This window comes from Setaria viridis, chromosome 8, assembly GCF_005286985.2.
Source record: "Setaria viridis chromosome 8, Setaria_viridis_v4.0, whole genome shotgun sequence".
NCBI lineage: Eukaryota > Viridiplantae > Streptophyta > Magnoliopsida > Poales > Poaceae > Setaria > Setaria viridis.
The window spans coordinates 11,433,598-11,505,686 of NC_048270.2; the positions used below are offsets into that span (position 1 = coordinate 11,433,598).

The following is a 72,089-nucleotide window of genomic DNA, read 5'->3' on the forward strand; positions in this document are numbered from 1 at the left end:
ATAGGAGTTGACATGCAAGGTTACAAGGGTAGGAAACTAGGGATCATCTACACAAATGATACTTGGCAACATATAATAGCATCCTTGGAGTTATTCTACACAAACATCAAAGTTTTAATTCTTTGGTTTCAAAGTTTAAATCTATGGGTTCAAAGTTTTAAATCTCTAGGGTCCAAAGTTCTAAATCTCTAGGTTCAAAGTTCTAAATCATTGGGTCCAAATTTTAATTCTCAAATTTTCATGGCTTGATGTTTTGAAATTGCATGCTAAGGTTGGCCTAAAAAAATAGAAATGACTATGTATGCATGCACCATTCTATTGTCAATGTTTTCAAAACACGCTGGTGTGAAGCAGTTAAATTTAGAAGTTTAACCTTTTGGAATTAAAAGTTTAAAAGTTGGGAGTACAAAGTTTATAATGTTATAGTATAAAATTCCTATATTTGGGAGTCCAAATTTGTTTGAATCATAAAGTTCCTATATATGATTTTTAAAAAGTATTAGACCTTATATTAATAATTTCTAAATGTGCTAGTACAAAGTTCTTTGAATTAGTAGTCTCACCTTTTGTAAGTACAGAGTTTCGTAGCTAGGAGTGTAAAGTTCATAATGTGATGGTACAAAGTTCCTAAATCTAGAGGGCAAAGTTTTGGAATTACAAAGTTTTGTATTTACGAGTGTAATGTTTGAAATGTGCAAGTAGTAAGTTTTATTTATTTGTATTGTAAAGTTTAGAAAAATGAAGGTTTGTAGAACTCCTTTTCATAAGAGCTCTGCAACCATGAAATCTCTATTGATGTAAGAACTACTAAACCTAGAAATAGAACTCTTGATGTAAGATGTAGTTATTTCATAGTTCTTACATCATCACAAATTATTCTACCCTCCCACAAGGCTTTGAATTTAATGTGTGCTTTTTTTAAGGAAGAAAAATGGATCCAACACAAATTATGCTAGCAATTTTACATGTAGCATCATTTTTCTACACTCCTAAATTATATGTGTTTCAAAGTTTTTATTGTACGACTTATAAGCTCTTCCTAATAGCATACAATGTTTTTTATATGTGATAGGAAAGTTAGGGGTGTACAAAGTTTTAGATCTATATGTTGAAAGTTGGGGTATAAAGTTATTCAATAGTTTTTCATATTCTATTATAAAGTGCCATGTACAGAATTGTTATAAAGCTTTTTGAATTACGAAAGCGTAAGTTTTTTTCAAATGCATTCAATATTGTTATGAGTTTGAGATGCCTGGATTTCTTGCTTCCTTTTTTGACTACATTTATCTCTTTCTTTCTTGCAGGGTATTAGTGTGGACTAATATCACGCTGTGATGAAACCTGATTTCATAAAACAAGTAGTTTTGTCTGTTTTCCTACCTTTGTTGACACAATTTTTATCTGCATACTATGCTGTAAAATGTTTTTTTGATGTTTGGAATTGATTAGCTGATCGTTCATAACAAGAAAAGTATTTTTTTCAAATTAGAGCTTTCGCATTCATATGCATCTGAAAGTCACTCCCGCCGCCCAATTTTCTACCCACTCACCCGCTATCCAGGAAAGGGAAAAAAAAAACTCATGCCAAAAGTTAGATATGGGAAATGGGAAAAACCGTCTAAAGCAAGATGAGAAAACAAACAATAGAAAATATGCGCACATGACCAGGGAGGAAATATATTTGCTATGGTGGATTGGCCGAATAAACAATTGTATTTGTCATCACCTAATCCCTATGCGAGCTCGTTCATCCGCACCCTGTGGCGGCGAACGATCGCCCAATAATGGTCCCGCGAGAGCTATGTCTTCTATCTAACAATTTTTTTTGAAACGAGCTAGCAGGAGAGCTGCCACTTTATTAATAAAGGAGAATGCCCGAACGGCGAAACAAACTAGAAAACTTTACATGCTGCACACTGCAAGCTTAGCTCGCGGGCTGAAGAAATAAAAGGAACAGACACCCCTATATACACTCAACTACGCCTTGCGGCGTCAAGAAACCGCTCCGCCCCTGCCGCCACCCACGTGGTTGCCTCGTCCCTTATCCGGGCCACTAAGCAGGGATGGATTGTTCCTGATGATGAAAAACCCGCGCATTGTGCATTGCGCATTGTCCCTTATCTAACAAATTATGGATAGACCTTATATTGATATTGATATAGATAACCCTTTGATTATATTGCACCCATAAGCAGGTATAGGTTGCTTATAAGGGATGGTGTGAAAACAAGCATCAACCAAACAACCTAGAGCAAACGCCCGGGGCATGTGCATTGTAGTCTGATCTCAGAACTGGCATTCGTCATCGTCTTCAGCCGGTGTCTCGAAAACAAGCATCAACCAAACAACCCAGAGCAAACACCCGGGGCATGTGCATTGTAGTCTGATCTCAGATATGGCGTTCGTCGTCGACTTCAGCCGGTGTCTCTACCTGCTGACCAGATACACGAGCATAGAGGCTCTGCAGGGCCGAGTAGGAGGACCCACCCTTCTCCACAGCCTTCCCTGCACGCCTCTTTCATCTCCATTGCCTTCTCCCTCACCTTCCTCCCTTCCTCACTGCCACCCATAAGACACCTCAACGCTCTCTCAAGATCCGATGAGTCAACCCGGCCAGTTGCCCCTCTTCCTGTCCATCTCCATCGCCACCGCGACACCAATGTCGGTGACCAGCGTGAACGCATTCAAGTGCTGCTCCGCGTAAAGCGGCCATGGCACCATCGGCACGCCGAACCACAAGCTCTTGAGGACCGAGTTCCACCCGCATTGTGTCACGAACCCTCCAATCGCAGCATGGGCTACTATCTCCTTCTGCGGCGCGGTCGCTGGCCACACGAGCCCCTTGCCTTGGTCCTCTCCAAGAAACCTTCCGGGAGAAGCTCCTCAAGGTTGGCGTCCGTGGGGTGCCCCCCACCTGCTGCAGGTGGGCCCCGCAGAACCCATAGGAAGCGTTGCCCGCTGCGCTCAATCCCCTGGGCCATCTCGAGCACCTGGGGAGGTGTGAAGCTACCCATGCTCCCGAAGCAGAGCAGCACCACCGACGCCGGCGGCTGCGTCTCGAGCCACCGCACGCATTCGTGTGGCTCCCGGCCCGCGGCTTGATCGATACCACGGGCCCGGTCGGGTAGACGGTGGGAGCACGGCCGGCTCGAGCTCCGCCGCCGTGGTACATGAACCATCTGTAGCTCATGCTGGTCTTGTCCTGTAAGGCCGATGGCAGGGACGACCACGGCACCGGTGGCAGGCCGGGCACGGCCACCGCGCCGCCCTCTGCCGGCGCTGCATCGCTGGACTCCGATAGGTGCAGGAGGGGCGCGAGCGTGGACGCGTTGGTGGCGAAGTACACGTACGTCGGGATGGATAGCTCGCGGGAGACGTCGAGCACCGCCGTACAGAAGAAGTCGATGACGAGCGCCGCCACCGGCGACGACAGCGCGGCGACGGCGTCCCTGACGTGGGGCACGTACAGCCGCACGAGCTCGGAGATGAGATCGTGCATTCCCTGGTTGTTGGACGGGTGCTCGATGACAGGGAGGCTGTGCAAGCGGATGATCTCGTCGTCGTCGTGGCCGGCCGCGGCGGCTTGCTCGCGGCGTACGACGTCGGCGACCTCGGCCGTGGACTCCGGCGTCGGTGGTGGTATGACGAGCACGGTGAGGGAGAACCGGAGAAGTCGCCGACGCTGCCTTGGCCGAGGAGCCCTTCGCAGTTTGGAGCATCGGCATCGGCATGAGGTGACCGGTGCCCCAGGTCGGTAGCAACACGACGGTTGGCTTTGCCATGAGTAGGATGGCAATTAGCACAAATTACCCGCATGCCCGTAAGCAAAAACCTGGTAGGACGAGGATACGGGGGCTATTTTGTACCAAAGGCATGGTGCGGGTTTGAGTTTGTACCTGTGAGTAAAAATTAGCGGGCATAAATATATCTTACCCGTGCCCGTAAACCTGTGAACCCACGCCTGACATGTGGACCATAGGGGTTCCTTATCCTCGGTCTTCCCGGCTCCCGCAGTCCACTTCCGCTTGCTCCCGCACCCTGCCGCCACCTCCCCGCCGGCCACCGGCCGCCCTCGCTCCCCGCCGCCACCTCTCCTCCGCCATCTCCCCACCGCCACCCGCCGCCCCCTTCGCCACCCGTGGCCCGCCGCCATCTCCTCGTTGGCACCCGCCGCCCCCTCCGCCACCTGCGGCCCGCCACCACCTCTCCGCCGCCCCCCGTCACCGCGGGCACAGGTGTGCCTGCGGGTAAACTGTGCCCGCGGGTGACGGGTACGGGCACAAGTTCTTGCCTATGATGGGCGGCGGGCGCGGGCACAGGTACAAGGTTTGCCTCGCGGGTGCGGGTTTGTAAACCCTCTGTCCACGGGTAATGTGCCTGTTGCCATCCATAGCCATAAGCGAGCTTGGATCCTTCCTAGCTCCGATCGTTCCTCAGATCTATGCTGGTGTGACCAAAGAGGATCTAAAAATAGTGTATATTTGTAGTTGATGGTATAGGATGGTGCCATCATTTTTTTATATATATAGACATAGAGGTGCCATCGTTCTTTACATGATCTAAATAGATCACAAATCTATCGCCAACCGGCGGCTAAGGAAAGCAGCCAACCAGGATGAGGACGTACGAGTCGTACAGTAGTATTCTTAATTGTTTTCCACCATGAACGTACAGTGACGCACAGAAAAGTTTCTTTTGTGACTGCAACTATTGGACACTTTAGCTGTTTTTTTCCTATCAATTATGCAAGGGATTGCCATGACGAAGCTTTTCTTTTGTAAGGCTCGATAACGAGCCATGCTTTACAGCTTTAGCACAAACCACCGTGAAGCATTCTAGAAGCCGACCGCCTAGGGCGCCTTTTCACAACGCTGACTACTGAACCACCAACTTGTCAGCGCGCTGAACCAACTAGTTTCTAATCTAACTTTGCTCATATTATATCAAAATGTATTAAGACTGGAAATACTAAAAAATGTAATGTCAAAATATATTTTACAATGAATTTAATGAAATTATTTTGATGTTATAGATGATGTTGTAATTTTATACAACCTTAATGAAAGTGCAAAAGTTTAATTCAGGATAAAACTAATTAAATTAGCATTTGAAATTTTAGGGAGGGGGAGAACCAACAAGCTCACAACCACATTTGTAAGCATGATTTATATTATCACTCTATCTATCATTTATAATTGACAACAAACAATGCTCGCTCATCAACCACGTCGTAGAAAAATTGTAAGCCTTTGATTGTGTAACATCCAACATTTTAGATCATTTTAAATTAAGCTAAAATTTTAGGACTTTGTTAAATTCTCACAACTTAACCTATTTTCTTTCTATTTTATTAGCTGGATATATTTAAAACCCTTTTATTATTTAAACCATGCCCAAAATGTCACCCAATTTGCGTTGCATTTGCTTGTTCCCGAGACCTAGGTCCTTCGAACCCTAATTCATTCAAATTTCAAATCTTTTCAATTTTGAATAAACCAAACCTTACACACAACTTCTAAAACAAGTCATCCTTAAACCCTAACCTCATTATTTCAGCTGAAAGCCCGTTCCTCTTTCCTCTTTCGACCCAACACAACTCTCCTCCTTCACCGGCCCCCTTTCCTCTTCCAACCTGCTCCCATCCTCTCGCTAACTTGACCCAATCCCGTCGAACACTAGAGAACTTTTTTTTTATATTTTTTATTTTAGCATTTTGCAAAAATATATAGTCGGATAAAAAAATTTCAAAACTAGGCTATCGTCGCCGGCCGACGGTAAGGTGCTTCCGCCAGCCCAGGCGGCGGTAACGGGTGGTTGGGCCGGCGGAAGAGCCTTACCGCCAGCCCAGCCAGCGACAAGGGGTACACCCCTCCGCACCATACTTTGAAAAAATCATAACTAATTTATATCAACTCGGATGGAGATAAACTTTATATAAAACTTGTAGATCTCGACGAGACCTACAACTTTCCAGTTAAAACTTTTTTCATTTGATATCATATTGGTGCTCAAATAATCGACACAATTTTCAGATCTAAAATTCAATTTTTAGATCTGAAACTTGTGTCAATTATTTCAGCAATTAAATGGCTCCAAATGAAAACAGTTTGAATGAAAAAATTGTAAATCTCGTTGAGGGCTACAATTTTTATATAAAACTTATTTCTATCTGAGCTCGTATGAATTAGTTATCATTTTTTGAAAGTGTGCTGCCCAATTTCAGATCTAAAAATTGAATTTTAGATCTGAAACTTGTGTCGATTATTTGAGCACCAATATGACATCAAATAAAAAAGTTTTTTATATAAAGTTTATCTCCATCCGAGTTGATATTAATTAGTTATGATTTTTTGAAAGTGCGGTGCGAATAGTGTACCCAGCCGGCCCAACCGCCCGTTACCGCCGCCTGGGCCGGCGGAAGTGCCTTACCGTCGGCCCAGCCGGCGACGATAGCCTAGTTTTGCACTTTTTTATCCGACTATATATTTTTGCAAAATGCTAAAATCTTTACCTATTATTAAAGCAAGTAACGTCTCTGCCTGAATTTTTCGTCCGTCGTGTCATTTTGCAAAAAAACCCCTGACGTTTCGTGAAATCAACCCGCAGTCCACTTTTGAAGAGACGGGGGGCTCGGTTGCTAAAAAGTGCAAAGGGAGGGTGTTAAAGGTGAAAGAGGTTTTCTTTCATAGAAACAGATATCCGCCTTCCCCACCTTCGGCCGCCTTCTCCTTCCCTTCCCTTTCGCCGACCATCTTCGGCCGCCTTCTCCCTCCGCCCCTTTCGCCGGCCATCTTCGGGGGAGAAGGCGCCGCCACCCTGCCCAACCGCCCCCCCCCCCCCCCCCCCGCCTGCGGCACCCACGGATCTGCGCTATTGGCGTCCCCCTCCCTCCTCTTTCGCCGGCCATCTTCGGTGGAGAAGGTACCGCACGCCGCCGCCCTGCCCCCCCCCCCCACTTGCGCGTCCCCCTCCCTCCTCTTTCGCCGGCCATCTTCGGGGGAGAAGGTACCGCACGCCGCCGCCCTGCCCACCCCCCCCCCACCCCCACCCCCCCCCCCCCCCGCCTGCGCCACCCACGGATCTGCGCCGTTGCCTTCCCCCTCTCCCCGTAGCCTCCCCCCCTGGAGATGGACGGCGTTATGTGGCAGCTGGCTTCCGATTTCGGACTGACTTGGGCCAGACTGTCAGGAGAGTTCGCTGCCCAACCGGATCTGAATCGAGGCGTAATCGGATCGGAATCAAGGTTGCGGTTTTTCCTGTATATAAATAGCTGCGGGGTCGGGCATCTTGGACATGTTTGTGCCAGACTTCCAGTAGCCCAGGTCCTTCTCGCCGTCGCCAAAGTGCTCAGCAACACGCGCATAGATCTCCTCCATCGACGCCAACAACTTGTGTGCCCTAGCGTGTGCGGCTTCTTACTCTTCTTCCACAAAAGGTACGTAACCATTTACTTAATACGAAGCTATTTGGCCTTTAAATTCTGTGTAGCTTTTTTCCCTCGTCAAGCTTTTTCCCCTCTTTGAATTTTGGCATGTATCATGAACTGCTACATAATAGATGAGCTTTCTGAGTCATTGTGATTATATATCTGTTAATTTATCATGTTATTTCTGAGTTGAAGATTACTCTTATGTAGTTTATGCCATGTATTTCATGTCTCTTTGTTCTGTCAAAGTGTTTTGGAAACAAACATTAATCGATGTGAAATCTTGAGTACAAAGGCTTTCCATAAGTTGAACACAACACATGTTATTTCATTGAATTATTGTATGTGTTTTACTTAACAAAAATCATCCTGTTATATCTGTCTTCCAAATGTGTCCCAAGTCCATGAATCTCCAATAGTTTCCTCTTAGGCCATGATTCCATTGTCTATATGTTTTCAATTTGGTTACTGATTAGAGTTTTTTCATTTTTGCTGCTTTTGTAGAAAATGGATTCTTATAATAACATTGAATCAAGCATTGCTGATGGTTTAGATTGTCGACCCTTAAAGAAAGCAAAATTTGAACAGTTGAATGATTGTGATCTATCACCATCGCCTCCATCATCCACCTCCCTGGCATCATCATGTGATAACATTGAATCAAGCAATGTTTATGATTTAGATGCTCAGCCCTTGAAGGAAGAAAAAGGTGATCAGATGAATGATCTTGACATTTCACTGTCGCCTCCCTCAGGAACCACCCTGCCATCATCATCTCCGGTTAGTATTTATCTTGTTCATTTAATTTAGTGTTTTGGTTAATGATTTGACATTTTTATGTTTTTTTCAGGAAAAAGATCCTTATATTATTGATTCAATTGTAGCCAAGAAAGTGTCATGTTCTGATTGGATTGAATTTGAATCAGATAATGATAGAAGAATTCTATTAGATGACGAGAAACATGAAAATCATCATGAACAATTCAAAGTTGATCAAACATATGACTATCTCCCACAAGGTATGTTTGTATTTTTTTTTTACTGTGTTGTTGTTTTGAACTTTTAACATCACCATAAATTTTTTGATTACTTGCAGATTATGAAATGACGGACCTGGACTACTGTGCTCTAATAACAATAGAAACATCTTTGGAATCTGATATACTTGTGAAGATAGATGACATCTTTGTCACACAATCTCAATTGTCATGTTTGCTAGATCCAAAAAAATTCCTAAATGATGATGTAAGTACTTTAACTGAATGTTTTTCGATTAACATTTATTTCTTTTGTAATAAATGTTTTTTATTTGAATCTTTGTAGGTCATCAGCGCGTATATATGTTGCATAAAGTATCAAACCCATTTAGAAATTAGGAATGATGTTAAATTTTATTTTGAGAATCCCTTTATTTCTGTAATTCTAAAAAGGGATGGCAAGCTTGGTGTAGGTCAAGATGGTAACCATATGACAAAGATTGTGAGAAACTATCTAAAGCATGAAATGGTAATTTCTATCTCTATAATTGACATGTTTTTAAGGTTTTTAGATTTTAATTTGTAACTGTTAATGTGTTGTACTAATTCAATTTTTCATTTTAGATTCTAATTCCAATAAATATCAAAGAAACACATTGGTATTTGGCTATTATTAACACACAGAAGTGTGAAATACAAGTACTTGACTCGTTGTGTTGGGACTCCAACCGAGGTGATCTTGCCGATACGGTCATTTTTTTCTGCATTCATTCTTCTTTGATATTATAAATTGATCCTATATTTAAATGTATTTTTTCTGTTATTATTAATTTAACAGCTGCAAGGACTACAATTTCATTTGGACATAATTGGAAGGCAACAAAACTTGATTAGCCATAACTGGAAAGACCTCCAGGTTATTTCATGGATAATCACAGAACAACTACAAGAGCCAATTCAGAAAGATGGGTAAGTTGATAAAATATATGCTATCATTTATAAAATTATTTATTTTGTTGTTTGGAGTACTCATTGTTTTTTAACCATGCAGCTCATCTTGTGGACTGTTCATGCTCAAGTTTATGGAATACTGGACTGGAGATTCACTATCTCATCCTATTACACAGGTTTTTGTTTTTTATCTTATGAAATAATATAAAGTCAATGACATGCTAATTTTTTACAAGTTCTAATAATGATTGCTACCATGCAGGAAGATATTAATTGTTTTAGGTATAAGTTAGCAGGCATTCTATTATGTTGGAAAACAAACACAGCACAAACAACTCCTAAAAATATCTCATTGTTGGGTAATTCAGATGACCAAAAAGAACCCAAGGCAACAGATTCATTATTAGAGGAAACAAAATACCAATCATTAATGTCTATTCTTTCTAAGATCAGTGAAAATGAGTTAATTGGTGGCCTTTGTGACTACATCAAATCAATTAATTGTCCAGAGACCTTGGAGTAAGAACCTTCTTATTACTACTGTTTATTTTTTTATTAATAGAATAATACAATGTACAACATAACAGTGTGAAACCATCTTTTTGTCTTAATGCAGAGAAGTATGGGTGAGAAACTCCAAGCCATATTCCATTAGCTTGACTGTCAGGAAGCTGCAAGAAATTTTGAAAGAAGATCTGCCCATGGACCGTGATTGTTTGAATTTGGTTATTCGAAAATTCATGTTTGACGAGATCCAAATGATGAAGAAAACCAAAGGAACAATATCAAAGCATTATCTAGACACGAGGTTTTGGGTATGTTCTTATAATCATAATATAAATATATTTTTTTTCCTCAGGTTTTTAACCAATATTTTTTTTCATAGATGATTACTGATTATGGACGACACCCAAACTTCCGTAAAAAGTTAGATGTGGATCAACTTGCAGAAACCGTTTGTAGCTGGCCTGGTGTTAATTATAGTGTTTCAAGATGCAAATTGGTAAGACATCACTTCCCTATACCTATAAGCACAACCTATAAGCACAGTTCTTGCGATTATAGCTACTAGCCTTCTTGTACATTTTAATGCTCTTGCTCTTGTTGTAACAAATAGCATTTTGCAGATTCTTATACCAATAGTACAATTCAATAAAACCTTTATTCTGTTTATACTAAACCAAGATACAAGAACCGTCTATATTTTAGACCCTACTCCACTTGACCCTGTTTACAAATACAACCCAAATGCAAGATATGTGAAGAAACTTTTATGTATTGCTGAATTCTTGCCAAAAGCCATGTCAAAAGTATGCCCTGGCTCTAGATGGAGTGAGGATGTTTTCCTATGACGTCAAATAATTTTATCTGATGTTCCTATCGAAAACAGGTAAGCATTCTTATAAGCATTGTTCTTATGTTGTAGCTCAGGATTGATTTGAAGTTTTATTGTAAAATTCTGTGTCTTACTGGTTGCTCCAAGTTAACTGTGTTGTAGTCTCTAATGAGCGCGATTTGGTTGGATTGGTCATCAGGCTTTAGTCCACACATCAAACTATTAGATATGTGATCAATAAGACCTTTTCATCCATAGTCAGTTCCCAAGATTTTCTGCACTTGATGAGTCCTTTTTAGTTACCAATTTGAACTGAAAGCACTGTACTGATTTTTTGATACTGTCCCTATTCAGAAACTGAGAAATATAACAAACTGTTAGAATTTGACATGTCAAACATCCTTAATTGTGTGGTTTATATCTTGTCCAAAGCATCATGTTTTCAGTCAATGAGTAGGTACTCACAAACACTTCGTTGTGTTGTATGTAAACATGAAAATGGAACGTTTGTTATAATACAACCACATGATGCATGTTGCACTGCTTAGTTATATTTTTTTCGCAAGGCACACCAAAGAATCAGTTATGTTATTTTATCATTGGCCTGATTCTGGACCATATCTGAAATCTCAGGATACTTTTAATTAACTTTTAATGCAATATCATTTTTCAGTAGTAATAAATGAATATGTGGATAAGAGAAGTTGGAGTCTGTTTCACAGTGTAACTTCTAACTGCTTTATTCACTGTACAGTGAAGACTATAACTTCAAATTCTTTCTTTTAGTAAAACATGCACATCTGTTTATGCAAAAGTAGTTCAACCTTCAGTGTCGAACATATTATGAAAATATATGTATTATATTACTCACTGATGTTCTTGATGTTCTTATCTTATCAGGGAACTATCCGGTTATCTTGTTTCTCTCTTCATGTGCATATGGAAAGATGAAGAACTACGGTTGCCAATTTTAAAGGTTAGTTTCATTAGAACTTCAAATATTACTATTATATGACGCTAATTATTAATTGTTTGCATACATATATGCATGTACAGGATGGCTACGAACTAAGAAAGCAATTTATGGCACAACTATTAACTTACAAGGACAATGAATGTGAAGACAATTTGCCTGCCGGTGTTCGAGACTTTCTTAGGTGTATCAATGCTACTCAAAGTTAAAAATAGTTATGCAAGCACAGAGAATGTATGAGATCATGTTGAAACGGTCTATTATTACAGTTGGACCTTTTTGTTTATAGGAATATTTATTATTCACTCATTTCATATATGTATCATCAGCTCAGTGAGATGTTGGATTTGTTGAACTGCTATGTATACCGTATTAGTCCTTACATGCAAAGTTACTATATCTTGATGAAAGCTCTTAGTTCAGGAGAAGCCAAGTTCCCCCTTTCTTTGATCTATCTGATTACTTACAGTTGCCTTTGGTTTTTGTTGAAACTTGAGTGCACCATTGACCAGTAGACCTGAAAAGGCAATCACCAGGAGGCTAGGATCATACTGTTGGATCCAAAATAAAGAACGAAGAACTTCTGAAGTGACTTTTTTTGTCTGTTGAATCATACACGCTTATGTTATTAACTAATGCATGTCTCGAACCTGTAAATCTCACTAAATTGGTTAGGAACACAGCACTAAGAAATGATGCTATCAGCTGCTTGATACACGCTTGAAATTTGCAGTGCATATTACATCACACAATAGTCAAAGCCGTTCAACCAAATCAACAATAGCATCAAAATTCACTTAGCCGGCTACCTGGGCTGCTGTAGGTGCTGCTGTATCCCGTGTCCTTGGTGCCTTCGAATGACCTTGAGCGGCCAAGCGCTGTCGCTTGGGAGTGTACTGCTTCAGACCTCGAGAGCTAACGCTGCCGGCGAGCACCAAAATTGCCACATCTAACGCCAGCCTCCCCCTCCCCCTGCCGAATGGACATCACAGCCGGACTCTGCTAACCTCGCGACCTTCTCTGTTTACCGCCGCTCCATCGGGCATTTTTGATCCGCTAGCATCGCCACGCCGCCGGACTCTGCTAACCTCGCGCCCTTCTCTGTTTATCGCCGCTCCATCCTCCCATCGCCGCCGCACGCATCGTCCGGAGATTGGGCCCCGTGGCGGCACCTGCGCATCACGCCGCCGCTCCATCCGCATCCGGGACCGGCGACCGGTTCCCACCCCATCGGTCCCCGGAGCTGGATTAGCCGCTGGCACCGGATTCCCTTGAGTTCCTCTCACCGTCCTCCCATCGCCGCCGCACGCATCCTACGGAGATTCGGGCGTCGTGACGGCACCTGCGCATCACGCCGCCGATCCATCCGCATCCGGGACCGGCGGCCGGTTCCCACCCCATCGGTCCCCGGAGCTGGACGGCAGCACGAGGCAGCTTTTCATGGCTGGAGGAGCCTCTCCTCCTCCACTTCCAAGAGGAGGCTCCCGGCCGTCGAGAATGTCCACTGCCACGACACCGCCACCATCGCCTCCAGGAGGTCCTCATGTCCACCGACGAGATTCCGCTGTCCTCCAACGTCGACGCCCTCAACCTCCGGTTCCTACGCCACTTCAAGGACCCGCCCGATGCCGGCCGTGTCGACGGATTGGCAGCCGAGCTCGATTCCGAAACGGATTGGAATCAAGGCTGACTCGGGAACAGACTGGAAGGAGAGTTTGCAAGATGTTGTCCAGCGACATCCCCCCGAACCAGACCATCTACCTCAACAACCTCAACGAGAAGGTCAAGAAAGAAGGTACCGCTCTCCTCCGCCTCCACGCGCCGAATTCCTCCTAAAACCCTAGGTTCCCGATCTGGGTATTTGCTCGTCGTCGCGCCGCTGAAGGTTCGGTTGGCGCCCTCGTGTGTCCTCTAGATGGACGAGCTTTGAATGCTTTGGAATTTTGGCTGTAGCAGAGTATGAAATTTGCTAGGTTTTGAGCTCTTTTCGTGCTTTAGCTAGAGCTCACTGGGCGAAGTCCCTTTTAACCATTACGGAAATATACTCCCCTGCTGTGTGACATAGAAATATAAGTGGCGTATTCTGGTGCGATTTGATTCAGACTCTGAGAAATTTGATAAAGTATTGCCACCTTTCGCAACACATCATCATGGCATAGTGACCCTACTCAAAGGTCGGGTTGTAGTGTTGATTGTACTGGGAATTGTATGTGTGGCTGAGTAATATCTTTGCAGAGAGTCCAAGACCTCCTAATTGTGTTCAGGAATGCCACATCTTAATGTTGTTTTTTTTTGTTAAAGACTGATCCTATGCAGTTATAGTTCGCATGGCCATAGTTTTATTTTGTTAAATTTATGTATGTTCGTGCATCATTTTGACCGTTCCGTACTGCAATGTATGATTATATTCGCTGCAGAGTTGAAGAGGTCACTTTATGCCCTGTGCTCACAGTATGGAAGGATACTGGATGTGGTGGCCTTGAAAACTCAAAAACTGAGGGGGCAAGCATGGGTTGTGTTTAGTGAAATTACAGCTGCTACCAATGCTTTCCGAGGATTGCAAGACTTTGATTTCTACGGCAAAAAAATGGTATTGCACGTTCATTTTAGTTGATATTTTTTTCCGCTCCTTTTATTGTGTCATTTTTTTCATGTCATGAGATGCATAAATAGATATATTGTTCCTGGTCATTTGGTTTGTATTTTAGTACATGCTATAGGCCTAAACATGTTTTAAGTTTTGCAATTTGCTCAGGGATTATTGCACAGCTTTTGTCTGATCGACGTGTGGTCCCAGCACCCATATGTTCTCGAGACATGTGGCACATCATAAATGTCCATTGTTGAAGCGAAAAGGCTAGCATATCTCAATGGTGATGCCAATTTGTTTTTGAGCGTGGTCTCCACATGTACCTTCCTCTGATTAAATTAACTGCCCTACCCTTGTAATTTCGTTAGCTTGATCCTACTGGTGGCCTGCATAGTAGACCTGTATATGCACTGCTCTGTCCTGCATATTAAACTTGTATATGTAATACTCTGTTCAGGTTTTCATGTTTGGGTCAAACTTTAGTATGAAACAAAAAAGTTTAGGATGCCTTAGCTTTAGCTAGGAATAATGATACAAGTTCAGGATTCAGAATCTTCCTTGTGGGAGGTATCTAAGAAAAAATTGCTATCCAGAGGCATTCCTTTCCTTTTGAGTGATAAAATAGAACCTGTTTTACAATTCCAAAAACGCAGGGAACTACTGTGTATCCAATTCATAATGCAGTTTAGATCTTTTTTTTGTCTTTCAAAACAAATAATTAGATCATGTCGTACCAGTTGGCAATATGAAATGAACAAAGCTAATATTTTTGAAATATTGCATATCCTGAAAACTTGAAGGTTACATTCAAAAAAGGCAACCTGTTGTTCCCAGAATTTCTTTCCATGATACAACAGCATGCCATGGTTTTCCTTACTGATTTAATAGATGAACCTAGGCTAATTAGTTCGTTTCAATCAAGTTTATGTAACAGATTGCATAATAGATATCCTCTCTGAAATTAAGCAATCCCCTTTCATGCTAATTGCAGACAACTCACAAGAAAAGATTTTGAAGCTGCAATAATTGCTTGTCCGTGGACTTCTTACTGGATTACCTTCTCAACATAGCACACACATATAGTTATCTCCAGCGAGCGCCGTATAATCAATGACAACTCTTGGTATGTTGAATATTATTCAAATCTTACAAACCATTAAACACAGAATTAGTGTTTCTCGGTCTCATATATTTTCATAATATTATATATATCTCTTTGCAGAAAAACCATTTGAATCAACATCGCAACTCTTGGATCCCAAAGAGCAGAAAAGGAAAAGAGAAAGAGATAGGTATGCACGTATGACTGATCAAGAAAAGCAGGAAAAACTCAAAAAACGTCGTGAAGCCTATCATCAACATAAAAGAACAAGAACAAATTCAACTCAGATCCAACAAAAATGCTCAGAGGAGACTGATCAAGAAAAGCAGCAAAAAATACAGAAAAAATGCATGCATGAGAAGGAAAGATATGCAAACATGCAACCAAACCAAAAGAAAGCAAAGTTACAACAAGATTCTGCTAACCGTGCACGACGACGTAACACTCTAAGCAAGAATTCAATAGCAATGGAGAACCCTGCAAATATCGTAACAGATGAAGACTATTCTACAAAGACCAAAGTCATACATGATCTGCAATCTATAAAACAGCCAACAAACATGAAGGAAGGTAATACTCCTAATTGCATATATGACTCTAACAATCACATACAACATGCATCAATTTTTACAATGATAACAATCTTTCATGGACAGATATCCCCTATTCAATGGGCACAGCAACCAAGGATGGAGAAGAACCAAATGAATCAATCATTGATGATGAACCATATGGTAAGGATATATACTAAATTTATATTCTCATGCAATAGAAAACATCATATAATTCACATATTTCTATGCAGATGACGATGGAGTTGTATATGAAGAAGACACCGATGAAGAGGGTAACATATTTTCTGGTCAAGGTATGATAAACATGTTAAAATATTTTCACATCTCAATGTCAGTACTTCTCTAATTTCTTTAATCCTACAAATCATAGCAGAATGGGAAGATATAGAGGTACAAATAAATGAAAATGAGTCAACCGTTCCAGAACATTCAAACATCAATGATCCATATGACCTCGTCTATAGTAACATACCAGACAACACACACAAGCTGAAACCTGTTGAAAATTGCAAATATTGCGATGCAAAGAAATTTCACCATGAACCTGAAGGCCTATGCTGTCGAAAAGGACAAATAAAACTTGCAAATCTTGAGACACCACATCAGCTCATGAGACTATGGACAAGCAATGACTCTGATGCAATACATTTTCGAAAGAATATAAGGTTTTTCAATGGCCACTTCTCATTTACTTCTCTATACTGTCACCTCGATAGAGATACAACTACAATGAGAAATAGCGGTATTTACACCTTCCGAGCACATGGTCAAATCTATCACAACATACGGTCATTTGGAAAAGATGGTTCAGATCCTAAGCATCTAGAACTCTACTTCTATGATGATGATCCAAGCCTAGAGCATCGTTACCGCTATTGCCGCAAGGAAATGTATGAGCAAGACAAACATGTATTACTCATTATAACCAATACTCTACGCAACAATCCATACTCTGAACAATTTAGGACTTTGGGACAGGAAGAAAACATTGAGGAGTACAGAGTGATGTTGAACCTTGACCAAAGATTGGACCAAAGGACATACAACGCACCAATCACATCAGAGGTAGCTGCAGTTTGGGTTGAAGGAAATGAACGAAGGAATACTTTTGACAGAAATGTAATACTACATGGAAACAACAACGAAATACAAGGAATCCGATCATACGCTGGATGCTACGATCCATTGTCTTATCCTCTGTTCTTTCCAAGAGGTGAATTGGGATGGCATGCCGATATCCCAAAGGTTGGAATTACTACAGAAGATGTAAAGAAAGCTCGTGCTAATAAAAATAACAAAAACAATGACCCAGGTAACTAATTCAAATATTAGCCTTCATAATTACATTTACTAATTAAATAATTGCCTATGCCGTTAACAAACAATTATATTTGTCCAACACAGATTCAAGTGGTAGATTGTGGGTAACCATGAGAGAATACTACTGCTATAAATTTCATGTGCGACCAAACATATTTAACCCAATACTATACGGCGGACGACTTTTCCAACAATTCGCCGTGGATACATACATCAAAATTGAGAGCTCACGACTGGACTTCATATGGAATCATCAAAAAGAGATAAGGGCGGATCTATACCAAGGCCTTCTAGATAGCATTCATGCAGGACAAGACAGGGGAGATGCGGTCGGAAAACGGACAGTGCTTTCGTCATCATTTATTGGGGGTCCTCGAGACAAGATGCGTCGGTACCTAGACGCCATGGCTTTAGTCAGAAAATATGGGAAACCGGACATATTCCTCACGATGACATGCAATCCCAACTGGGAAGAGATCACGAATGAACTTGAGGTTGGTCAAACACCACAAGATCGCCCTGATCTTGTTGTTCGTGTTTTCAGAGCAAAACTAGAAGAAATGAAAAAGGAGTTGTTAGAAAAGCACATGCTAGGCAAGGTGAAGGCCTATACCTATGTTGTAGAGTTCCAAAAGAGAGGTCTACCGCACGCTCATTTCTTGCTTATAATGACCGGAAAATATAAGCTTACTTGTCCAGAGCAATATGATAGACTAATCTCGGCGGAGCTCCCAAACAAACAAAAGTACCCAGAGTTGTACAAGATGGTTATCAAACATATGATGCATGGACCTTGCGGTACATTGAATAGGAACTGTGCATGCACAAAGAATCGAAAATCATGCAAGAACTATTATCCAAGGCCATTTAACGCTACTACCATTCAAGGCAAGGATTCTTACCCATTATACAGGCGACGTGATGACGGCCACAATGAAATAGTCCGAGGGCACAAACTAGATAACAGGTGGGTAGTCCCATACAACCCTTACCTCCTACAAATGTTCAATTGCCATATAAATGTCGAGGTATGCTCAAGCATTAAAGCTGTCAAATACCTATACAAATACATCTACAAGGGGCATGACCGTGCGTCTGTATGTGTAAATGGGACAAGCGAAAAAGAAGACATCGATGAGATTAGACAATACAGAGACGCGAGATGGGTGACACCACCAGAGGCACTATGGAGGATATATGGCTTCGATCTAAGCAAGACAAATCCTCCAGTCATGCAATTGCAGCTACATCTACCAAACATGCACATGGTTTCATACCATGGAAAAAAAGAAATAACGGAAGTAATCAACCGCGAAGGTGTTGAGAAGTCAATGCTAACGGCATACTTCGAAGCAAACAAAATACACGAAAAAGCACGAAGCATTCTGTACCGTGATTTTCCAGAACATTATACTTGGCAAACCCAAGGGAAGTTTTGGCAACAGAGGAAAAGGAAAACGTTGTACCAGGTTGGGAGAATCGTCTCAGCACATCCAGCCGAAGGAGAAAGATACTATCTTCGAGTTCTCCTGAACCATGTAAAAGGCACAACCTGCTACGAAGACCTACGAACAGTTGATGGCCAAATATTGCCATCATTTCGTGAAGCTGCAGAGAAAAGGGGCCTCATTGAGGCAGACAACACGTTAGATGATTGCCTGACGGAAGCAGAGTTATTTCGGATGCCTTCCTCGCTGCGAAGGCTATTTGCAACGATTCTTGTGTTTTGTGAGCCCCACGACATCCGTGCACTATGGAACAATCACATCGAGGCAATGTCGGAAGACTATCGACGAAACTGCAAAAATGCAAAAATGGTAGAACAGATGGTATTAATCAATATTAGAGAAATGTTGCAATCGATGGGAAAAGACATACGATCTTTTCCTCTTCCAGAGATAAACGAGCAAAATGACACAAAAGACAATACACCTAGGGAGATCACCGAGGAAGCCAACATCGAGGTGGACCCTGATGACATGGAATTGCCTAAACACCTAAATGACGAGCAAAAGGCCGCCTACAATGAAATTCTAACAGCAATTGATAGAGATGAAGGAGGGCTATTCTTCGTAGATGGACCGGGAGGAACTGGGAAAACTTTTCTATACAGGGCATTGCTTGCAACAGTCCGTGGACAAGGAAAAATAGCTTTAGCAACAGCAACCTCTGGTGTCGCTGCTTCAATAATGCCCGGAGGAAGGACAGCGCACTCAAGGTTCAAAATACCATTAAGGATAGATGATGGGGCTATTTGTTCATTCACAAAACAAAGTGGGACAGCCAAGCTACTTCAAACAGCATCGCTAATCATTTGGGACGAAGCATCGATGACTAAGAGGCAAGCAATAGAGGCACTGGACAAAAGCATGCGTGACATAATGGATATACCAAATCTTCCATTCGGTGGGAAAACAGTGGTATTTGGGGGAGATTTTAGACAAGTTCTGCCGGTTGTACGAAAGGGTACAAGATCACAAATAGTAGATGCCTCACTACGCAAATCTGAACTCTGGAATTGCATGCGTCACATGAAGCTTGTGCGCAACATGAGGGCTCAAAATGATCCATGGTTTGCAGAATACCTATTGCGCATCGGCAATGGCACTGAGGAGACAAACGATAAAGGCGAGATACGTCTGCCAAAAAATATATGTATTCCACGCACAATGGATGATTCAGGACTTGATAGACTCATCGACAGCGTCTATCAAATGAACAGTGCTTGCCTGGAGGATCCAAATTACATCACGTCAAGAGCCATTTTATCCACGCGTAATGACTGTGTAGACCGCATAAATCTGAAAATGATTGAACGATTCCAAGGAGAAGAGATGGTCTATCACAGCTTCGATAGTGTAGAAGATGACCCACATAACTACTATCCCCCGGAATTCCTAAACACACTAACCCCAAATGGACTACCACCACATATGCTGAAGCTCAAGATTAACTGTCCAATAATACTACTCAGAAATATCGACCCAGCTAATGGACTATGCAATGGCACAAGATTGGTGGTACGAGGATTCCAGAAAAATGCAATCGATGCAGAGATTGTGCTAGGACAACATTATGGGACACGAGTTTTCTTGCCCCGAATCCCGCTGTGCCCCTCTGATGATGAGATGTTCCCATTCCGTTTCAAGAGGAAACAATTTCCTGTAAGACTAAGTTTCGCAATGACAATAAACAAAGCACAAGGACAAACAATACCAAATGTAGGCATCTACCTGCCTGAACTGGTTTTCTCTCACGGTCAATTATATGTCGCGCTTTCTAGAGCAACAACAGCCAAAAACATAAAGATACTAACAGCTGAAAATGATGATGAAGATGAGGACAACAAAAACAAGCCATCAGAGAAAAATAAAAAAAGGAAAAAAAGGAACACAAAAAGCGACATGTCAGATAAGAAAGAGGTCAATCAAAAAGACACAACAGATAGATACACGAAGAATATAGTGTATTCAGAGGTCCTCACCAAATAGGTAATGAGCTTTTTGTAAGTTCTATGAGAAATTACTCATGACGATTTTATGCATGTGTCGACTAACTAAAGTTGATATTTATTATTTCTGTTACAAATAGGTGATTCTCCTGCAAGCAACAACAAAACAAGAAACTTTCTGAAAGGTATGCCATGATTGCTGTACGAACAGATTATTCTATATACTGAATTCATTCAGGTTCTAAAGACTTCAAAAAACCATGATTATGTAATTACTATAAACTGTACTAATTCCAGGGATATAAGCTTCAACAAGTTGACAGGCCAAATTCCAGAAAAATTGTGGAGGAATGATGGCACTGCAATATTTGTAAGATAATAGTTCTGTGAGATTATTATTTTAACTACCAACTTTTATCTTGATGTTTTAAACAAATGGCATTCTATCCAGTGTTAAGTGTCACCTTTAATTTTCCAATGGAACCTCATTTCAATTTGAAAACTATTAGGTACCTGACTGACAATATGCTGAGTGGAGATTTGCCTGCTTGGATGTTGAAAAACACTGTTCCTTCTGAGTGTCAACAAGTAAATGTTGCTGTCAAAAAAAAACTGAAATTGCTATGGATTTGCTTGCTGTCCAGGAAAAAGACAATTGGTGGGAACTATGTTCCATTAGTTTTCTCCTTCCTGAAGAGGAAAGGAATTCAACTCTTTTAACAGGGACAAATGGATAAAGAGCTGAATGAGACTGGTAAACAACAAGCTATCATGGTAGTTATACTTTGTGTGGTTATTTCTTGGGATCATGTTTTTATGTGGTTCTGATTTTACTATTAAAAAACCATAAGCTTGCCCGTCGGATGTCGAAAGAAGCCAAGCCAGCTACTGTGTACTCCTCTGATTTGAAGCGCGCTGCCGAGAATACACAAACTATCGCAACAGCTTGCCATGTATCCAATGTATGAATCCTCTGAAGCAACTTCAATTACTGCTTGCCATGTCTCCATAATGAGTGCTAATTTTTCGAATTGCTGTTTTAAATAAATTAACTACTGTTTGTTTCAGCTGGTGTTTAATAAGTCACTGATTTTTAATTGATTTTGTCTATAGGAAAAAGAAATTTCGCAGTTAGACATTAGCAAATGCTAACAACATGTGCAAATCCTAAAACATAGACAGATTACTTTGTTATAGCACCTGAGATAGGCTCGTCACATGACACTTGAGATAGTTTACTAACTAAACTTCTGTTTTTGTTCACAGTTCAAGCCAAGCATGAACAAGGAGAATAACCCAATGTCTGGAATCAGATGAAACACGATGGTTTTCAGCCCAACTCAGTTACCTACATTGCTGTTCTTACTGCACGCAGCCACTCATGCCTGCTTAATGAAAGTCGAATGCATTTCAATGAGATGACATCGTTGCACAGGATACAGCCTCAGATTGAGCAATATGGCTGCATGATAGATTTGCTTGCTCGAAGTGGGCTCTTCGATGAAGCTATGAATCTTGTTCAGACGATGCCAATGCAACCAAATGCTGTCATATGGGGCTCCATCTTGAGTGCTTGCAGAGTTGGAGCGCATTTATGAGGTATTTTTGTGGACAAAAGAGGAAAACGAAGGTAGAGGAAGAAGAATGAGCCCCCCTGGTTTCTAGGGATGCTTGCTGTGATCCGTAGTAGCATAATTTAAATCAGTCAGGAAATGTGTAATTCCCAATTTCGAAAATAGTTGCTTATGATCTTACCATTCCCGTCACATTGGTAGAAATGCAATTTTTCTGATTGTGATAGCTAATGTACTTCTTAAATTTTTACCGTGTGCAAAATTCCAGGAAAGAGAAGAAGAAAAGTGGATATAGCATTATGAAATATGAATCGGGAATAAGAAGATAATTAATTTAGAGAGGGTAAAGACCCGTAGCAACGCACGGGCATTTCTACTAGTAAAAAATATAAAAATAAAAAAAGTTCAACACTAGACCCAGCCTAGTCGACTTGGGGAAACTCGGCCTGGCATCGGCGCAACTCCACCACAAACCTAGCCTAGAACCTTAGGAGACAGCAGGTGTGTGTGCTCCTGCCAACCAAAAATCTTGGCAGTGGTTTACAAATGGAAAAGTCTAACGCGCTACTCGTCGCGCTCCGCGTCGAGCGCGCGACTTGCACGTGAGCGGCCTGGCCCGCCTGACCTGCTTCGGCTTTTTATCCTGGTGTGGATCGACCAGTCTCATAGTCTGCACATACATGGGCCATGCACGTTTACGGGCCGAGTGAGAGGCTGTATCGTACGAGTGTCAAACAGACCAACGTGAAAAAATTTTGTTGTGATACAGATGAACAAGTACGGAAAATATGTTATTGGTCTTAACGGTGAGTGAAAAGGATAGAATACTTTTGTAAAGGAAAAGAATAGGAATATGATGCACAAATCTATACGAGTACTACTCATAGAAATGAATAATATATGTCCACTTTTTGTTCTATTAACACATTGTATATTCTTATTGATAAATACAATGCAATAAGATCCATACGACACATATTTTGAGGTACCTTTTATACAACACTAGCACAATACCCGTGCGTTGCTACGGGTTAACAAATGATAAATAGTTTTCTCAAAAATAAATAAATAAATGATTTGTCTTCAGTTTATTTTAGAATCTAAATATTTTCTGATCGCGAGACGTCACCGCGTTTTCTTGGAAATCAATGGCACGTCGCAACCTTGCAAGGGGGATTTTTTTTTAATCTCGGTGACACTGATCCTCGAAAGACCGATCCGAACTTATCCTCGAATCAAACTACCAATCCTATTTGCACGGGGATGGCATTTTTTATCTCACCTGATGACATTGATCTTGAGTTGTGCGTTCTTCTTATCTCGATCGATCCGATTCTCACGACAAACTGGCCGATTCGACTCGCACACTGGATATGCAGCTGGGACACAACTTAGAATTATTTTTTCACTCTCCATGTTCCACATAATGTCTTTTGCTAAATATCCGTACGTGGCGGAATAATGAAAAAAAATATGGATACACAGTTGAAAAAGCTTTCCTAAATTCGAAAAAAATGTCAAAGATGACAACACGTGGTTTCTATTCATATGGCGACAAATAGCTATTAACTCTCCAACTTCTTTCCTCCTTGGCACCTTTTCTACACTTTAGGAAACCTACGAAATCCTCGCATACCGCTGCAACCAAGCTATCAAGAAAAGATCACAAGTTGCAACTTATTGTAATTATCTCAAGGACTGTCCCCACGCAGAACTATTTTTCTTTATCTCAGTGCCTTCCCATGTCTCTATTACCCTCTCAATGCATCGAGCTTTCTACACGTTTTTAAAATCAAATACACAATAAAAAATAATACGCCGCATTGAGGCTTGGAACGTAGTATGCCGCGGCCCTACTACGTGCCAAAAATATACCTCACAATAAGAACAACTGCATTGTATCTGTCAAAGTAGTGTACTTCCTGACTGAGAAAAGTGTATGCCTGTGTTCACTTGCATGTATTTCTCTGCAATATTTTGTTAAACAAAAAAAAATTTCACAGGATCTCCATTACAATTAAACTCCATTATTATTTAACAAATTATTATGGATCTAACCTTCTCTTTTCAACATACACAACAAGAATACCGGTGGGCCATTCTCTTTCTACTCCACCACAAGTTTCTTATCTTCTCCACCGCATCTTCTCTCTCTCTTTGTCCACCGCATCCTATCGTAGTGTAGCGGAGAGCAGCAACTTCGGTTCTAGTGAAAGAAAGTGAGGAATCGAGCGCAGCAGCAGCTTTGCAGGTGGGGTGTTGTGCCGATGGCAGCTCCACGAGTGATTTCCCATGTGGGACGCCTCAGCCATTCGGGACAAGGACGGTGTTGAGGTGAGGCACAGGGGCACAGGGCGGTGGACTGGGTCAACGGTGGCGCTCCGGGATGTCGTATTGTTGTTGGTGTTGCCGCTGCCGTCTGCAGAGGTAGGTTAGGGTGGCGGAGCACTGCGGCAATAGGGCGCACATGGGAGATGTGGGGAGCAGGGCACAATGCGGGGGATTCGGGAGCCGGCTGCGGGCGGAGCTGGCGGCGCGGGGAGCCTGCTACGGGCGGATCCGGGGAGCCATGCTTGAAAGGCCTCCCTGAATATATGTAAAGCTACTACATCTAATAGCTGATAAATAAATTACATGAGGGATCAATCATCACAAGTCGATACGCAGGTCATTATACAATAATGGAACAACCTCAGCCCAGTTGTGTTAACTTGTAGCAACGCAAGCTGCACAAATGTTACACGCAGATCATCACATGATATTGAGGCCATACCATTCACATCATACCCTGCAAAAACAAGTTAAGCATAGAACGTCTTCTACCGAAACACTACGAGGATATCACTATAGCAGATAGCAACGGCGGTCAGCGAGTGCCCCCCCTCCCCCCGCGGGTCTCAAGGCAGCGCATCTATGAAATCGCTATGAAAACCTCACGGAAGTACATAGATCACATCTATGAAATCACTATGAAAATCTCATCGGATTGATCAAATCAACCCAAATCCGAGCCATTCGCAATGCCACAATTTTCACTAGATCAATCCTCTTGATCAATGCAATAGGTATACATGAGAAGACTGCAACACATGACCTATCAGGTAAACACAAGCAGCAATAATCATGTGGCTTGTTTTCCTGTGCAAGTCATCGTCAAGCTTCAAGAAGGGAATATCAGCAGTTTGGTGGATCCACAATTACATGGCGAATTTGATTTGGAGGAGGTTGAGAGGGTTTGCAAAGTTGCATGTTGGTGCATCCAAGAGAATGAGTCTGATCGTCCAACAATGGCCGAACTGGTACAGGTCCTTGAGGGTCTTCAGGAGCTTGATGTGCCCCCATGCCAAGACTCCTTGCAGCTTTATCGCATGGAATTCTCTCAAGAGCCTACATGGGACAGTCATGCTTCATAATCGATGTTAATAATCTTTTATTCAGAAAACGATAAATTTGTAGTGTGGCATGGAAATAGTAAAGTCAAGCTGTGATTGCTTGTAATTGTAAGGCAAGTAAATGGCATCCTTGCCATGGTACCAAATCTGTTATGGTTAGTTTTACATGTACTTTCGTGGTGTAATTTGTACAGTGATATTTTGTTCTTCAACTCGTGAATTTTTTGATCATGTAGGAAAGGGAAATCGGATTATGATCAGTCCCTTCATAGAAGTGTTTGAAAATGAATTCTTGTTGGGTCATCTCTAGTACATGTTACTTTTGCAGGCTGTATATATTCTGTATGTGGTTGATTCGTCCTTTTATCAAATTTACAGCTTCAGTTGGCAGTAGGGTTTCCTTTTTCTCCGAAAGTCTTTGCGATGCTGATGATACAAGCAAACAAAAGGGCATTGAGTCTTAACCCTGGAGAAGCTAAAAGGGTATACGGCGAATCACTAGCTTAGCATGATTTTACTAAACAAAAGCCACGAGGATAGCGAGGGAGGGATGCAAAGCTGATGGGATCATCAGTTCAGCAATCAATTCTTCAGAAACACCTGAAACTGATCCATCTACAATTTCCACTCGGATAGTTACTTTGGCATCAACACGTTCGCGTTAGCGACTGAGCTGGTACGGATGCTAGAGCTTCTGATGCTACTATGCTAGCACTCAAGAAACAAGGAACCAATAAATAAAAAAAGAATAGTTCCACCTGATCGTGGCCTTTGCAAACGCCATCTTCCGGATAGCTTCACTGCATATATAGGATGTTCCAACCAAGGTCAACTTTATTTTCCTAAAATAAAGTTGGAGTTAATATAAAACGGGTAGCAGCATTTACAACTATAACTCGTTAACAATGGAAACAAAATGAAAAAGTCACAATTTATCATGAAAGATTAAATTTCCTTATAAGATCTATTTTGGATGTGGCCCTGGTTTGGGGACCTTTCTTTTCTTGTTCTTACCACGCTGGGCGATTGACTCAGTGCTAAATTTTCATATGGCAGAATTAGTAGCCTGCTTTATTTTTCTTGGGCGTCCAGGTTGCTGGTGCATTGTTCCGAACTAGGTTACTACCACTGCTATTGTCCTGAACCAAAAAAAACAAATAATATATAGAGAGGTAGATGTAGACGACATCAATCTTGTAATAACCCTAGCTTTCAATTCATTTCTGATACTGGTAAGGTCGTCCGCCTCTGCCTTAGACAACATTGTTTGAACAGCGCCTTCTATTCTGATTTCAGCCATCTGCTCGATTAGGTCGAGAATCTTAAAATCAAACTTGTGCTCTATCTGCATTAATCTTCTGCCTAATTTTTTTCAAGATCCAGATGCTTCTTGGTGATAAATTGAAGTATCGTGTTTATCTGTACCATAAATAGAACTCATTAATTACGTGGAGAAATAATTAAGGTTAAATGCATCATACCATGCCGTTTATTGGAGGAGTAAAAAAATATGGAGAGGTATAGGCCCTGTTTGCATAGTGGTAGGAAGAAGCGCTTCTTAAATAAACTCCACTAATATGGGAAAAGCACTTCTCTGAGAGCTGGGTCTAGTCCAGCTTCTGTGTGTTTTAGTACAAATGGGAGTGGTGGGGAGAAGCGTGGCTAGAAAAAAGCTAAAAATAATGTACCGTTCGGCTACTAGTTCGAGCTTATTTTGTAAGCTGTTCTAAACATGACCATAGAATAAGATATCACTTTGATGTTCTTACTTGTTGGTTACTCAGAATGTGATCTCCTGATTGTTCTTGTTGGCTGACACTTTCATGTGCCCGTCTGTCTTCATGGCTTGCCATGCTTGGTGGAGTAGTGATGTTGTAATTTGTTTGGCTAGCTGATGCCCTGGCTAATCAAACATGCATGTAAGTTAGAGATAGTCTAGTTTTCCTAAACATATTTCTGCTCTGTTTGTAAGGTGCATTTACTAGTCATTCTAGTAGAATCACTGAAAACTACTAGTTCTTCGAGTGTTGATTCAATGGATTGGTAACTGAACTACACTTTTCGTAGTATAATGACTGCACATTTCAGAGTAAAGATGTCTGACTATATGAATTAATCTACATGTGTGCCTGCTGCTGTGTGTGAAGGAAGCTGCATCGCGCACTTGTCCCTTACAACCTGTTGATGTCATGTATATTGTTTTTCCTTATCTGTGCATTGTTTTATACCTCACAGTCACAGGAAAACATGATTTTTCTAGTTTTCCACAGTGTCATCGTGACAGGATACAAATTCATGCAGATATAATGTTTCCAATGTGAAATTTTACAACAGAACATGCTGGGGGCCCAATTGCAGGATGAGGACATACCATCAGGAGGGCCAGATGGGGAGTTCATCTTCCCAGGTTTTCAGTTAAATGATCAGCTGCAACAGGATCAACCCCATCAACACAATATGGACCTCGATGGTCAGGGGGGCCAGCTCCCTGATTTGAATGGTAACCCGGCTTAGGATAACATTGCCAATGAACAAGAGGAGGAAGAGGAGGGAATGAATGAGGAAGACTTCCTGGACATGCTTATTGAGGAGGCTCAGGCACTTCATGAGGAAGAAGAGGAACCCCAGGTCATTATGAACCTAGATCTTAATTTATCACCACCCCCACATTCCTCGAGCTCTTCTGAACTGGACAATGACCCACTTCCAATAATTGTATACACGGAGGGGATTCCACAGGTTATTGTTTTTAATCAAGATGATCAACATCCTGAGCAGGTACCGGTCCCCCCAATGGGTCAGCTTATGGATATTCATGCACAGCAGGCTGCCATGCAGGATGGACCCTTGATCCACCCTGAGATTGTTCTTGGGCTGCCTGCCAATAACCAGGAGGCTCAGATTGTGGCTGCCAACCAGATACCGAATGACCAGCCTATGGGGCATATTAATGTTAATCTCGCGCTGTTGACAGATATCCAGTGGCATAGGGACCCAATGTTTGCTCAAAAGACTAACAAATGTGTGGTTCTCCCGGAGGCGCTTTTCTCCCCTTCGGAGTCAAACCCAAAGACATCTGGTGCTCTTCAGAATCCCAACATTTTCAGACTTTGGGCCCAGCACTTCTCCCCAGCAGGCTGCCCTGAACAAGTCACATACATACCATCCGATTGGGCCTCCTTCTTCATCAATATGTTGCTCTCACCTCAGCACTTTGACTGGGCCAAAAAATTTCTTGCCTTTGCTGCTTGGAACTTCATGCTCAACTGTGTGGACAACCCATCGATGATGGCCTTTAGCATTCCCCCAGTTTGCCCCAGAACCAGCCCCTTATCTTGCATCAGTCAAGTGGAAGAGGGTGGCATCTCTTCAACCTCCCCCGCTGAAAAGGTTACCAAGACACCCACTCTGAAGAAAGCAAGGGCAAGACTTGGTAGTGCTGTGGCTCCGGATTGTGAATCCAGTGTTAGGCGGAGTAGTAGAATCAAGGCAAGAAATGAAGGTTTTCGTGCTACCACCTGTCAAGACAGCTGTTGTTTGGCCTGCCACTCAAAGGCCCCCACCCTATCTTTAGCACACATTCAGGGGCTGGGAGAAAAGGTATGCAACATTGATTCTTCAAAAATCTCCTCTGCTAGATTGTCAGCAAAGACCGACTCCATGAAGGCGGTAGGCATCAAAGGAAATTCATCTTCCCAGGGGACGCCGAAGAAGACCAAGAAGACCAAGCCCTAAGGATCGAACTCCGGAAGCTGAACAATTCCAAGATGCTGATACTTGTCCCTGTTTATTGATAAAGCTGTCATGTTGCAAGTCTACTTTATGGCAGTCACAAATTATATTTTGTTATTGACTAGGTGGATCTTTTGCTGGAAATTTGGTATCTTTTTATGGAATTCTCTTTTATTGTCTCAATTCTTGGGCTTAGCATCTCGGTTGTCTTGGATATGCTTTTTATGGTTATCGAGGGGGTTTTCGGTCTGGTTCTCTATCCCATATGGAATAAGGGGACCCTGGAAACGAAGTCTTTTCTTTAGTGATTATGAGTCGTAAACGTATTTGGAACATCCTGTCCTGGAATGTGAGGGGAATTAATTCCTCGGTCAGATGGAATGCGGTAAGAAGTAAAATAGTGGAATCCAATGCGGATATCATATGTTTGCAAGAAACCAAAAGGGAAATATTCACAGACACATACCTCAGAAACTTCTATCCTCCTGCCTTTACCCTTTTTGATTTCATCCCGTCTATCGGAAATTCAGGAGGAGCCATTATGATATGGAATGTTAATAAGTTTCAGGGACAACCCATTTTCCAAAATAGATTTGCACACTCTGTGGAGCTACAGTGTAAGATGTCAGGGGAAACGTGGATCCTAACCAACATTTATGCCCCATGCACCGCAAAAGGTAAAATAGAATTCCTGGATTGGTTCAAGCGAATTAGGATGCCGGATGATGAAAAATGGCTAGTTGTAGGGGATTTTAACCTGATAAGACGACCATCAGACAGAAACAGACCTGGAGGCCATCCCCAAGAAATGGTGCTGTTTAATGAAGCAATCAGAAGGTTAGGTTTAACGGAGATTCAACTCAAAGGAGGAAAATACACTTGGACAAATAAACAGAACAACCCGCTCCTAGAGAGGTTGGATTGGTTTTTCTCATCTCCTGCCTGAATTTCAGTCTATCCAAACACATGGGCAACAACTCTGTCAAGAGACTCTTCTGATCACAATCCATGTATCATCTCCATATCAAATCTAATGCCCTCTTCTCAAGTATTCAGATTCAAAAATTATTGGATGCATCATGAACGATTCAATGACATTCTGCATAATGTCTGGACTTCTCCAGTTTCCCCCACTGATAGAGCTAAAATCATTGGTGCAAAATTCAAAAACTTGAGAAGAGAACTCAGAATCTGGAAAGCAGGGTTACCAAGTCTGGCAAAAACCATTCAAAGCACAAAGGAGGTCATTCTTTTCCTAGATATTCTGGAGGAATCTAGAGATCTATCACTGCAAGAATGGAATTTAAGAGAAATTATCATTGATCATCTCAAAAATCTCTTACAGCAACAGAAAACCTACTGGCAGCAAAGGAGTTCTGTCAACTGGGCTAAAATGGGAGATGAGAGTACAAGGTTCTTCCATGCAAAGGCTTCCATAAGAAACAAGATTAACCACATCTCGACGCTGCAAGATCAGAATGGACAGAATGTCAAAGACCATGAAGATAAGGCAAACCTCATTTGGGCGGACTTCAAAAATAGAATGGGCAGGTCAGACTTTCATCACATGTATATCAATCTAAGCTCTATTCTATCTCCCTCAGAGGGTTTACAAGATTTGGAGGAACCATTCTCCAAAGAAGAAATTGATGGTATCATCAAAGATCTACCTACAAATAAATCTTCAGGTCCTGATGGTTTTAATGGAGAATTCCTTAAAAGATGCTGGCATGAGTTAGCTGAAGATTTTTATGCTTTATGTGAAGGTTTCCATAATGGGGAAGTGTGTGTGCGCAGCATCAACTCTTCTTTCATTACTCTCATCCCAAAAAAAGCTGGCCCTTTGCACGTGAGCGATTACAGGCCAATCTCTCTTCTAAACTCATCAATAAAGCTCATTACAAAAATTCTAGCGTTGAGACTACAAAAGGTCATCCCTAAACTCATACATCAGAACCAATATGGATTTATCAAATCCAGGACCATTCAGGACTGCTTGTCTTGGGCTCTAGAATTTCTGCACTGTTGCAAAACTTCAAAGAAGGACTTCATCATACTCAAATTGGATTTTGAAAAGGCTTTTGATCGTATTGAGCATAAGGCAATCTTAGAGATCCTAAGACATAAAGGCTTTGGGGAGAAATGGATAGGATGGATTAAGACCATTCTTGGATCAGGCATGTCGTCAGTGCTTCTGAATGGTGTTCCAGGTAAAACCTTTCATTGCAAAAGAGGGGTCCGACAGGGGGACCCACTATCACCTCTTCTTTTTGTGCTTGCTGCTGACTTGCTCCAATCCATAATTAACAAGTCTAAGGATGAAGGACACCTTTCTCTCCCAATTCCCTCGAGAGCCAGTAATGACTTCCCAATTGTTCAGTATGCAGATGACACTTTACTTTTCATGGAAGCAGACCAGAACCAGCTAATACACCTAAAGAGCCTTCTGGATACATTTGCAGAGTCTACTGGGTTAAAAGTAAATTACAACAAATCCATGATGGTCCCCATAAACACTCAGCAGGACAAGCTTGATCTCTTGGCTGGTATTCTAAACTGTCAAACAGGTGCCTTCCCTTTCACCTATCTAGGCTTACCTCTGGGGTTACGTAAACCTAACATGCAAGACTTCCTCCCTTTGATCAAGAGAATAGAAGGAAAATTAGGCGGAATCTCATCTATGCTTTCACAAGGAGGAAAGTTACAGTTGGTTAATTCAGTGTTAACCTCATCAGCTATGTTTCAGATGGTCACGTTGAAACTACCCAAAGGGGTAATCCACCAGATTGACAAATTCAGAAAACATTGCCTCTGGAGAGGTTCAGATTTAACATCTGCCAAACCATCCAAAGCAGCTTGGCCTTTAGTATGCATGCCCAAAAGTCAAGGGGGATTGGGGGTGCTCAACATAAATACACAGAATGAGGCTCTTTTATTAAAGTTCTTACACAAATTCTTCTCCAAAGTTGATCTGCCTTGGGTACACTTGATATGGGATAAGTTGTACAGCAATGGTACCCTTCCGGGCGTCCAGAATAAGGGTTCCTTCTGGTGGAAGGATATCGTCAAGTTGTTACATAAATACAAAGGAATTGCATCTGCTCGGATTGCGGATGGACGCACTGTACTGCTATGGCAAGACTTATGGAATGATCACTTCCTGCCATCTGAGCTCCCCCACCTCTTTTCTTTCGCCCGGAACAAAAACATCACGTATTACAAAGCGATAAACACGGCAGATCTCAATTTGTTGTTCCACTTGCCTTTATCCACAAAAGCCCATTCGGAACTCCTTATGCTCCAGGAGTTAACTCATAATATGGTCTCTCAGAATGAAATTGATCTTTGGACTTATATCTGGGGGTCTTCAACCTTCTCGGTCAGTAAAGCATACAAAGCTTTAACAGGACAAAGGGAAACACACCCAATTCATCGTTGGCTATGGAAATCGAAATGTCAGAAAAAGCACAAAGTTTTCTTCTAGCTTCTGATAATAGACAAACTAAACACAAAAGATGTTCTACAGAGAAGGGGGATGCATCTGGAGTCTAACGTCTGTGAAATGTGTATCCACCAAAAAAGGGAGACGGCCACACATCTCTTCCTGAGATGCAATTTTGCAAAAGCTTGTTGGAATTCGATTGGGATTTCTTTTGTATCCACAAGATCGTCAGTTCATATTTTTAATCAGATTAGAAGACATCTGAACGCTTCCTTCTTCATGGAAATCATTATCCTCATGTCTTGGAGTATTTGGACTACAAGGAATGACTGGACATTCAACAATGTGGATCCGTCGATTTCAGGAACTCGATCCAAATTTCTATCTGAATTTTCGTTGGTAGCCTCGCACAGGATGAACTCTGTTTTAGGCCAGGAATGTTTAGATTGGATTCGCTCCCTCTGATTTTTCCCCTTGTTGTTTGTTTCTTTTTTTCCATGTATCTTTTTTAGTGCTGTTCGCTTTGTAACCTTTTCAGACCTTCTTTTTAATATATTTCAGTAGGGCTAGCCACTCCTGTTTCATTCAAAAAAAATGGTGAAGCCTGAACTTACCTACCTGGACGATGGAGTGGCGGGCGTTGGTGACCTTCTTGTGCGATCGCCGGCAATGGACATGCGTCTGATCGTCGTCCGCCGTTCAGCGGCTTTTCTCTACCGATGTTACAACGGCACCTTCTTTGGTGTGAATCGTTGTTGGATCTGCTTGGGTCAAACCGACGGGGCAGTGAAATCAGGAAGTCTGTTGGTGCCCACGAACACCTGAGGAGGATCTTGTTATCAGGAGGTTGTAATCTGTTAAATTACTACTAGTTTTGTTCACTGTGTATCTAAAATAAAATAACAACATGTGAATCCTTGCAGCTATCCTCTTTGTTAGGTTGGTTCAGCGATAGAAAGAGAAAAGAAATGAAACAGACAGTAACTACTAACGAAGAAAAACGGAAAATGAAACAATGAAATTAAAAGGACCTAATGGGCTGGGAGCCCCACAGGGGGCTCGACCTAGATGAGCCCAACAGGGCACTGTTGGGCTCTACAAGCGCAAATCGGCCCAACATAAAAAAAACCACGTGCGTGGCTGCTGCTAAACAAACGTGTGAACAGGAACCTGACGTTGGTGCGGCCCATTATGGCCCATTTGTGGTGCTTTTCCAAGAATGTATTGACAATGCAGAATCGGGCGAATCGCATAGTGCTTTAACTATGAACTTATTTGGAACGCCATGCCATCGAATGTCGAAGACAGAGATTAGCACATATTGTTCTATGAACCAGGGAAAAGGCAAAGATTACAACTGAAACAGACCGGCGTAAGCCTCGCTGGATAACTCAGGATTTGAACGCAAAATGCTACTAACAAACTGCTACCATGGTCTGGGAAGTTCTAGTCTTTACATGGAAACTGCTACCGACAACTCGAATTAGCTGGAGCAACTCTTCCTATAAATAAAAACAAAGCGACGCTCTTAGATCAAGGGTATGAAGTTCAACCAAAACACATCCACAAAAGATTGTCCTAGTAATTCAGCATTTCTAAAAGTTACAGCTCTAGTATACATCTCAATATTTCCTGGTCAGCTCTCCAAGAGGTTCTATCAGGGGTAAGGGGTAATGTATGCATGCGTGCATTTTATAGCAGGTTAGTGTGCATGTGAGTATGGAAGCGTTTGTTAAAAAAATACATAAAAAGAGGAAAATCATAAAATATAGACAGAGGTGCATTAGTTAGAAAAATTAGAAGAGAAAGGAAGAAGGAACAAAACAACTTCTACCTTTAATTTGGGCCGATTTTCTGATTATGGGGCAATCTAGTAGGCCTTGTATTATTCTGTTGGGCTGTCGTGATGGGCTGTTTGACTGTCTATTTTTCAGCTTCGGCCTACTGTCAATATGCTTTCTGTTGGGCCATCGTTTTTGTTTGGCTGTCCGGTAGGTATAGCAGAATGTGCAGAACGTCTCAATCTGTTTCTGGATGGTTATGATAGCTTCCTGTCGCGTGTCCTGTTCAGATCAACAATGTACTCTGCCAAAAATGATAATGTGGATCTGAGAGGAAGGTATGACAAATAGACCGGCCAATTGCCACACAATTCTATCAAAGCAATACCTTCAGTGATCACATGAAGCACAAAATGTCGCCTCATGTTGATCGAAACTTTTGAATATCGCTGCAAAGAATGGTAATGATTGATCTAAAAAAAATATGGAGTAACCCTGCTGACCAACTAGAACATCAAAGCAAATGAATACCATTACTTTGTCCTGGGAGCGTCCCTAAAATGATGAGGAAAGCAATACCAGTAGAAGCCAAAACAAAAATTTGGGAATTGGTTTGCTTCCTCAGTATTGTTCGATCGCAACATCTTACTGACCGCCACCGGTGCATTTGTGGAAGCAGGGTGTCTACGTATCTGCTGGATTGCTCCATGTCCTGTTCATGTGCAGTGCGATGATCTGTTTGGTGGGGGAGATGAGGACCTGTGATGAGGGTCTGGAAGAAAGCCAGAAAGCGATGCAAAGCTCCCTTTGTGCCGAAAACCTGCTGCGCCTTTTGCCGACTTCCCAGTTTGCTACTCTTTCTCGTACCTTTCTGTTTCTGTTTGACATCGACTGGACGGCATAAAAGGAAGCAACAAAAGGATCTTGTTTTTTATGCACCTTTTTTTTGTTTATGAGAAATGTATGCAGGTGTAGTTGCTGCCGCTGTTCTCCTGGTCCAGAATTGAACTGCTATTCCGGCATACTCATGCACCATGTCATGTTTTTGAATTTTTAGGCTGTTACAAAAGCATCTTCTCGGGTGACGTCACGTCGCCGAAATATGACGTCAGCCATGGACACCAGTCGCTGCCACGGTCAACTGCAAGGAATTGCAATAATCATTGATCCGAAGAGCACGAGTAGGACCTGCTGGCCAACTGGGATGTTAAATTACTATTACAGTGACGTTGTCGCTCGAGTACCCGTAAAAAATAATGAGGGAAGCGACACCACAATGCAAGATGCAGGCTTAAGTTTCTTTCTTCGTGTTGCCTCTCCAGAGAAATAATCCTTCCATTTCAAATTGTAGATCGTTTTACTTTTTCTAGATTAATATTTCTAGGTTAGTAGATGTTTTAGGTGCATACAAATAAGTAGAAATGAAAGTTGCTTCATTCTTCTGACATCCAGTATGCGTGGAACACAAGGAAATGGTTGCTTCTTCAGTTTTCGTTCGATGCCACCTAGCACACCGTAATTACTGACAATTTAATCCGCCCGTACGTGCAGCTGTGCTAGCACGGTGTGTCCTTGGTGAATTGGTGATCCAGACTTTGTGATGATGCCGCCCGGTGCTCCCTTTCGGTCTCTACAATGAAGAAGAAAGGGATGTCTCCCTCTATACCGAAAACCTGCCGCTTGCCTTTTAATTTTTTGCCCCTTTTTTGTTGTTGATTGACACAGACTGTGCGCCAAAACAGTGTGTTCATTATTTCATAATAATAATCATCCTTGATTTTTGTTCTCCAGTTCATCAGAGGAAGCATGTGGAGTCCTACTAGCAATGTCTCGGGCTCTCCCAGCTGTCTTCCGGCGACCCCCCGACAAGGGCCCGATGATCCGACCGAGCGCGGCGTGCCGTCGTGCGCGCGTGCCGCCGCCGGGGAAGACGACGAGCGGCGCCAGCTCAACAGCCGCGGGCAGATATGGAAAAGCCACGGGATGGAAAGGAGTGAAGGACGGCGACGTCGTCTTCCGCCGGCCGCTGACTCCTGCGCTGGTGTCCGGACATAGTCCTTTGATGGCATGGCCCAGAAAAGTCGATACCCATTTCCTTTTGACTTTAGCGTGCATGGCACATCATAACGAATCATAGCTAGTTTGAAATGCTTGCGATTCTATGTATTCTTTCCCAACCTTTTCAATAATAATCTTTGTGAAAGGGGTAGTTTGGCTGGCCGACAAAGGTGTGGGCACTGTGACCGCGTAGAGAAGTCGTGCAGCACTGCAGCGAAGACACGATGAACGCCATATCAAAATTCAAACATCTCCTCCTGGATCGTGGCAGGTAGAATGAGGGCTCGGAGGGCTACAAGCGGGGGCGTTCGTCATGTGTTCTTGCACTTTTTGCGAACACATGGAAGCTGACGCAAATCGTTGCCGTCGCGTGGTGCCAACGTATGCCTATGGCCATGTGGCCGGCCATACCTGTCAGACCACGCCGCCACGCAAACCCACGGTGGAGCTGGAAAGGCAGCCCGCACGGCATTGTCCCCAGCGCGCTGCGCGCTACAAGAAGACAAGCGACGACGACGAGCTGACGACTATCGGCCTGTTCGCTTCAGCTTATTCAGCCGGCTTATCAGCCACCAAACAGTGTTTTCCTCTCACAACAAATCAGCCGTTTCAGCTTTTCAGCCGGCTTATAAGCTGAAGCGAACAGGCCCAATAGCTCGCCTTTTCCATGGATCGATGGAGCAAAATGGTTCAAGCGGAGTAGTACTCGGCCATTTCGAACTAACCCCGACTACCTGCTGCGTTGTTTAGCTTCTGCTGACAGAAAGGAACCAGGGCCGGTCCTAAAATTTTGGAGGTCCAGGACGAAAGTAAAATTTGGGACTTTTTAATATAAACATTATACAAATATATATAAAATATTACCAATACATAATTAAATGTATCTAAAAGCAATATTCATATCAAATTATCTATACATATTACCTTAAAAGTTTCTTCTAACATTTCTCGATGCAAAGTCACTTATGATAGAGTTTATGTCAATCTCATCCAATAATTTCTTCTCGATGCATAATGTTGCCAAACCATTTAACCTCTCCTGAGTCATTGTTGACCTCAAATAGTTCCTCAATAACTTCAACTTTGAAAAGCTTCTTTCAGCCGATGCGACAGTCACAGGTACAGTAAATAAGAGTCGGTAAGCAATGGAGACATTAGGATAACAATCCACATCTCTGACATGCTCAAAAATCTCCATAGCAGACATTACGTCATCTGGCAAAGTGAATTTCATAATCTTCAATTCAGAAATAAGATCATATACCTCAATATCAGATGAACCATCAAAAGAAAAAGTTTCTGCAAATTTAATGCAACATTCTTCAAGTTCATTATCATTTAATGACTTCAAAGTGCTTGAGCTCATCAAAAATCCAAATATATCTTTAAACACCATGAGTTCTTCAAATCTGTTCTTCAAAGAAGCGATTGCCATATCAACCAAAACAAAAAAATATTCAACTTCAAAAGCCTTCTCAGCTTCAAGAATTTCTTCTTGGCAATTACTTTCATCAAATTGTTTCTTTCTCGTAGCACGACATTTTTCAGGAAATGATGCCTCCACACCCATATCTGTTGCAATACCTTTGGCGATGATCAGACTAGAAGAAAACCCCTCATTTCTATAATTCTCAAAGTATTGCATTATACCTTGTATTTGCTTCAAAGTAGAGTCAATGCACATGGCTGGTGATTGCAACTTCTTGCTCACTTTATTTACAGCAAATAAAATATCATGCTAGATAACCATACCAATTAGAAACTCAAAGCTGCCAAATGCATCAAATAAATTTTTTGCATCACTTCTATCCTTAGGTTCAACGTCAGAATCATGATGTAACTCAGACAAAGCAGATCTTAACTCAGTAGCTTGATATCTTATTGCTGTAACACTTTTGATTCGACTCTCCCAATGAGTATTGGATAATGATTTCACAGTTAGACTAGGAACATGTTTAAGCAAAACATTCCATCTTTTCGTAGAACCAGCAAATAACACATATATGCGTTGAACAATTCCAAAAAATGAAACAGCTTTCCACTAGATTTTGCCATATCACAAAGAGTAAGATTTAGACTATGGCACACACATGGCATATACAATGCTCTTGGATTGATATCAAGTAACCATGTTTTTACCCCTTTGTATTTTCCTTTCATATTAGAACCATTGTCATATCCTTGACCCCTTATGTCACTAATATTTAGGCCAAAGGACTCCATAGATTCAAGCAATACATTAAAAAGCCCCATACCAGATGTGTCATTCACCTTCAAGAACCCCAAAAAGTACTCCTCAATTTTTATCTTGCCATTAGACAAATTAACACATCGAACTAATAAAGTCATTTGTTCTTGATGACTGACATCAGGGGTACAATCTAGGATAACAGAGAAATACTTAGCCTCTTTAACAACCTTTATGATATAACTTGTGATATCAGAAGCCAAAAGAGAGATCAACTCATTCTGAATTTTGTGACTAAGATAATGATAATGAATTTCTTTGTTCTGAATACGTCTAAGGTGTTCTTGCATTACCAAGTCAAATTCTGCAATCATCTCAACACAAGCTAAGAAATTACCATTACTATCATTATAAAGCTGCTCACTGCTTCTCTGAAAGCCAAATTGCGTTTACCAAGAAATTTCACAATGGCTATTATTCTTAACAAAACTTGCCTCAACCGTTCTTTCTCCTTTGTGATTTGCTGCTGCAATTCTTTGTCAATTGTTTCCTTTTTCCGCAGTCTAGCTCTTAATTCATTCCAACTATTCATGTTACTAATATGCTCAACACTATTTTCATGTTCTTTAAGCTTCTCACTTATATGGTTCCAATTTCTTAACCCATCACCTGCTAAGGAACTAGGACTCTTGCTAGTGCTAGACTTGAAGATCTTACAGCAGAAACAAAAAACTTTGTCAACATGCTTTGAATAAACTAACCATTTTCTATCATGTACCTCTCCATTGCTTAATTTTCTAGAATAATGAGCATATGAAAAATGTCTTGAGGCAGCATCTAGAGGAAATTTGATATTTTCTTCTCTTATAGGCCCTTTCTTGACTAATATGTCTCTTGCTTTATTATCAAGATTATTTCAATTTCTTGGATCATAAATATCTGAAGTGTAAATTGGTTCCTCATCAACACTAGCAGACTGTGCATGTGCACTTGATGCATTTACTGTGGTCTGAGAGTCACTTACATTATTATCATCGACGTTGATGTTAACATTTTCTTCCTGATTCCCATTAGTTGGTTCATCCGCAACAACTATTGCCAACTCATCTGGGTTCGTCGAGGCGCCCGTATTACTCTTAGAGCCATGATAACTCTTGCAAAATTTATCCATAGCTCCTCTCTGTGATTCTATCAACTCATCCACACGTCTTTTCCTTTTCCTTTTCTCGCAGCCTGATTCATATTTTCTAGACGACATGATATCCCAATTCCCACAGTGCTGAAATTATTATAAATATACAATAGTTATAAATCAGTTGAGATTAAATAACTTGTGAATTAATAATTAATGATATGGAGAATTGGGGAATTGGTAATCGAGCAGCGTACCTGTGTGCTGACGCAGTCGAACAGGAACAACACGCGCACGACGGCACGAGTCACGACGAGGATCGCGCGTGCATGCGCTAGGAGCGTGGGCGCAGGCGCGCAGCACGCGTGCGGTGGCGTCCCTGGCCGGCGCTACGGTAGTGCGGCGTGCCGCGTGCAGCGGCGGCGCTGCGGTACCAGGAGGCTAGGACGCAATCTACTACCTGCCTAATCGCGTGCGATCTGCTGCGCACGGCGCACCTATCGTCCGAACTCCATTTAGAACTCCAACTACTAATTGGTACGGTAGCCTGCCACCTATTAGCTGCTAATTGCATCGCCCTTTAGCTTTAGGCCAGCCCAAAGGCCAAAAGCACTTGAGTACCTCCTGCTACTTGACACCTGGGGTGGGGTCCCTGGGATTTGGGGGCCCAGGGCAGCCGCCCCCTGCCCCCCCAGGGCCGGCCCTGAAAGGAACGCAATGGAAGCATATGGAGCCGAGCCGCCGAGGACGACGGCGACATCTTCCTCCGTCGCCGTGTCCTCTGCCTTCTTTAATAATTAAACCAATATCATTGGAGTGTAGACGGTCAAAGCCAGCCGTACCCGTCAGTGCTAATGATGGCTTGAAGGGTGACACCGAGTTAAATTTAGTTTTTTTCTATATACATATATTTTGATATGTATCTAGATATAATATATATCTAAATTCATAGAAAAAAGGTGATACTGGTGGAGTGGAGTGGAGTGAAGCACAGAGGAAACAGGTCCACCATCCCCCCCGACCCCGCACCACCGTGCCTCGACATCGCCAACCCCTGCAGTGTCGCCCACGCTCCTGTGTCGCCTGTAACACACCCCACAGCCGCCTATCTCCACCCCGCGGGCACGGCCCCTTGCCACTGCCGCGCAGTCGAGCGCCCCCCCCCCCCCCGCCCCCCTTTTCCCCCTCAGATCTAGACAGACTGTGGAGGGAAACGCCGCCGCCACTGCCCGGATCCTTCATCCCCGACCCGCTCGACGACTTCATTGTGCCTGTCATGCCTTAGCATGAGCCGGATCTACCATCCTACGCCGAGATTGTCCGGCGGAACCAAGCAAAGAGCCCGCCACTTCAATCCCCACCCCACTAGATCAGATCCGCCATTATTGTTCCTCCCAGAAGCTCGTACTACCGCTCTCAAGCCCCCAACTACTCCGTTGGCCGCTTCATGTGTGATGCAGCGGGAACCAACGCTGTGCCGCTCCATCGAGACCCGTGCAACCGCGTCACCCGCCGGTGGCCATGCCGCCCGATGGCTACGAGCTAGTATGGACTCGCGCCAGAGAGCGTTAATGGAGGAAGAAAGCTCAGTCGGACGGAGCCCCTGTTTGCCCTGACCTACATTCAAGGCATCCACTGGCAACATCGCCCCACTTTCCCTCCGCTGCAGGTTGAGCAGGAGAGAAACATTCAAGACGTCTCCCAACGACCAGCACCACGCCACGATTCAATGCGCCCTCTGCATCCAGAGCTGCCTTCCACCTCAAGACTCATGGATGCCACTTCAGATGCCTCACCCGTGACCACCACACCAACACCTGCAGAGACCCTCCCCGCTAACTTTGATGCTTCTAGTTAAGGCACCAGCAGCACCACTGTTGTGCCAACACCCGCCAAGGTCCTGCCTTCCCCTCTAGCAGGCAGCAGGCACGACAGGAGCCCCATTGCAGGACGGCAGGATCCCATCAGGGTTGCCTGATGAGTGACCCAGCCCTTAGGCTGGAGGAGGACAGCCTCCATGTCCCTACCTCCTTCGAGCTCGAACGCAAGCTACGCGACTGGGAGGGAAGCGCCCTGGTCACCTGGGCCATGCGTGTTCCACCGAACACCATGGCTAGGCATCTGGAGGAAGCCATCATCGCCGACTTCAGGTTGCACCTTGGCGACATCGATGTCACCAGGCACCGCCCGGAGGCCTTCTTGTCTCGATTCCAGAATCGACACCATAGCGAGGAGGTCAACACCAAGGAGAAGTTCAAATGCTGTGACACGGAGGTCTGTGTTCACCCCTGGTGTAGCCTCACCAGTGCTCTCTGTGTGGCCCTGTTCTATCGAGTGTGCATCTACCTTGATGGTGTGTCACGGCACGCGTGGCAACCATACCTCGTCAAGTGGCTCGTCGGCTGGACCTGTGCCCTGTAGTGCATCGACACCAATCTGCTCCACCCAACGGACACCCGCGGCATCGAGCTCTGGGCTTGGACGGCTGACCCAAGCAAGATCCCCGTGGTGATGTGGCTCATCTTCACCACGGGCGCCATGGATGGCTCCTCTTCTTCTATGCAAGTCGTGGACACCCCCCCCCCCAGCGTTGGCAGCATGACATCAAGCATCGGGTCCTCGTGCACATCTGTGAGATCCATGACTACTCCAAGGTTGCTAATGATCCCCATGAGCTTGACGTCCCTGTCGGCGAGCTGGAGAAGCAGTGTCTCCTCTAGTTCTAGGGCATCCAGGATGGGGACCAGGAGCCGACAGTGGCCTTTCAGCTGTTCTAGCACACTTCCCCTCCCCGCGTGCAGGAACGCCGAGATGAGTGACAAGAGGTGGACTGTTGTGACCTCATGGATGAACACCTCGACTACCACAACTACTATGACAACAGGTACGATGATGATGACCGCAACCACTAGCCACGCTACTCATGTGGCCATGGGCGCCGCAATGGCGAAGGCCACAGCTGCTGGCATGACTCTGCACATCGAGAGTGCTCCCACTCGCCACGGCATTGTGGTGGAGCCTCCGACAGTTATGGCGGCCGCTGTAGGGAAGCCACCATCAAGGACGCAACTCCGACACCCAAGGACCTGGAAGCCCATCGCCAGAAGGACCTGAAACTGATGTCCACGCTCAAGGTGGCCACGATAGAGGAAGCTACCAAGAAGATCCTCAACCTGCAGCAACCCCTGCAGAAAACGCGCACACCTCGCTCACCAATTGAGCTGTTCTCCAAGGTGTCGCAGCTCGCTGGGGATGAAGTCTGGTTCGACCACAACTCCAAGGTACAACTGGCACGTAACCACTCATTGATACCTGTTCCTCCCGTCTTCTACAGAATTAAGAGATCTTTGCCATGCGCCACATCACCCACGATTCAAGAAATGGACGACGCCCTCGCCAACCTCCAAGCGACCACTACCATTGCAGCCAAGGAGGAGCTGCTGCCTGAACTTTGGGAAGAGGAGGTGCACGTCCAGCAACAAGAGATGGCAACCCCTGCTCCTCCTGTGCAACCGGAGGGGCACAACACCAGCAACACCAATGCCATGCCAGATCCTACAAGTGCTCAAGTTTGCCCACCGACTCCTGTTAGTGCGTCCATTGAAGCTTACCATGGCGTTGCTGAGCTCTTCACTACTCCGGAACAGGGGATACTCCCCCAACCTCCTCTCGCACATGAGAAGTGAGGTAGGAACCTCAAGAAGCCAGCCGTTGAAGCCTTCAGCCTGCACGACAGCAAGCGGCAGGCATGCAGTAGGCTCAAGCACCTTCCCGCAGAACAGAAGGCTAACCATGTCCTCTGTCGGCGTCTCGGCTACATCAAAGATGACTTCACACCAGCAGAACAATCCATCCAGGAGTTCGTCACCACATTCTAGGGACCCATGCCCTAATTCATTATCGCGGCGCTAACAGCTCTATTCCACCTTGATGACGATGCCATTTGCAGGGCAACAAACACCCTAATCAAGCTGGTCGGGCCGAAAGTAGCGGAAGGCCTGGCAGAGATCAATAGCACCGCTTAAAATGATTCAGTTCATGCCATTTGAGAGCACCTAGTTCGCCATGTATCGCCTTTCAATTTTGAGAATCAATAGCACTGTCTACCAGTGCGGCCCTCTACGTAGGGTTTTCAGCAGCTCTAGACAGCTCCATCATCTAAAATGTACCTCGACATTCAGACTTCATCCCCGTTCAGTTGTTAGCTCTTTTACTATGATTCCTTTTACTTCTCTGCTTCAAGTGCAAGAACAGGACATCTGAGTTCCCAATTCATGACCCCATGATAGCAAACAATCTAGATATAATATGCTGGAACGTCAGAGGGCTAAATTCAGAGGCGCGATGCTCAACTGTACAAGAGACGCTAATCGCAACTTCATGCCACATAGCTTGCTTCCAGGAGACAAAAATGTCGGTGATTGATGATCAACTCATTCTATTTCTAGGAGGCTTCAAACTGCGTAGCTACACTTATTTACCGGTGGGAGGGATTTCAGGTAAACGAGGCGGTATTCTTCTATTATGGAACGACGATGTGGTTGACATCAAACACATAATCAAGCGAACCTTCTCCCTAACAGCATCAGTCATGATCAAAGAGAGTGCCTTATCCTTCAATCTAACTTTAGTTTATGGCCCAACTAAAGACTCCGAAAAAGCAAACTTCTTAAATGAAATCAGCAACGCAGCCCTGCAGCCAGATGTCAAATGGCTCATCCTTGGAGTCTTCAATCTCATATACAAAGCACGCGACAAAAACAACTCCAACCTAAACTTGAGACGTATGCGCAATTTCAGGGACACATTGAACAATTGTAAGCTGAAAGAAATTCACCTGCAAAATAGGAAATATACCTGGAGCAACGAACAACGCAATCCGACTCTCGTTCGCCTTGATAGAGTTTTCTGTAACGAAGCTTGGGACCTAACCTTCTCATCACAAATACTACAGGCACTATCCACCTCCCTGTCAGATCACTGCCCGTTACTTCTATCCAATCAAGAAAGCCCTCCACGACCGAGACACTTCAAATTTGAGAATTTTTGGATAGCCATGCTAGGCTTCAAACAACTCATGTAGGATGCAGGATGCATGGTCCACTACAAATACCCACACAAACCCCATCCATTGGCTCAACTTTAGGCTTGCTCAGACTGTGATAGTTATAAGAAAGTGGAGTAAAAACCTATTCTCAGAAGCCTGGCTGCAATTCCACATGGCACAATCGGCCATTCTACAATTGGACATTGCACAAGAGTCACGACACCTATCGGAGAAAGAGACCACGTTACACGCCAAACTGAAAAGGAGGGTCATGGGCCTAGCGATCCTAGAACGACTGCGCAAATGATAGTGCTCAAGAATAACAAACCTCAGGTGGGGCGACGCGAACACACACTATTTTTACCTAAAAGTGAACTCAAGGAGAAGAAAAATTTTCATCACCAAACTACGAAAAGACAACGGATGGGAAACTACTCATGAGGAGAAAGCGGAGGTTGCTCAGGCTCACTTCGCTAACGTCCTCGGCAAGCCGTCGGAAAGAGTTATAGACTTCAACTGGGACCTCTTCTTGTGGCCAATGCACGACCTCGCCTCTCTCAACAACGAATTCACTGAAGAAGAAGTCAAAAATGCATTGAAACTTATGCCTAAAGACAAAGCACCGGGCCGGACGGATTCACAATAATTTTTTCCTAAAGTGCTGGGAGACAATGGAAATGGAGGTTATGTGCCTAATTCACACCTTTCATAGTCAACGTCACGACTTCTTCGACATCCTCAATTCGGCCAACATTGTTCTCATTCCTAAGAACGAAGAAGGGGACAACATTGCAGACTTTCGTCCCATAAGCCTCATCCATGTGATTGCAAAAATCATAACGAAAATGATGGCCCTGCGACTGCAACCCCACATGAACTCGCTGATATCAGAAAGCCAAAGTGCATTCATTAAAATGAGAGCGATACACAACAACTTCATGTATGTAAGGAATCCAACACGCCAGTTCCACTCATCCATAACCCCGACACTAATGCAAAAGCTAGACATCTCCAAGGCCTTCGACTTGGTTTGCTGGGACTACTTGCTTGACTTCCTACGCCATCGAGGATTTCCACTGCGATGGAGAAGCTGGGTAACAACCCTACATTGCTCTGCAATATCCAAGATACTAATGAACGGTGCCCTGGGAGAAGACATACAACACAGCCGAGGACTACGACAAGGGGACCCCTTCTCCCCACTCCTTGTCATCCTCACAATTGACCCTCTACCGAAACTGCTCCATCTTGCAACTAAAAAGAAGGCACTCACGACGCTCAGGGGCAAATGTGCATGGCTACGCTTATCTCTATACGCGGATGCTGCTGCGATTTTCCTCAACCTGACATGCTTCGATGTTTGCAACATCAACGACCTACTAGAAAATTTTGGCCATGTCACGGGCCTTCGTACTAAAATTCAAAAGAGCTCAGCCGCTACAATCCGCTGCAACGGATTGATTTGGACTATGTCCTAGCGCTCTTCCCCACAGCAGAACTTCCTTCCCAGTAAAATACCTGGGACTGCCACTCTCTTTGGGCAGATTGAAAAAGGTGGACTTCCAACCACTCTCCGACAAAGCGAATGGGCGACTGGCCAACTGGATCGGGAAATTCCTCACTCCGGTAGGAAGGAAAACATTAGTGAAAGCAGTCCTATCTTCACAACCCATATACTATATGTCAGCCCTAAATGCCCCAACAACGGTACTCGAAGAAATCGATAGACGAAGAAAGTGTTTCCTTTTGATGGGCACAGACCAAATAGCGGGGGAGGGGGGGGGGGGAGTGCAAGGTCGCCTGGCCTAAAGTGCAAACCAACACGACTAGGTGGATTAGGAATTCTCAACCTCAAGAAGTTTGCACGAGCCTACACCTTCAATGGCTGTGGCAAGAGTGGAGGGAGCCAAAAAACCTTGGGTTAGCATGAAAATACCATGCAGCGAGAAGGATCATGGTTTGTTTGCAAAAGCAACAATGATAACTCATGGTGATGGGGAAACAGCTAGCTTTTGAGATTCTGCTTTGCTACAAGGACATGCACCAAAATCTCTGGCGCCAACTATTTACAAAATCTCAAAGAACAAAAGAAGAACGATCAAGGCTGCTATATCCAATGATACGTGGATCTCAGACATAAATGTGCTGGCCATGTCATCAAGCATGCAGCTAGCCGAATACACGCAGCTTTGGAACAGAATCAGGACGGTTCAGCTCATCCAAGATACACCCGACTATATCACTTGGAACTTGACCAAACATGGAGAATATACAACGACATCGGCATACGAAGCACAATTCGAAGGACTACCCCCTCGCACATGGAATGTCTCATCTGGCGAGCTTGGGCACCGCCTAAATGCAAATTCTTCTCCTAGCTAGCCTTCCAGAATAGGCTATCAACAGCGAACCGACTAATTACCTGAGGATGGCTGAATCAAAAAAGTCTGCATGCTATGTCACTCTCATGACGAGAACCTCCTCCACATGCTAACACAGTGCAGATATAACATACGGGTTTGGAACAAAGTCTTTGATTGGGTAGCCACACATGTACTGGCTAGAGGCAACTCTTTACAGCCATTGCCTATACATAGAAAATTGATGAAGTTGAAAACGACAAAACATACAGCAAACATAGTCATGGAAAGGTAAAAAGAAATTAAAAATATGAATTCCGCGAAATTGTTCCACGGATTACTTAATTAACTTTAGGAGTTTTGTTAAAAAAAGTTATAGAAAGCACTGTAGCATATAGGAAAACAATTTCACTTACATCAACTTTTGTGTAATAAACGAGAGAACATTTCAATGTATTTAAATACAATCCATCCATGAATTTCAAAAAAATAGTTCTTCAATTCATATCAGCATTTTTTTTTAATGTGCTATGATTATTTTCTATTTATTTTTTCTTTTCATAAAACCATATAGCATTGCCTTGATGGTAGCAGAAGAAAGGAAATTTGGAGGCACTGGTGGGATATGAGTATAACCATCATATTTGGGTTGTAGAATATACTCTGATTGTAGCGCTCATGTTTGAGCGAAATACGGAGGTGGTTTAGGGCTTGGTTAACCAAGTCTTGGTTGGCAACCCCCCTGGTCGCGTAAGCTAGTCACTATTTGAGCAGACATTTACTCGTGGCAGCTGATCAATAGAAAGCTTGTTTATTACATTGACAAAAAAATAAGAAAGGGGCTGAACCAAGAAAAATGTAGGTTAAATAGAATATGTGCATAACGTAGAATTTATACTTATTACAATTTGCAACAAAAAGTATTTATACTATCGAATCATAAAAGTGTTTCTCATTGTAAAATCCTTCAAGTGCTTAATTAGGTAGGTGTAACTTGTAGCGTACATCATTGTGGAAATGGCGACACGGGCGGCCTCGTCATGCCACGCCATGCCAGACGCCACGGCACCACGCCGCGACGCGCACAGATCCTCACGAAAGAAAGAAAGGCAAGGGACCCCACATGCGGGTCCCGCGGCTGCGCTGTGGATGGTAGACCGCACCTAGAGGTGATAATGGATCATGGTCCTCATGCCTTCTTCACAATCCAACTCATCTTTATCTATTTTTACTTAAAATCATACATTATTATGGTCCTAGGACTCTCATTTCATTTTAGAGCGTAGTAATGTATGATGTCATCATTAGACTACATTAAAACTTTAGCATGTAATATCGTGAAGCATTCTGAGAAGAAGTGATGAAGAATTCGTACTTTCATATTCTAATGTGCTGTACTTATGATGTAATTTTTCATCCCTTTTCTTCTGCAGCCATTTGCAGGTAGCGCTGATGGAGCACTGCAAAAATCCTTCCATGTCGGGAGACAAGTGCCATCATTACCGAGTGTCCAATCTGATAGGCGGATTCAGAAACAGTATGTATGCCTTTTGGTCATATTTATGTCTGCGAAATGTTCCTATTTTGTTTCACTTGGCTTAACTATAATGTGGTCATTTAGTTATTTTCTAATGTAACATTTAGACACTACTTATGTAAAACTGTAAAGGGAGAATTAGCTGACATGTTAGTTATGTGACAAAGACAATGTAGTTGTTTGATGAATGTTAAGCAAAAAGGTAGGCTTACAGGGAACACCTGGTACTAATGCATGTCAATAACTTGTTGTGCAAGTACTTATGTTCATCTTCTCTTATTTATGTTTACAGTTTTGCAGCAAATTCCCCTTCAAAAAGTGTTGCAGAAATTTTTGGGAAACAACACTACAAATAACATCAAATTTCGTTTTCAGTTCCTAAATCTGACTATTTTTTTTCGTCCACCAGCCTCCCATGTCGCGATCCATCCCGCGGTCGGATGCAGATCAAATCCTTGGGTGCTGACCGAGGGATCATCACGCGCGGCCATGGCAATCAACATCAGCAGTTCTCGACAAAGACCACGACGGCCCTAAGCGATGCCTGGTCCATGACGCCAACCGAGTTGCGCCCTCTGACATTGTCGAGTCAGCTGCAAGTGCAGAGTCTTACTCTGAACCCATGCTTCGACTATCTCCAATAACCTATCCATTTCGGGCTTTCCAGATATATAAGAAAATTTATTTGTCAGACACAATTTAGAATGAAACAATTATTATAGAAATAGGTAAGTGAAATCTGTTTTAGTCTCATCAACATGTTCCGTTGAGTGTCACCGTTCACCAGTTTAAGTGTTTTCTCGGAATTGCATTGCGAGGTTTTGGTGCATCTCGTATGTTGCGGACTGTCATTCTACAGTAACATGATCGAGTGCAATTTACATTTGTCTACTGACATAATTGCTTGCCAGTAAGATGAGAATGCTATTTATTTATGATTTGTACTGTCTGTAGCAATGCACGGGCATGATCCTATATTATTAAAGCAAGTAAGGCTTCTGCTTTTTTTCATCCTACTGACAAGTGGGGCCGTCGGCTCCTGCAGCGGCTGGCTCTCCATCATCACTGTTCCTCCTCTGCAGAAGGCTGGATATCTCCCGCTCCCCGGCTGCCACGCCGTCGCGGAGCCGGAAGACGGTCCCTTCCGACGCCGTTGAATGCCTGGCGCGGTGGCGCCCTGGACCTGGTGCTCGCTGGCCTGCTGCCGCCGGCTGGCCGCCCCTCGAGGTAATCCTCTCACCCCCTATCACCATCCGCACCTTCGATTCGTTCTCGAACTTCGGTCACGCCAGCCTCGCGACGGTTGGCCTTTCTCTAGCGCAGCAGCAAGCAGGGGCCTCTCTAGGCTAGGATTATTCGATTCCTCTCTGGAGCCGCGGCTTCGATTTTTTGTGTCCCCCCAATCTTGTGATCCGCTGCTGAATCGAGGGTTCAAGTTGAGTTTGATCCTGAAATTGGGCGTTCTAGCAGCTACCGGCCTGTTCTGCTTTCCTATGACTTGTAGTGTTTAGTTTTGAATTTCTTGTCTCCGCTATTTTCCTCAGTCATTTTCTTTGGCGGAATAAGGATGAAGAGGATTTCTCTTTCGTTTGTTTGATTTGAAAATTTAATGTTCTGAGCCTGAGAACACCCTGAAGCCAGGAGATGTCATCCAATGGCGTGAATGTGGTGGATACCGCATACTTTACAAGAAGCGAACCCGCCGCAGTAAGGCCACATCATTCCTTCTCTTTTCAGCTCCAATATATGATTGCTTGTGTTCTCATTGCATAGATTGAGGTAGAGCAAACAATGCTATCAGTAAATCTAAAGACCAAATTCTATTTTGGGGGGCTGATGATAAGCAACCTACATACTTTAAAACATCCTATACTTTAGTGGTTTGTCTTGGCATTTGTTGTTAGCTGTCACAGTGTGAACCAGTTACTTGGGACAGATGAGTATCAAGTGCCGAATATATGCTGACAGCAATGTCACAGAAATGGTTTTAAAAGTACTGTCGTATAATGGAATAGATGTTAGCTGATTAACGAGCTTGGTTTACTCGAGTATACAAGTTAATTGTCGAAGACCCAGTTTCACTTCGAACAAATTAGGCCACTATTGACTGGCTATTTACTCCGCTAGGCTTCTTTTTAGAACATTACTTTCAAGTCTCTGTTAGCTGTATCATCGCACTTCTTACATGGTGGTTGGAGGGACCCCGAAGAACTCGAGGGGAGTGTCCCCAAGCTCTCCAAAGCTTGTTGGGATGTTAGTGGCCATGTAAGGGAGCTGGAGGTAGACGGCAAGAGCGGCACATCCCACGAAATGTTAGGAAAACCATCGGCCAAGCTCTCCAAAGCTTTTTGGGATGTTAGTGGTCATGTAAGGGAGCTGGAGGTAGACGTCGAGAGCGGCACATCCCACGAAATGTTAGGAAAATCATTGGCGTCAATGTGCCACATCAGCAACATCAATTTTCTAATTAAAGACAATGGCTAAAAAATACGATGGGTTTATGGTTTTCTAGAGCTTTCCAGCTCATTTAGATAGATATTCTAGATAATATTGATATTCAATTTACATTTCTGCGATAACATTGATCAATCACGAGCTGTTTTTCTTGCAGATGGCTTCTTTGAAATAATTTGAGGACCCTCCATCGATAAATCTAAACGGGACCCACCGGCATAGACGGTGGCAACATTAGAAATGGCAGTGAGTCCATGACAATTGACATCGAGCTACCACCAACTACTCACAGATCCTAAAGAACATAAGAGTTAGCTAGCAAGAAAGAAATAGATATGCACCAATGTCTCACCAGCAAAAGGATGAATTACTAAAAGATGGCGTGCCCTCAATTACTAAAAAAACATACCATTTTTTATTGGTTTGTAGATCCAATCTTGCTCAAAGAAAATTGATATTATTTAGGTCTGAATTTCTAATATTATTGAAGCTTATTTTGAACAAGTCATCTTTGAGGTTTTGGTCATGTTTGCTGGGCAAGGGGTAGGTAAGAATTTTCTTTCCCCTTCCATTGCAAGTGCGCATGGGTATATTTACTAGTTTAGACTAAATTAGAGGACCTTTAACGCATACCCCCCACGCCACATCGGGACAAAGCCGTTGGTGTCAGCATCCGGCGGGGCCGCGCGCACGCGGATGGGCCGGCAGCGACGGCGCCTACAGCCCTGGGCGCCTGACAACGCCGACGAGGCGACGACTAACCGGCGACCCCCCAGCATGCACGCCGGCGAAGCTTGATCCGGCCGGTCTCCGTCGTCGGTCGAGGTCAGAGCCTCAGAGGAACGTGAGCAGTTGTCGGAGTTGTGAACGGAGAAGCTACCCGGCATCGGTCAAAGCCGTGTCGACCTTCCATGGGCTTCCGTCTCCTTTCATCAGCCTACCTGGCTACTAGCAGCTAGTGTAGGCGTGTGTTCTTCTGCCTGTCCTGGCATGGCTGAGATGGATCCGACGCGTTCCGGCGGCGCTAGCTGGCTCCATGTACACGTCCTGGTCGATGGGCTCGTAACCGGCTGACTGCAGCCTCCTTCCTTTCTTAATCTTGGCTATTAGTACCACACTGTGTAGGAGTAGGACGACCATAGTGTGGGTGATTATGAAACTCAGCCTTCTGGACATAGGGCATATATACTATCTCAAAAGGCGATTTTCGCCTCTCACCTGGTCACTTTATGATTGCTGTTATATATACTCATATCTCTGTAACGGTGACCGTGGCGATATTTTGTTATAAAGGTACACTAGAATTTCCTTGTCATGGTTGTTGACATTATCCTAAACATAAGGTTAATGGCATTAAATTCACCACAAAAAGTGTGTTCATAATATAGAATTTCCTTTATTTAAATAGTACATTACAAAATTGCAGTTATAGATATCCTATGAAGCAAGTATGATTTTCATTTTGCTGTGACCGCCACCCTTGCGAGGAATCTCTGTTACGCATCCGTGCATAGCTATGATGCCCCATCTGCGGTGTGTGGACCGCGCATTGCAGCACTGCGTTGAGCTACGGGGTCGAGAGTATGCGAACTGGAGGACTGTAGCGCCATGTTGGGCACCTCGCAAACTGTTCCAGAGCTAAAGACCATCACGACACATGGTGCCACTGCATCGGTCCTAAACCCACGTCACGAAAACAACTTCGTGTAGTAACTTACAGTAATGTTAAGGCTTCACAATGGGAAGGGCAAATGGCCCCTATGTTATATATTCTTCATAAATGGGTTGGGAAGAATGGTGAAAGCAAAGTTGTACATATGTAGTTGACGCATTTGTTTAGGTTGGGTTACAGTTTAGTTGGTTTGAGACGCCGCTGTCTCGTGTGAGCTCTTGTTGATCTCCCAAAAGACGTGGTGCATTGTGACGTCTTTTGAAAGAAAATGAGGGTCCGGTGCAGCAATGTTGTAGGCATAAAACACGTTTCCCACCAATTTAAGGTGCTCACTACAAGAAATGTGTTGATCTATGACGAAAATTTTATGGCATATTTGTTCTCATCATAGATTTATGATGTTTCTGGCTGAAAACGTTATAAAATTTTACATCCGAGCAAATTTAGTGACAAAGTAACGGAACGTCATAAAATGTGCCACTGTAGCCAAAAAGAAATTGTCACTCGTTGTTAAATGGTGGTTTTGTGACGATATAAGGTCCGCGAAAATATCATAAACCAACCAGGATCCAACATGTAAGTTTAACCTAATAAATAGGGTAGTAAAATAAAAAGAAAAACATGCTCCTCCTATGGGTCGAACCTGGTGCCGATCGAATGGGAAGTCTCTACCGCAACCGGATCCCACATGTAAGTTTTAGATGAGTTGGTGGCAGAAGTTTTGGTAAGTTATGTTAGTCTGAGATGAAGAAAGAAAGGAAAATAAAATGAAAATAGTGTCGATAGCAAGGCTCAAACCTTTGACCTCTTGAGAGAGCTAAGATAGCACTATCATTAAGACTTGAACTATGTATATTTTTTCAAAAGGACAATTTATATATTTTGGTTCTAATAAGTGTGGTCCACATGCCAGTTGCAGGTCCAAGCATGGGGTATATTTCTCATTTCTCGACACGGCCTACACTACTTCAAGAGACTCGCTGACACCGTGCTCCTGTTGGCTATGGCAAAGACTAGAGCTAGCATGGTGCGCAGATCTGCAACCACCCGTAGTGGGAATGGCGAATCCTAGCGGGCCTAGCGGCGAAGGGAGGACAAAGAGGAGCTCCGATCAGGTCAGTCCCCTATTTTGTGCCACTACTTTCCCCTATCATCCTAGGGAAGGGAATTTCTGGATTTGGGGATCTGGGTTGTGTTGGAGGTATGCCCTAGAGGCAATCATAGAGATGATGATATTTCATTGTATCCATGTTTTATATTGTATTCCTTGAATATCCATTAAAGGCTACTTGAATTGATTTGCAATTATGTGAATTGTGTGTGAAACTCTTTACTTGTATGGTTATTCTAAAAGTTATCCCTAGTCAGAGTTCATGTGAGGACACACATGAATATTAGACTAGCACATGTATTAGTTGATGACTATGTTTCACAAGTCATGGACATGAAGATGTCGAACTAATAATGTCGGCACGTGTAGAGACATGTGCTAGGATTGACCCAACGTGAGTTACATAGTTCTCTCTTTACACAATGTATACGCTTTGTCCTTAGACCTAAGATTGTCGCATGTACTCAAGATGTGGATCGACTTATTTAGTGGCTATCAAACGCTACACCGTAACTGGGTAGTTATAAAGGTAGCTTTCGGGTTTGTCAAGAAGCATGCTGTGATGCCTGGTCAATCAAGATAGAATTTGCCCCTCTCTATTTGAGAGAGATATCTCTGGACCCCTCGAGTGATCGGATCTGAAAATGCATGACCATGCTACGTGAGGTTAAGAGTTAACCTAGAAAGGGATTCCGAATCACAGCATCGAGAAAGAGAGGTCGGCTTGGAGCTAGACCAAATATCGTGAGGCAAAGGGAATAGCATGTACGTGATGTTGCGATGGTTCGTCTAATATGATCTTCGTATGCGTATAGGAGTTGGCACGTCTTGCTAGAGGCCGCTACCAACTATTGGGTGAGTAGGAGTACTCGCACCATATCTATATGTATACGAACCTATAAGTTCACACACTTAAGGGGTTGGAAGCCTAATGAGGATTTGATCCGAATTGGATCAGGTTTAGGAGTACTAATGGGCCTCAGACCCAGAGACCTGTTAGGGACCTCTATATATATTGAGGGGTGGGGTAGCTTAGGGTTTCATCCCTTTTCGCACAAGCAGCAGCCGCGCCTCCCACGCCCTCGCCTTGTTGCACTCGCGGACCTAGCAGTCCGGCTTGCGACGTTTCCTCCCCACACGTGTGGATACCTTGGAGGTGTTGTATATGCAGGACTTGGACGAGCTGCCGCACGAGAGCTCCGACGAGGAACCTGACGAGCTGGCGCACGAGGAGGACGCCGTTGTACGTGGACGAGCTGCTGAGGAGCTGCTAGACGTGGACGTGTTCGACTACACTGCGACGAAGTGTGATCGACTACACTGCCCCAACGCGCTTCATCAACTTTCGCATCTGCGCGTCTAGTGGTAATCCCGTGATTCGTATACGGCAGTTTTCTCGGTTTACGCGGTAGAAAATTTTGTTTTGCGCTAGCATAGCCTACCTCATATCCCAACAGGTTGAAGATACTAGATTCTGATTTCGTCGTACCCTTAGATTTGCATTCTGATTGGTGTTAGAAGTTGGTAGGCTATAGTTTATGAAGTGATTCTCCATCCTGATTTTAAGAGTTCATGCTAGAGAATCAAAGAGAATCACTTTCAGCACAAAATCACTTCTCTCAGAGAATCAGTTCGCATAGGGGCATAGCAAAAATCATGTATTAGTTTATAATTTGATAGGTTCATGTATTTTATTAGCTTCCATGGGTGCTTGGAGTCACTGATAGCAACGTATCGCTGTCGCCAAATCGTGATGTTATCGTTGTGGATCCTGAAAAGTGTAGGCATGGGTTGGCTTTCTATGTGAGGTATGATTGGACATGTGACAACCCTGGACGCGGTATGCATGCTGCTGCGAGGTAAATGATAACTTGTTCTAGTTCTAAAAAACCATGCTTCTACTTTTGATGTTAGTGTTGTAAATGGTGGATTGTATGAACATAATCGGTGTCTGTAGAATGAAGGGATGAAATACGCATCGTTTAGGTGGGTTTATCCTGAATGGGATGCTAGAACTAAAGGTGTTCTGGTGAAGCTGATGAAGAGGAAGGAAAAAGCTAAAAAAGGAAGCAACGTCATGGGAAGAAGCATGGAGAATTGCTAAGAAGGAGGCCAATGACACAACCTATAAGCTACACTTGATGAACATGAGGAAAAAAATGAGAAACAATGCAGTGTTGAAGGTGCTAAATATGGAAAACCCTTACAATGATTATGATGCAAGGAAGTGGAAGGAAGAATATGCAAAGGCTAACATAGAGCTTGAAGAGACTGCCACTGAGCTGCAGAATGTGAAAGGGACACCTGGACCAGGCCACCAATGTGATGAAGAGGATCAAGCAATCGATGCTGGAGGCCAAATATAGAAGGAAACTCCGCAGGGACGATTAAAGGCATAATGTCACTCATCAGGCCAAATTATGATGAATGGCTATAACATGCTATCTTATGAAACTTGTTGTTGTTGTGATGTTTGCTGTTTGTTGTTGCTGTGAACTTTGTAGTGATGAATGGCTATAACATGCCATCTTATGAAACTTGTTGTTGCTGTGATGTTTGCTGCTTGTTGCTGTTGTGAACTTTGTAGTGATGAATAGCTATGACATGCCATCTGATTATGCCGCTTTGGTTTAATCTACTTTCAATTTGATTCTAGCATATTTATCATTCAGAATTCAGATACGCTGCAAAATTGAGAAACACTAATAATATAGATATTGGTAGTATATATACAAATGCGTTACAGGTGTTACAAAATGAAAGATCACTAATCTACTAATAGCTAGGTAACATCCATGTTCCTCGTGACCAAATCCAGTTCCCAGGAACCTGCGTAATGCGGATCGCAGGATCATTGTTGATGCCTACCACATTTCTTAATCCCTGCTGGTAGATCCAGTATTACTTCTCTTCATCATGTCGATAAGTTCCTGAAGTAAATGTGATTTTTCCCTTCAGGTTAGGCAAGCCGCAAATGGCATGCTCTTGTACAACAATGCACTTGCCAGGTCTAAAAAGGATCATCTTATTCTGGAACTCTAGAGCCGTCTCCCACGGAATAGGCTGCCAAATGTCACCGATGAATGAATGCAGAGTAAATTTCACCACCTCAACATCTCTCTCGTTGATGTCGCAGGACCCGGTGCTATGCATCCTCTCCTCTTGAACAACAAAGAACAATTGGTCTTGACCTTGGAGTAGAGAAGAGTTGCACATGTCAAGAACCCATGATAACCGAAGTCCAACAGCTTGAGGAGGTGCTTGAAGAAGAAGCTCCAAGATCCACATGTGTTCAGAAGAATTGCACCAGAAATCTTCCCAAGGTATGGTAGTCCAGTCGGATTGGCTCCCCAAATGCCAGATGCAGACGGGCAATGACCCTAGCGATGGAGAAGATTTCAGAGGCCAAAAGTTGGTTATCATAAGAAATGTGTGGCGGATCCACCTCGGATTAGCTTGGGTTACCGCCTAACACGCGATACCCATGCCTAAGCCAAGTTAACACGAAGTGCCGTCGGATTTCATCCGATTTAACCACTTGAACAGGACTGATTTAGCAAACTCACACGAAGGTGAGCGGTTCCAGAGAGTACAACAAGTCCACCGAGTTAACAACTTAACAATTTAGTTTGGTTATGAAATAACATCAGAGTTTTACAAAGTTTCAGAGAAAAACAGAAGGTAAAACACTAGCGGAAGCAATCGTCGGGGTCGGACGTTCTGGTGAGGCCAATCGGGACATCACTGATCCCTCTCCTCGCCGTCCGAGGAGGGATCCCACTCGACCGTCCAACCCGGAGGGGGCTGGGGTGGCCAAGTGCCAACAGAAGAGGGATCGGAAGCAGCAACTTCACCTGAAAAAGGAAAGCCACAACAAGGCTGAGCTACTAAGCTCAACAAGACTTAACCGACAGGAGTAAAACTACTCCACTACTCTAGACATTGCAGGGCTTTTTGGCTGGGGGTTTATTTGCCAAAAGCACTAAGTAACCCTATTTTCAAATTTTAGCTTCGGTTCTAGTTTCATTAACCGGTCTAGGTTTTGCAACCTATTCTAAGCAATCATAGAACCAAAACAAGGTATATATCTATCTATCAGCAAGTCCATGTCATCATCAGATTCCTCATTTACTCAGGGTGACATAGCGATCAAGCAGTCTCAAACTGTGAGAGGCAGACGAATCGATTCGAGTTCCTTAACCATGCATGGTGAACCTAGCCTCACGACATCCGCACACCCAGAGGTCGCTTCCTGTGTCGGCCTTCCCCATCAATCCCCTAACCCGTGTCGGGCCCATTTCCTTTGGTGCAAGGTTCCACAGACCCGGCCTCTGCCGTTCTGTGACCATGCATGCCACCACGTGCGACATCCAGCAGGGGAAACTCCGTTCCAAGAACAATGGGGCGACCGCTCACGTCTAGGTTCAATCCGGTACTAGGCTTCCTCATCCCATACTAAGTATGAGGCTAGTACTTTCAAACACTTGATCATGAACACCACCACTGTCGGGCCTTAGCAAGTTTTCATAGACAGACGGGGCGATCATCCAACCACCAAAGAGTTACCCAAAACCCTGCCCCGTCCATTGTCCTTATAGTTGTAACAGAAGGGTAGACATCCAACTCCTACAACTCGCGAGTGACAGGGAATCACTCGACTTTTACCGTCTCCTAGTTAGCAAAGCAGCTATTTGGTCCAACAGCTAGTGTTCAAAACATGAGGAGCTAAGTCATGCATCTATGGTTTCAAACAACTCCTATACGTAAATGCACAAGCATGTTTTAAGGAAGGCATGCGCAAGTTTGGAAAACAACGCAGGGTTTTCATGTAACCGGGGCTTGCCTTCGAGCAAAGAGGAAGAGAACTGCTCGACTTCGGGGGCGACTTCGGCTTCAGCGCGCAGGCGCTCAGCTACAGCTTCGTCTTCTGGCACCGGGTGTAGCTCGTAGAAGCCGTCGGCGAGGCGCAGCTCTACACGAATGCAATGCAAGAGTTAGCATAGACGGTTATTTCAACAGCAACACTTGCACACCTGAGCCCAGAAACTTGCGACAAAGAGCAGGAGGGTGTGGAGGTTCAAGGAAGCTGGTGGAGATCAAGAGGTAAGGGTTGGAAAGGATCTTATGATCTGGTCCTTCAACTAGAGGGTTTGGTATGCTAGGGGTCCTCAGACTCAAGTGCTGAAAGGGTTCCCAAGTTTTACACCTACACCCTTGGGTTGAAGAAAAAGATCACAGCCGAGCCCTCGGGCGAGGCGGATAGGGGTCGGCGGAACAGATAGGGTCAGGCGAGACGGAACTGGGGTCGGGCGGATAAGAGGGGTCGGGTGAAGCGGACTGGGGTCGGCAGCTTACCTTCTTCCTATAGGGAAAGCTTGGGGTCGGGAAGAAGCAGACTGGGGCGGAGGAACTAAGGCTTTGAACAACGGCTAAGGCCGGCAGTGCTCCAGCGGCGGCGGTGCTTCTTGTGGGTCACAAGAGAGCTCTTACGCAGCACGGAGGAGCAAGCGGCTGGGTGGCTTGGGGAAAACGGAGGGGAGCGGAGAGGAGAGTTCCTCAAGAACTTAGCGGGTGGTGCTAGGAGCTTGAGCAGGGAGCAAGAGAAATGGCTGAAGACAGCAATGGCGGAGGGAACTCCGGCGGGCTTGCGCATTTCCTTTTATAGCTACTGGGACGGGGAAGGGAAACGGCGTAGGAGCGAGAAGGGGAGCGGCGCGAAGGCCGGGGAGAAGCAATGGAGTGCTCTGCCGGGGCGGCGATTGAGCGACGAGGGCGGTGGTGCAGGACTTTGGGGATGACGCCAGTGGTAATTGGGCTCTGGCGTCAGGGCGGCGTAGGAGCGGGTATGCCGGTGGTTGAGATTTGGCGGAGGCGGGTGTCGCCGTGCGGAAGATTTGATAGAAGCGACCGGTTTAACGGCGCTAGAATCGAGGGCGCACAGGTGAGAAGACAGGCAGCCGCGGGCGCGCGGGCGAGCGCGGAGCAACAGATTGTCGGGCGGCTTCTGACAAGGCGGGGAAAAGAGCTGTCGCTGCCGTGGTCGGGGTTGGCGATGGAGGAATCGTCATGTAGCGGAGACCAGGCGGCGCTACTGTGCTCGAAGTGACAGAAAAGACGGGCGACATCGGGCTCTGCGGCCGGGATCTGACGGTGTGATGATGGGCGCGGGAGGCGAGGCGCGGCAGAAAGGTTGTAGAGGGGCTTCCGCTGCCATTGGGGAAGGGAGCGCGAGAATCCATTCGGTCGCGAGCCAGAGACAAAACTGAGCGGCGGGCGTCGGAGAAGATGAGCCACGCGGCGGGGAGACTCTGAAGCGGGCATGCAACTCGAGTGCGCCTGTCGCGGAAGATCTGGGGGGAAAAGATCTCGCGGGTCCACCGGTCGGATAGAACGGACATTTGAGGAAGACTTAGAAGGATCCGACGGTGAGCTGGGTTTGGCGGGGTCGGAACCGAAGCAAAGCGGGGAGGGGTTGGATCTCAGGGGTCGGGATCGTTCGGAGGTTGGACTGAACACTTAGGCAGGGAAAAACTAGACAGGTGATCGGGGCTTGGATTAAGATTAACTGGGAAGATTAGGGGCCGGTCGTCACAAAATGACTCTGCACTAGTAGGTGTTTCCAAGCCTAAGATACAAGCATGGAGAGTAGCCATATAGCACCATGTTGAAAGTAGAGGAAGGATAATATGCTCCCGAGGAGACAAACGATTCAGCAGGAGCACGGAGCTCCCATCTCTGTCATCTATGGTGACTAGGCGTCCAGATCCATCACAACCAATCAAACTAGTATTTTCCCCAGCTAATGCTGGAAAGGAGACCTCAAAAAGCCGGTGATCCACGACGGATGTGAATGTCACTGCTCCAGATTCACTGATATCTTCGGATTTCAGAATCCAAGGGTCAAACGAGCTACCTCACCTGAACGAGCATAGTTCCAACTCTTATAGACTGATTTGGACCTAATGAAATCTCTTGCATCACTGATGTTATTGGCAATGCTCACAACAAAATCTGGCATAAGATTTGCCCAGCAAGGAACCATGATTGATGAGAGATTGACTGGATAGCCAAAAAAGAAGGTAGAGGGAGAATAATGGAGAACTCGTAATAGACAGAGAAGGGGGAAGTTATGGATGAGGCTATTGACGCTCACTATTGACACACTTTAACCCATGCTTATCTTCAATAATGGCATAAGTTTAATACCTAAACTATTGATTACAGCTAATAAATCAATCATTTTCACATATGCAATGTATTTTGGTGGATGCTGTGTTTTTACATGATATTGGGCCTAAAAGCATATTATTGGGTAAAGCACTGAACGAGCGTCAAATAAGACGACCACAAAGGTCAACGGGCCCAGGAAGGGGCTAGGCCGATCATCCTAGAGAAGCCCAAGCCGATTGGCCTGGCACCCTCTGGCGCCCCCTAGTGACCATCTTTGGCAAACAACCCTCCAACATTGCTTAGGGGCTAAGTTTATGAAGATATGGCAAGGACCAGCTTGGGATCAAAGAGTGTTAGTGTTTAGACCTGGCAATCTACCGAGGGGGGTGCCCAAGGTAGTGTTTTGGTTAGTGGGGCTCGCTGAGATCAGGAACTCAAAGGTAAAAGCAAACACACAATTTAGATAGGTTTGGGCCACTTAATAGCGTAATACCCTACGTCCTGTGTGTTGGTTAGATTCAATTGCTTTAGAGAGGGTCCCTGCCTCACCTTATATTGCTGGGAGCAGGGCTACAGGTTGGTTGGTTACAAGAATACTAGTCGGATTTGACTAGACAAGTTCCTATCTTTCCACGTAGACCACGCCGCCCTGTGTCGGGAATACATCCCAGTACCCACAAGGAAGGAAGAAGTCACACTCCTACTAGGATTCCCTTGTAATCCTACTAGGAGTCCTTTTTGTAATCCGACTAGTACTCTGCCCCCTGGAGTATAAAAAGGAGGGTAGGGGTACCTAGCTCGGCAGGTCACACCTTAACACCCAAGCGTAAGGCGCAATATACAAACACCCCCAAATAGGACGTAGAGTATTACGCTACTCCGGCGGCCCGAACCTGTATAAATTTGTGTCTTGTGTCCTCGCTTTTACCTTCAAGTTTCAGGTCCGGCGATCCCCCGCTACACATTCTGCTACCTCGGGTACCCCTTGGTAGACGGCCGGTATAAATCACCGACATCGGCGCCCACCGTGGGGCAGATCGTCGAGATCATCGGGCGAGCTTGAAGGACCTCATCATCAAGATCAATTTACTCGGCGCGGTGTGTTGACACTCCGTGCAGATGAATCGGCAGATCAATTTGTCAAAATTCCAGATCGGAGCGGACAAAATCTGCTAGCAAATTAGCCACCATCATCGTCGGAAGGAAAGAAGAAAAAACATTTGCATCAAGAGCGAAGCGATTCCGCGCATGTTCTAGCGATCATCATTGCTACCTCAGTTTCCTAAGCGGAACTGACTAGTTTCCTTTTTCGACTCCATCTTCTAATCGAAGTCATCAGGCCATAAGGAAATTGCCTCCAGCCGAGTGTCCGAGTCCCATATGAAAGCAGGAAAACCAATTAATGTTCACGCGGATCAAGGAGGAGGAAGCATCCGCTATTAGAAAAAACAACAAGGGCGCAAGGTATACGCGGCCTGTGTGTTCTTTGATTGGGCTATACAGTGCCCCTAATAATCTCTGACCAAGCGCCAGGCAGCATGCATCACCACACCAATAAGATGTCCTTCATGCTGCTGCTGTCCGATGGACAGAGAGAAAGAAATCCAGGACTTCTACTTTTGCAAGATTTACTTTTGCAGCTCCTTGTCTCGCGTGAGAAGTAATTGATGAACATGGCCGCACGCACACAAGGAGTTCTACCAAGAAATTGGAGTTCCGCTGCATGTACACATTGTTGTACACATCGAGATTTCAAGATTTTTTTCACTCAACGTACTACACCAACATCCAGCAGCATCCACTCGCCGACGACTACTTCAACTTCGCAAGAGCACTCGGCGACCCGTCGGCGACTATCTCGACTACTAGTCTTGACTAGAAATTAGTCGGGACAGGCCTTGCACCATCAACAATTAGTTAGAATCGACTCTAACTAGTTGGCTTCATCAACAATCGACAAGACTGATCCGCCGCCTCGCCGACGACTACTCCAACGGATGACTCACCATCGACTACTCCGACTACGTCACGACGCTTGCCGACGACTACTCGTCTCGGCTACCTACTAGTCCTCGACGACTACCTCGACGGGTGACTCCCCGACGATTGCTCCGACTACGTCACGACGCTTGCCGACGACTACTTCGACTACTCGTCTCGGCTACCTACTACTCCTCGACGACTACATCAACAGGTGACTCACCGACAACTGCTCCGACTACGTCACGATGCTCGCCGACGACTACTTCGACTCCTCGTCTCGACTAGAAAATTAGTCGGGACGAACTTCATATGGCCGACAACTAGTCAGAATCGACTCTAACTAGTCGGCTTCATCCACAACTGTCGCGGCTTCATCGGCGACCGCCACAGCTTCATCGACAATCATCCACGAATCAAGCTAAGTCATTATTCTAATTATTTTCTGGCTTGTTTTCCGCATGTACGCAACATGCGCTCTACTCGCTAGAAACTCTTGCGCGCAACATGCGCTCTACTTGCTGGAAACTCTTGCACACAACATGCGCTCTACTCGCCGGAGGGCACCTAACTCTTGCGCACAACATGCGCTCTACTCGCCGGAAGGCAACAAACTCTTTCGCGCAAATGCGCAATCTATTTTTCGCAATGTCGACTACTCATTTTTGTCTTCTCTTAAGGTCACTACTCTTCTCAAGCAGAACACACCTTAACTTATGAAAGCCTCATGTGCACCTGTGATGCCAAATGCTAGCACACTCATACGAGACCAAGCTCTCAGCTATGCACACAGTAGTACCCATTCGCGTACACGAGACAAAGCTCTCACACACGTAGCGGCTACGGCTAAATGGGGACTAAGAGCCTAAAACGTAATAGGCTAACTACTCGGGAAGAGTATGACTGAAACAAGAGCATGACATACAATATTTATATTGATCACTGAATAAATTTTAGTAGTTTCAATATTCTACAAAAATGCTACATAATGTATGCATCTTTTCATTCAGATCAAACTTCAGCAACGATGCTCCAGTACGCTCAGCATACGTCCAAAGGCACAGACTAGTTCCCAAACTCGGGGGCTAAGTGCCAATCATACTCGAAAATACTTCCAGTGGCTCAGCTAGCTTCCAAGCACGGGGGCTAAGCACCAAACACTACTCAACATGGTTCCTACGGCTCACCTGGCACATAAACTCGGGGGCTGGATGCCGCAAGACTACTCGGATGATGACTGGAGTGAAGATTTAAGATCCTTGAGTTAATTATTCAATCAATTCAAGGCTCGGGGGCTGATAAGCTACACCCAAGACTTTTTTTAAGCTGAAAGAAGAAGATTCAAGATTTTGACCCTCAGCCTGATTCTACGATTCAACTTAAGGCTCAGGGGCTACTCCATATGGAGTGCGACTTTCGCCGCCCTCTATACATGAAGACTACAATATCTGATTAAGGCTTTGAGCACACCATAGCCTCATGGCAGCTTTGAGAAGGTTTGAAGATTCCACCACATAAAGTACTCGAGGAACACCAAGACTACTCAGCGAATATCTTAAAAGTACTCGAAGACTGCTGCATTCGACTATGAAGCGCTCGGGGGTTTTGTCGGGGATACATCCTCAGTACCCGCAAGGAAGGAAGAATTCAGACTCCTACTAGGATTCCCCTGTAATCCTACTAGGACTCATCCCGTGTAATCCTACTAGGACTCACCCCGTGTAATCCTACTAGGAGTCTTTTTTGTAATCCGACTTGTACTTTGCCCCCTGGAGTATATAAAGGAGGGCAGGGGTACCTAGGTCGGCAGGTCACACCTTAACACCTAAGCGCATGGCGCAATATACAAACACCCCCAAGCAGGACGTAGGGTATTACGCTACTCCGGCGGCCCGAACCTGTATAAATCTGTGTCTTGTGTCCTCACTTTTACCTTCAAGTTCCAGGTCTGGCGATCCCCCGCTACACATTCTGCTACCTCGGGTACCCCTTGGTAGACGGCCGGTATAAATCACCAACACCCTGTGCTATAGTCTCCATGTCAGATTCTCCACGCTGTCCAGCCCCATATTTAGGACTATCCAAACCTTCTGGTGGGCCCATAGATTTATGTACGACAAGACCCCGAGTACTTTTTAGTCAAATGTAGCAGTTCCGAGTACTTTTGCAAACTTCAATGACTAGTTTTTGTGCTCTTCGAGTACTTCATCTGGTTGAATCTTCAAAGGTACCCAAAGACTGTCATGTGGCTAGAATGTACTCAAGCCTCATTTGACTTAGTCTCTTATCCTTCAATCTTGAATTTTTATATGGAAGTGCAATGAAAGTTGCACTCCATATGGAGTAGCCCCCGAGCCTTAGATTGAATCGAAGAATTACGCCAAGGGTCAATCAGAAATTTGCATCACTTTCCCCTTAAAAATCCATTTGTGTCGATGGACACGTGACACACAGCCCCCGAGTCTTTTTACTAACTAGTTTGGTCGGTATAAGGGTCAACCTCTGGTCAGTATAACCATCTCTCAAGGAAATCTTATCTCTTCCAAAAAATGAAGGTAACTACCAATTCAGGTGTCGCGAAATCTATGGATTTGTTAAACCTAAAATTCCTTTATTCGCGCCACTTTTACAACGCTGTGGAGATAAATAACGGATTAAGTTATCCCTTCTGTTTCACCTTTGCCAGTTGCCTTTCCAATCTCCACACTGTAGAACTAGTGCCGCCGTTGCCTAATCTACGAGCACTGGCGCCACCGCCCCCCACTACTCATCCCCCGAGCGTATGCGAAAGGAGAAACTCGTGACATCAAGGATGGGGAGCAAGGCTACTGCTTTCAAGCCTGCCGAGGCGGAAAAGAAGAAGAAAGGATCAGACAAGGGAAAAGATCTTCAGTTGCCAGCGTCCAAGTACGGGAAAACCGATCAGATGGCGCCGCCAACTCCCACTTGTGCTTGAAAGCGGTCATCCTTGAAAGAGGAGGAGATCAAGGTGGTTGTAGCCACCAAGCTACTCCAAAATCAAGACATCATCAGTTGGAGATCCGCCCACGGTAATCCGTGGCAATTGGAGGAACACTTCAATGAAACGGTAATTTACGCTCACTTCATCGAGCGCGGTCTTTCACTGCCAGCTTCTGACTTTTTTTAGGGTCCTGTGGATTATTATAAGTTGGGCTGGTTCATTTGAACCCCAACAGAATTCTCCACACTACCATATTTGTTCATTTCTGCGAAGCTTTTTTGGGCATATGACCCCACTTCCAGTTATTCAAAAAAAAGTTCCATGTAAAGCCGCAACCGATGAGGGATAATATTCAAGTAGTCGCAGGCACCGGTATCCAGATGAGGGAGAAACTCAACAGCCAATATCTGACTTATGAGCTGATAGATTCCAATGCTGGGTGGAAAGAAAAGTGGTGCTACATTGGCAGTAATTACTCGAAACTACCCAAGCTGATAGGACATCACCCGTCGTGGAACAACCGGTGGCTTGATGAGCCAACACATGGGTATTTCCTCCAACTACCTGATCTAATTGATAGAATAGCCAAGCTGAAGGAAGAAGGGTTTACTGGAGTTGGAGTAGCCTTTAGTTTTATGAAGCGATGAATCCAACCCTTGCAGCAGCAATGCCACTAGGGCTATGAGTATACTGGTGTCATGATCCATCTGGACTTTCTCCTAAGGAGCTCAGCATATATGAAGTTATGGTGAGGCTAAAGCGGATGTTCAAAAATGTGAGCGAGATCTCTACTATTGTACGGGAATTCAATGCCGCCAACCTGCCAAAACTTGTAAGCACCCGTGGCTGTAGTCCCTAAGTAATTATTTTGAAGTTGTTGGGTTTGCTAACTTATCTTTCTCTGTAGGAAGATGTCAGTTTGTATTTCTCTACTCCTCCTCCTCCTGAATCGAAAGATGCTTGTGAAGCTGCTCCTCGCGTGCATACGACGGAGAGCGCTAAGAGTGATGACGACCAAGAGGAGGAAGTACTCAAATCCTCCAGTGGCACTATCTCTAATGTTGCAGAGGACTTTGAAGTCAAGGCCCAGACATCTGCTAAGGCCGGGTCATCCTTTGGATCAAGGAAGCGCACAACTGATGATGAGCTTGAAGCTGTAATTCCTCCGCCTCCGAAGAAGAAACGGACTATTGCAGTGAAACGGGCTGTGAAGAAGTCTGTCATTGCAGAAGATGTACCTCCCACGGTAATTACTTATGAGGAAGGACAAGATCTTGAGGATCGTGTACTCCTAGTAGGCAATTCCAATATCACCACCATGTCTGCTCAAGATGATATTGGTGGTTTGCAGGTACTCGAGCTGGCAACGGATGCTGAAAAGGTGGCTGCTCTGGCTGTGCAAGATAGGTTGTCGGTCATCATGGAGGTGATCAACATTGAAGATGATTCGAAGCCTCCTATTGCTGTTGATAGCAACACATTTGGATTGGTGGTGGACCATGCCGGCGCAAGAACAACTCGAACAACAAAGGTGGTGGCTAAGGCTGGCAATGATTGTGCTGCAACCATTCAAGCCGCGCCAAAGAGACTCGGATCCTACCATCAAACCGATGCGCCTTACAGGAGAACCCTCTTTGAAGTTAAGAAGATCTACAAGGTATGTCTTGATGCTCCTTTGAGTACTAATTGTAGCTCATGATTGACTTGTTGTGTCTCTGAAACTTTGTCTTATCCAGGAAATCCTCTGATATGGATCTTGGAGGGCCTAGCTTGAGGTCCGGGACTGATCGTGGTAGCTTCTCAGTCCAAGACGTTGCCCTGGCTCAAGCAAGTCCACAGCCGGAGAATCAGCTCGCGACGACGAGTAGTCCTAGTCCTGTATCTTGTGTAGTAACGTTGATGCAAGATGTCATATCATCTTTGATTGATTTTGTAGTGCCAGCTCCTGAGCAACAAGCACCCAAAGGAGTGACAGCGACTACCTCTAGCACCGTGGTTACTCTCGTAGCCCCCGAGCCAGAGGTGGAAATTGAAGCAGTGATAGTTTTGGAAGTCATGGCTGCCGACGTAACTTCCGAGCCAGGTCCATCGACAAACCTTGCCGTGGTTCCGCTCAGCACAATTGATTCTAGAGCTCGCGCGGATCCTCTGTGGGTTAGAAAAATTTGTCTTGAAGATATCCAACTGATCGATGACCCTCTGCTAAACATGGATGTGGTTGCTGGGATGATAGAGACGCACCGCCATATCAGTGCTTATGCAGAGGTATGCTTTATCCGGCTTCTTCCATTGATACATAACTTGCAATTAGTACCCATGCTTTGATACGAGTACTTCTTGTGTGGCGCAGGATGTCATCAAACACTCCCGCTGCAAGTCTCAGATGCTTGAAGGCTATGGGGACACAGTACTCTGTGCAGAGGCCCTTGAAAAAGAACTTGCCAAGGAGAGGGAGTACTCTGTGCTGCCGCTGAGTATCGTAACCGCATTCAGCAACTTGAGGAGGAGAAAGATCGTCTCAAGGGGCGCAACAAATCGTTGAATAAGCAAATCAAAGGTAATTGGTTTCCTCGTAGATTCCTAATACTGATTCTTTCTTAATATTGATCCTCTTGTGTATTATTTGTGCAGCACTCAAAAAGTCAAAAGAAGATCCCTATGGACAAGTCACAAATTGGAAGAAAGCGCATTACCATGTTGCTGATTAGCATGATAAGCTAGTATTAAAATATGAAAACCTGGAGCATCACCTGGAGAAAGAGAGGAAAATGCATGAAGATGGTGAGGTCGACTTGGTCAATGCCATGAAACCATCCAGGAGCGCGAGGTTGAGCTAGAAGCTACTAAACTCGCTCTGAAGGAGATATCTGAAGCAACCTAGCCAATAGCGGATATGGTGGAGCCTCCAGTTGAGGGTGTAGAGCTCCGTCCACTATCTAAAGAACTCAAGGACGTGCCAGGGAAATTCGCCAGCTATATTCAGAAGATGCGAAGTCTGTCTCCAAGCAACCGCTAAGTTTTGTGAAATCTTTCTATCCTCAAGCTGATCTGACTCCTGTTGTGGAGGTGTTGGCGCTAGAAATCGGTCAACCGAATCCCAGCGTCCGACACACGACCCGGGAGAATCTGCTTAGCTCCTGTTCGGGTGATTGCCCTGGTGCGGTTCGCGCAGCGTGCCAGCCAATCTGACCTATTGATTGGCAAGGAGGAATACGTGTCAGGTTCAGAAATCACGATCGGCTAAGTTTCCGATCTCGAGAGAGCTTATCAACGAATCGGCCGATTTGCCTTAATAAAGGAATCGGCTATAAAGCAGCCGATCACTGTAGCCTTGTAGACAGAAAACTACTGGAGTAATCGACACAAAGCTATGATAACAACACTGGGAATAGATCTAATCGGCAATAGATGAATTTGATAGCAGAATGTAAAGAAAGCCGACACTACCGATTCCTAGCTGGATAACTGGTGATAAAACTAGAAAAACAGGCAAAACCCTATGATTCTAGTAAATATCGATAACTAGTGAATAAATCTAAACGAAACAACAGCGATACGCCCGAAGTTAAAGCTTAGATGTTACTCGATAAGCGGAACTTACAGAATCGGCCGGAGATCAAGCTGATGCAGCCCTGCCAACCCGCACGAACTCGTGAAAAAGAGGAAAGTATTGGCGAAGTCGCCTGCTTGAAAGTAAGTACGAGGAAAAAGTAGTTTGTTGTATTGATTGGTTGATGATTACAGATTTACAAAGGTAGCTATTTATAGCCCCGTACAGATGACTTCTTAACCGACTAGAATTCTATCCCTAATTCAAACAGAAAACAAATATTTACAAGCACGATTCGTGCTAAGTTGGTTACTCCACGCTTCGTGGGCTGATCTCCCCCTTATCCTTTTATGCCTTTCCAAGCCCATACAGGCCCAATTAAACCAACCTCCAAATCGGCCGATTCCTTATCGGCAAAAGGCAACCGATTGGGACCCCGGCACGTTCAATCCGAAGCGAGACAGAAGTCATCGGCCGATCTCGCACTGTAGCACCATTCAACCGATTCTCAACTGTGCTTCTCCGATTCCCTCTCTTCTTGGCGCCGATTTTACTAGTGACGAAATCTGGCGTCAACAGGAGGGTATAGTAGAGGACTGGTCTGATGAACTTTTTCAGAAGTATTTGAAGGACATGGACCCATTGTAGAAGAAGTAGCCAAGCATCTAGTCCTTGAGTAGTTCTATATTAAAGCAAACATTAGTTCTGTATTGTAAACATAATATGAATGCTTTGAAATGTAAATATTGCTAAGTCTCATTGCAATGTTTGTTGCTTTCAACTTGTTGTTTTAAGTGCATCTCGCAATCTTCCCTGATATTTGCTCGTATGGTAGATGTGACTGTTTGCGCACAAGGCTTCTTTTGTGAGCCTAATCAGATGAACATTAAAGAGTACTTTAAGATCGCATTCTCCTTTTGTGGGTTGCGAGTACTCAGGCTATCTGGTAAGTAGATCTCTTGAGTGAGTAGTCTCTTCAGGGTTTCATCGGCTAGAGCCTATCTTTACAACCTTTCTAGGTTGTATTGATGTTATACTCTGGAAAATCTGGAATTGCGGACTTGTTATTACAAGCCGTGACTAAACAGATTTGTCTAGTGAATAGTTACTCAAGTAGTTAATTAACTCCTGAGGTATTGATGGCTTTTTTTGCAAGCCACGATTGGACAATTTTGTCCAGTGAGTTGAATAACTCATAAAAAATTTTGCAGACTTGTTATTACAAGCTGCAATTGGGTAATTTTTGCCCACGGAGCTGAATAGCTCTACAAACTTGCTACAGCAAGCCGCAATAAGGCAGAAATAAGTAGTCGAATTATGATAAAAAAATATGACTGCTTTATTGAATTGTAAATCTACAACTAGGGCCGATGGCCGATTTGCATGAATATGCAAATCTAAAATTAGGGATAAAATTGACAGAGTTGCTCAATGTTCCGCGAGTTGTCGACGTCTTCATCAGAGAGGTTTTGGAGCCTATACGACCTAGGTCCAGTGACCTTAGAGACGATGAACGGTCCTTCCCATGGTGAGTTTACATCATGCAGCCCCTTGGTGTCTTGGATACGCTTCAGGGCCATATCACCTATATTGAACAAACGTTCTTTGACGTTGCGATCATAATAGCAGTGGATTCCTTTAAGGTACCTTGCAGACTAGACGAGTGCTGCACAGCGAGCTTCTTCAAGGCTGTCCAAGTCTAGACGCCTTGTTTCTTCTGTTGTCCAAGGTTGATGCACTCAGCGATAGTGTTGCTGATGTGATCCAGCCCCACGATCAGGTCAGAGGGCGTGGGTGTGTGGGACCCTCTTTGAGCGAGAGAGAGAGATTGTTGACCTGGTAGGCAAGTGGCGTGATGATCCTCGGGTGGAGGTTTTGTTCTCCTGGTGCAGATCCAACGGAAGCCGAGCTGACGATGGATGCTGAGTCGATGAAAGAAGTGGCGGAATATGAATCCGCGGGCATGGTCCCAAAGCGAAGCTAAATCGGGTTGGCGAGGATGTCCTTCGTGTGCTCGGGGAAGATGATGCCAGGGCGAGATACCATCGAGCTCGCTGGGGAGGATCTCACAATCACCCCTACCTAGCGCGCCAACTGTTGGATTTAGTAGCCCGGCAGTCCACCAGGGGGTTACCCAAGTGGTTGATTTGTAGTCAGGGAGGATTGCGAGACCTAAGAACTCGAAGGTGATCATGAGAACACGAGGGTTCAGATAGGTTCGGGCCTTCAGAGAGTAATACCCTATG

General features: G+C 44.3%; 2 protein-coding genes and 1 pseudogene across 2 annotated transcripts; 2 read left to right on the plus strand and 1 right to left on the minus strand.

Annotated features, from left to right (window-relative positions):
• Positions 1–1,976: 1,976 nt before the first annotated feature.
• On the minus strand, positions 1,977–4,161 carry LOC117833921 (malvidin galactosylase UGT88C3-like; annotated as a pseudogene).
• Positions 4,162–13,385: 9,224 nt separating this feature from the next.
• Positions 13,386–14,292, plus strand: LOC140223624 (U2 small nuclear ribonucleoprotein B''-like). Its single transcript, XM_072295664.1, has 2 exons — positions 13,386–13,458; positions 14,081–14,292. The coding sequence occupies exons 1-2, from the start codon at positions 13,386–13,388 to the stop codon at positions 14,275–14,277; spliced, it is 270 nt and encodes an 89-aa protein (XP_072151765.1). The 3' UTR covers positions 14,278–14,292.
• A 1,530-nt stretch (positions 14,293–15,822) lies between these two features.
• LOC117834302 (uncharacterized) lies at positions 15,823–21,055 on the plus strand. Its single transcript, XM_072290235.1, has 7 exons — positions 15,823–15,925; positions 16,012–16,089; positions 16,161–16,223; positions 16,301–17,242; positions 17,335–17,889; positions 18,796–20,414; positions 20,999–21,055. Exons 1-7 carry the CDS (start codon positions 15,823–15,825, stop codon positions 21,053–21,055), a joined length of 3,417 nt encoding a protein of 1,138 aa, XP_072146336.1.
• The last annotated feature ends 51,034 nt before the right edge of the window (positions 21,056–72,089 follow it).

What these genes read in the sequence shown, in the direction of transcription:
- LOC140223624 (XM_072295664.1), top strand. Translation starts at nt 13,386, where the DNA reads ATGTTGTCCAGCGACATCCCCCCGAACCAGACCATCTACCTCAACAAC. An exon ending in CGAGAAGGTCAAGAAAGAAG is followed by an intron (nt 13,459 to 14,080) that starts GTACCGCTCTCC and finishes TATTCGCTGCAG; the next exon opens with AGTTGAAGAGGTCACTTTAT.
- LOC117834302 (XM_072290235.1), top strand. Translation starts at nt 15,823, where the DNA reads ATGGAGAACCCTGCAAATATCGTAACAGATGAAGACTATTCTACAAAG. An exon ending in CATTGATGATGAACCATATG is followed by an intron (nt 16,090 to 16,160) that starts GTAAGGATATAT and finishes ATTTCTATGCAG; the next exon opens with ATGACGATGGAGTTGTATAT. An exon ending in TCAAGAGGAAACAATTTCCT is followed by an intron (nt 20,415 to 20,998) that starts GTAAGACTAAGT and finishes TACTAATTCCAG; the next exon opens with GGATATAAGCTTCAACAAGT.